At 44.3% G+C, this 72,089-nt stretch overlaps 1 protein-coding gene across 1 annotated transcript; it reads left to right on the plus strand.

The window, feature by feature from the left end:
* The first annotated feature begins 12,040 nt into the window (after positions 1–12,040).
* Positions 12,041–32,511, plus strand: LOC111156737 (myosin regulatory light chain interacting protein). Its single transcript, XM_022517792.1, has 7 exons — positions 12,041–12,228; positions 13,341–13,531; positions 25,371–25,556; positions 26,822–27,019; positions 27,681–27,845; positions 28,961–29,381; positions 30,965–32,511. The coding sequence occupies exons 1-7, from the start codon at positions 12,142–12,144 to the stop codon at positions 31,052–31,054; spliced, it is 1,338 nt and encodes a 445-aa protein (XP_022373500.1). The 5' UTR covers positions 12,041–12,141; the 3' UTR covers positions 31,055–32,511.
* The last annotated feature ends 39,578 nt before the right edge of the window (positions 32,512–72,089 follow it).

Below are 72,089 nucleotides of genomic sequence, written 5' to 3' on the forward strand. Positions count from 1 at the left end.
TGTGTGTGTGTGTGTGTGTGTATAATGAGACATTCTTGTACATGAAAATCTCTTTGGCATGAGACAGATGGTTCCTGCCTTTGTATCTGAAACTACATGTTGGTGCTAGATGAATAACCTGGAAAAGTCCTGCCTTACTATTTGTCCTGGGGCACTGAGATGATATTATTATAATTAACAAGGTTCAAAGGGTTTTCAAGTAATTAGAATGTATGGTATTTTACAAAATAAGAAACCTGAGTTTGGTAGAGCTTAAAGACTAGAAGAACTCCCTACCACTTTTCCAGTAACCTACTTGTTCAAGTATAAATACTGTTAGGCATTTTGGGGAGAAATAAACCGAATACATAATTATACCTTGAATTGACAGATCGGGTAGAATGATATTAATATTTATCCTTTGAAGTACAACTAATGGAGTTTCGTTTTACTCGTAGTGAAGCCCTGTATCGAAGTTTTATTTCCTTGGTTAGTTTAAAATACTTCATTAATATTTTAAGTAATGCGGAGGAAGGACGACACTTGACTATTTTTAAGTATTTCTTTTAGATGACAAAAGCAATGGCCACTCATATAGATAAAGTACTAAAATAAAGAAAAATAGGTAGTAGATCTTTTCTATGCTAATTGCTTTTAGAGATTTCTGCCAATTTAACAATCACAGCCCACGTCCTGGAGTATTTCCTTCCAGATTATGTTCCTGCATAGATCTGGCGTGCGTCTTACATTCGAGCAATGGTATTGCCCTTTTTCTTAAACTCAGTTGGGCAGTGAAGGAAGGAGGGAGAGGAGGAGCCATACATCGTCCCCCCAAAGGCTCAGCTGCCTCCACTGACAACTTGGGCACATTCATGGGCTCTCTGTCCTCTTCTCATGTTCCTGCAGATGAATACGGATGACGCTAAGCCCACACACGCTGTCCACTCTCAGAGGCTAGTGGGAGGAACTCTGGGCAGTGCGGAGACAAAGGCTGAGAACACCTTGAAGGTAAACACCTGAGAGTCAGCCCCAGGGGAGATGTTTTATTTTTTTTTTATTTTTTTTAAGGATTTTACTTATTTATTTGACAGACAGAGATCACAAGTAGACAGGAAGGCAGGTAGAGAGAGAGGAGGAAGCAGGCTCCCCGCTGAGCAGAGAGCCTGATGTGGGGCTTCATCCCAGGACCCCGGGATCACGACCTGAGCTGAAGGCAGAGGCTTTAACCCACTGAGCCACGCAGGCACCCCAAGAGGAGGTGTTTTAAACCGTCTACACCAGGCTTGCCTCCTCTCTGGGCCACCAAGGCTTTTCCTTGCTTCTGAGGCCGATGTGACACTTCGTTTTCCATGAAAACAATGAGGGGAAGGAGAGCTGAAACCTGCAACCCAAGCAGATTGCTGACAAGCAGCAAAGCATTCCTATCAAGGGGCCACGGTCTCTTGAGCGGGAAGGTGGAAAGGCTCCTGAGACGAGGATGCGGGCTACAGGATCCGGAGAGTCCCAAAGATGAGGGCAGCAATGGCGAGCAGGGAACTCTTTCTCTAGTTTGATTTCTTTGATTTTTCACTTTTTTAAGACTTTCTTTCTTTCTTTATTCATCAGAGAGAGCGCATGAGCACAAGCAGGGGGAGTAACAAAGGCAGAGGGAAAAGCAGGCTCCCCGCTAAGCAGGGAGCCCCGAATTCGGGACTTGATCTCAAGCCACCCAGGTGTCCCAAGTTTGATTTCTTTTAATAACAATATCCAGTGAGGGCTTGCATAGCTCAGAAAAGGCTGCAACAGGAACGGAGGTCAGGCTTGTGAGGAATGGCCGACCCTCAACAGAGTTGACTTGCAACCCGTCTCATTGGAAGCTGATCACAGCAATCAAATTGTCACGGCAAATAAAGAGTCTTAGCCTTTCTCCTCCTGGGCTTTCCAGCTAAGATTCCAAAATCTGAAAGTCTCTTTTGTGACAACTGATTTAGGAAAGAGCAAAAGCGTGTAAAAGGGACACCGTGAACTTTTATAAAATGTTTATATTTCTTTTGAATGTGTGTTAGATGGTGTTACAGGGTTACATGCTGGATGGTTTTTTGGTTTTATTTTTACCTAAAAAATGATCATTCATTTTTGTTTTGTTTTGTCTTGATTTGGGTGTTTGTTTGTTTTTTTTTTTAATTCAATTAACCAGGCCACCTGCATGGTTGAGTCTGTTAAGCATCTGCCTTCTGCTCAGGTCATGATCCCCCTGTCCGGGGATAGAGCCCTGCATCAGGCTCCTTGCTCAGCGGGGAGTCTGCGTCTCCCTCTGCCTGCCACTCCCCTGCTTGTGCTCTCTCCATTCCTCTCTGACCAAAAAACAAACAAATAAACAGACAATAAAAAAAAACCCTTGAAAAAAAAATTTCTAAATTCAATTAGCCAACATATAGTACATCATTAGCTTTTGTTGCAATGTTCAATGATTCTTAGTTGTGAATAACAGCCAATGCTCATCACATCACATGCCCTCCTTAATGCCCATCATCACCCAGTACCCCATCCCTCCACCCACCTCCCTTTCCACAACCCTCAGTTTGTTTCTCAGAGTCAAGAGTCTCATATAGTTTGTCTCCCTCTCTAATATTTCTTGCATTTCAGTTTTCCCTCCCTTCCCCTATTGTCCTCTGCACTATTCCTTAAATTCCACATATGAGTGAAACCATCTGATTATTCCCTTTCTCTGATTGACTTGCACAAAAATGATCATTCTTAAACTGAGGGATATTCTACAGGGTCTGTGCTCTTCATAATGCCCATGAAACCCTGACAGACTGTTCCAGGTCAAAGGAAGGTAGGGAGACTTGATATCAAAATGCAATGTGTACTCCAAGTTTTTCTTTTGCTAGAAAAGACGGTCAGGGAACAATTGGTGTGCATATGAGTAGGGTCTGGGTATTAAACAGTAGTACTGCACCAATCTTAACTTCCTGACTATGATAATCTATAAGATAATATCCTTATTTTGGGATATTTGGATAATTATTTGGATTAATACTTATCTTTGAAGTATTTAGAGTTAAAGGTAGCATTATGTCTGTAATTTACTCTCATACAATTCAGTAAAAAAGTAGATACAGAAAGAGAGAAAGGTGAAGCTAATGTAATCAAATGTTAATATTTGAGGGCTCTATCAGGAAAGTCTTTGTTCCGTAAGATGAAAATTAAGCCAAATAAAAAGTTTTCAATAATAAAAAATAGCTTTTAAAACCTTAAAAAATGTTTAAGATGGTATTGTTAACATTACATAAATATTGCAAGGCACCACTGTAAATACTTAGAGTAGTTTTAATTATTGATAATATGTTTTGCTTTTCATGATACACACTAAAATTCTAAAGGCAGAACACAATTTAACATATACAATAAATAATGATCTAACTGGGTGTGGTGCATAAACAATGAATTTTGAAACACTGAAAAGAAATAAAATAAAATGGAAAAAATAAAAAAAAATAATGATCTATCTGGTCTTATGCTATGAACATCAGCAATTGGTTCAGTCATCCAGTAGCAGGAATTGTCCCCCAAGAGAACTGATGTACACATCTGGACCTCACATGGATGATAAAAACACATGGCATAGAGGAGAATTTAAAGGAATGTCATTTTACTACTGTACATTTGAATATCACTTTTTCTCCTCTACATGTTTTTGCCTATATTATTTCATTTTATACCTTGCATTCATGTGCTATCTTAGACTTGCAGTTTTTAAGTACACGTTTCACAGCTAGATGAGATTATGTGTGTGTGTGTGTGCATATATATATAAAAGGCTGGTTAAAAATAACTACAGATGAGATTTAAATTATATACATATACTTGAAGCTGGTTAAAAATAACTACAATCTGAGAAAGACCTCTTACTGACTGCGGCTAGCAATAGGAGAATTGTGTTATTCTAAAAGCACCCAGAAATATACCTTAGTCTTCATCCATCACAATCCTCAGATCTGACACCTGTCTTGGGCAATCTGTCTATGATAAATCAAAATGTCTTTTAGCCATGACAAGAACAATGACATCAACCCAAGTGGAATCTTGTATTTGTAAGTATGTTAGTCCTAATCTATTACGATGAAGCTAATTAGAATTTTGTATCACAAGACTCTCTCCACCTAAATGACACCCTGAGATGAAGAGATTTGGTGTTTAAACATTGTCTTCCTTGCATTTACTAGCACCATTCCTTGGTGACCAGATTCTGAGAAACAGATGGAAAAAAAAGAGGTTTTTTTTAGGTTGATGGAAAAGGAAAAGAAAAAAAAAAACAATGGATTTTAACTTTCAGTATCTGGAAGGGAAAGTGGGTCAAATGTAAGGATTTCTGAGACAATTTGTCAATTATTTACATGTTTAATTCTACTGTACTTTATCTTTAAAATCTGAGGAAAATAAATGCAGTAATTTTTAATGATGGATGTAATTCAGACTCTGTGTGATGTCACTTGTCTGCCTAATACCCCCCTTTGCCCTCAAGTTCATTCCCTCTGCCCCCTGCTGTGGCCACAGCCCCTTCAGAGACTTTTGCACTGGTGACTTCCTTTTCCAGGGAGGGTTCCCCCACAAGTGTTCATCCACAGGACTCCACCTCACCATTCCTCGCAACTTTTTTTTTTTAAGTAATCTTTGCACTCAACGTAGGGCTTCAACTCATGACCTCAAGATGAAGAGTGACCCTCTCTACCCACTGAGCCAACCAGGCGCCCTTGCATTCTTTGAGTCTTGCTTTTGTAACTATCTCCATGAGACTTCCATGGCCAATCTATCCCAAATTGCAAATCATACCCCACCCTTAACCCCTCTGCTTCCTGTTCCCCTTCCTTGCTTCAGTTTTTTGTTTAATATTTACAGTTTACTTGCTTATCTTGTTTATGGTCTGTTTCCTTTCCTGGAATGTAAGTTTCACGAGGCAGCTTTGTTCTTTGTTCTATCACCAATGCCTGGCACATAATTCATTTGTTGAATAAATGAGTGTAGGCTAAAGACCAAATAAAGGTTCATAGCAATGAATAATAATAATAATAATAGCTATGAACAAATTTATGAACTGTGCTCTGCCACAGCTATCAGTTATAAATATTTTGTTTGCTGGTTTGTCTATCTTTACTCTTTCGCTGATTTTAGTGTGGACAAATACAAGAGTATGTTCAATTTTCCTGTAGTGAACGCCATAGCAGACGTGCAGCTCAGTTTATATCCTGTAAACAGGTGCTAGAAAGAATTGTACTTTAGCTAACAAGCTACTATATTTCTCAGTGAAAATAGGAACCAAACCTCCATTGATGAACTATGAATAGCTCCTTCCCCAGGTCAACGTTAATAGACATGTATTTGAATTTACTCATTTTATGAAAATGGATAAAAATGTGAAATGTATGTGGGAAGAGACAGTGCTGCCTTTCTGAATCCTATGGACTAAATAGTGTCCCCTGAATTTCCCATGTTGAAGCCCTAGCCCTCAATGGGATGGTATTTGGAGGTGGGGGCTTTGGAGGTGATCAGATTTAGACAAGGCCAGGAGAGTGGGGCATTCATGATGGGATTAGTGCCCTTCTGAGAAGCGACATCAGAGAGCTTGCTTCTTCTCTCTCCATCATGTGAGGACACAGGGATAGAGTAAACCAGGAACTGACCACGCCAGCACCTTGATCTTGGACGTCCCAGCCTCCAGAACTGGGAGAGAATGCATTTCTGTCGCTTAATCGTCCAGTCTATGGTGTGTTGCTATGGCAGCCTGAGTGGACGAAGACACTGAATAAAATTACAAACCACACCCTCCAAGATGAGAAATAAGAAGCAAACATCCCACATCCATGGGTGGGCTGCTGGACTTCTTTCCTTTCTCTAGAATTACTCTCTTGTGATTACTATTATTGCTTTCACACTGGTCCCAGGGGTGTTCTACTTTAGAACTCAGACCCAAGGGAGATCCTGAGGCCATTCTCACCACAATGGTGCAAAAACTGGGCTGGGCTGTTTGGGCAAGTTGTACAAATGAGTAAGAGATAACCAAGCGTGACTCCACAAAATCTAGGTAGATCAGCTCAAGACCTGGTTTGCTCTCTGGGCGTCATAATACCCATGCAGACCTAGCTCTCGGTGGACACCAAGCGTCATACCAACCACCAAGGGACACCTGCTCAGAAACCTCTTCCCCCTAAAGTCTGGACCTGAGGGAGGGCAGGATCTCCTGCTGTGCCAATCAGGGAAACGCTCACAACCTCCACCTTATCATTGCTGTGTCCCTGGGCTCCAGGCCTAAAATGCATGTTATGGAGGGAATATAGGATTAGGATCTGAGGTCCAGATCCCTCATGGGCGAGACAGGACTTCCTCGCTCCCCCTGGGATGCCATGGCTTCCTGTGCAGTTCTCCCAGGAATTCTGAACACAGGAGAGAGGAGAAAGCAATTGCTGGAGTGTGCTGGTTACTTATAACCGCGGAGAGACTGCCAGGGCAGAATTAGTCTTGTTTTCAAGTCATTTTCAAACAATCACAATCTCTGAGGACACCGCCAGAACAAAATATTGAATAACTGAAAGAGGAGTAAGATTTGCATATCAAGTGATATAAACAATGCAAATGTCAGCAACAATAAATGAGCTGGGAGGGGACGAGGTAATTGAAGTTTAGTGAGAAGTTGCCTCTTGCCAAAGCACTCATAGTTTCCATTACGTTGTTTTCAGTATTGCTTAGTAGAAGTGTGTGGTGCCTCCAACAGATGTAGCTGATTTTCATGTACTTTGGGGATCTCTATAGCATTTTTTTAAAAGATTTATTTATTTGGGGCGCCTGGTTGGCTCAGGTTGTTAGGTGTCTGCCTTCGGCTCAGGTCATGATCTCAGGGTCCTGGGAAAGAGCCCTGCATCAGGCTCCCTGCTCAGCCGGGAGGCTACTTCTCCATCTCCCACTCCTCCTGCTTGTGCTCTCTCTCTCTCTCTCTCTGACAAATAAATAAAATCTTTTTTTTTTAAAGCTGGGGGGAGGGGCAGAGGGAAAGGAAGAGACAGAATCTCAAGCAGACACTCCACTGAGTGTGGAGCCCAACTTGGGACTCGATCTCTGACCCTGAGATGGTGATCTGAGCCGAAATTAACCAACTGAACCACTCAGGCGCCCCTCCTATAGCACTTCTAACAGTCATCACTTCTTCTCTGGAAAGTTGGTACACCCTGCTGTGCCACTGATCTTGGGAATGGCCTCCCCCACCAAGTTCTGAGTCACAGCCACACACATAATATACATCGTTTACAGCAAGGCATGCTCAAACAAGGGACGGACAGAGGAGACGTGTCCTTACAGATCTGCTGGTTAGAACACTGCCAGTTGGGCTAGCTTTGTGAGTTTGAGCCTTGGGCCACTTGGGCCTGTTCTGTGTTTCGTGGCTCCCAGCTGCATCCCCAACATTCACCCAGCCTCCTTCAAGGTCAAAATGATGGTGAACCCTGTTGTGGGTGGATCAGCACCTGCGTAGCACCAGACTTGAGAGGTATAAGGGCACATGGCTAATTTTGGACCTTCCCCATCAACGAATGCAATCAAAATATTAAAAATATTTTTAATCAAAAAATCAAAAATATTAAATGAAAACTTTCTATTGTTACACAAAATGAACCAAGTCAGAAGTGATTTCCCAGCTCTGAGCATCTCTCAATTAAATGCTCCCTGCCTGAGACGTAAGCATTACCACAAAATGTGACCTTGCTGGGCATACTGGCAGTGAGAAGAAAAGCAGATAGGGGAGGGAGTAGTATCCCAGAAGACAAGACAGCTGAGAAACATTAGTAGTTGGAACTTTTCCACAAAGGTTGTTCTTTCTGTTTACAGTTTTCCTAATGTTCATAACATTAGCTGTAGATTGGGAACGCCCCACCCCAAGCGTCTTGTACTCTCTTGATGTGTCTCCAGAAGTTCACGGTCAGTATTTGACGATGTCACAAGGTTTACAACGCATTGTCTGCACTGTACAAAAGTAAAACATCACCACTCACAGGAAATGCCTGAAAAAGTTACAGGTACTTCCTGGCTTTCTCGTCTTTTCTGAGTAGTCTGCCAGGAGCATGAACTACTCTCACTATAAAATAAAATCACATAAACTGCCCATTAACGAAGATGAAACCATTTTACATGTTCCAGAGTTTGAGAGACAGGGCGTTGCATCTTCTCCATCCCTTTCTCTGCTCCTCAAACCAGCAGTTTAGGAAACAAGACACTCTTCTTTGAAGGGAGGCCAGGATCAGATTAAACCACTCCTGGTTTTACAAGTCTAATATGTCCGGTGAGAGCTCTCAGCTCGCACTCAACACATTCTAACCCACTTGTGCCCCACGAAACATTGCTTAGGAGAATAATCAGCTTGAATGATGTGTGGAAGCAAAAAGGACGGTGTTTGAGGCAACCACAGAATGTTCTTCCCTCCCTGCTCCCACGAAGGAAGGTGGAGAGGTAAGGAGAAGGGCCTTTCCTTTGACCCAGAGCAGGGTGTCTGCAGGGGGTGGGCAGGGCTGAGAGAGAAATGAGCAGGGACAGGTATCCCGCCCACCGGATCAGATCTTCAGCCAGCGGGATCAGACCTTGCGCTCAACCAGAAGAAAAATTTTGCAGCCAGTCAACCATCACATCACATCCTTCAGTTATTACCTAGTGTTCTGTGTTGAGCCCTAGTCGAGGAGACAGAAAACTAACTGTAAGTGCTTTGGGTGTGTTTGGACAGCAAGGACTCAACTGGCTTAACCTGCTCTACCCCTTAGTTATGGTTTCTGTTTAAAATTCTACCTTTGTGCAGCTGATCCTTCTGCTTTGCTGGTTAATTTTAATCCTTTAAGAGGGGATAGCTAATTGTCAGCGAAAGAAGGCAGAGGCAGATAAAATGTAACACCTCTCAGGCTTGTTCCAAACTGCATCAGTTACAGCTCTGGTTCCGATCGATACAGTTGCGACACCCAGGCCTGGGTGTTCAGAGTCTCCGATTTTGCAGTTAGACCCAGCTGGGGCTTGAAACTGGCTCCAGATGTTTAGTAGCATTACCAGATGGTGGGATCCTCTTAGGAAGTAATTCTGTGGGCTTTCTATTCCCTAACCAGGTCTTTGAACATAATGTGTTTCTCACCCCCAGCAAACTCAGCCTTCCCATTCCCTAACTAACCAGTCTCTATGTCTACTCTAGGAAGAAATTAGGAGAGGAAGACAGGGACCAGAGAGAGGAGAAGGAGAGGGAGATTATGGTCTCCTATTTTCCATATATGCTAGTAGAAGCCAATATTATTTTTCTTCTCAGTCATCAGGATTTCTCCCACCTCCTCAAGGGTCACGTTCATATTTTTAGCCTTGTTTTGTTTTATTTTAAGAAACCTGTCTCCTCAGGACACCTGGGTGGCTCAATCATTAAGCATCTGCTTCAGCTCAGGTGATGATCCCAGGGTCCTAAGATCTGGTCCCACGTCAGGCTCCCTGCTCAGTGGGGAGTCAGCTTCTTCCTCTCCCTCTGCCCTCCCCCCCATCTTGTTCTCTCTTTCTCTCTCTCAAATAAATAAATAAAGATCTTTTAAAAAATCCATCTCCTGCTTAGGCTTATCTGGTGATTCTTTTTTATTTATTTTTTATTGAAGTATAATTAGCATAAAGTGTTATAGTAGTTTCGGGTGTATAATATAATGATTCAACAATTCTATGCATTACTCAGTGCTCATCATGATAAATGTGCTCTTAATCCCCTTTATCTGTTTCACCCATCCCTCCACCCACCTGCCCAGTGATTCTTAATTTCAAAAACAATTGCAATCTTTATCAACCATCCCATAGGAGGAGCATAATCTGGGTTTGGATTAGACACATCCCTGCCAAGACCAAAAATATAAATTATTTTTAAAGTGGTTCCTCAACAAAACAAGTGTTTGGTTTTGGTCGTGGCTTGTTTTGCCATTTTTATGTTCGTTTTCAGCCACCCAATATCTCTCCCTTTCTATTCATTTCCATGCCTTGTCCCCATTGATTTTATGAGCTACCAAAAGTTGTGCCCTCGATTCCCTTTTGCCTACGTTAGCCAACTTTTGGTTAGCTGGCTTTGGGTTAGCCAGCTTAGTTGTTCACAAACAAAAATATTAACCCATATGCCTGGGTCTCATCTTGGCTCTCATCTCTTCCTCCTGTCCTAAATTTGCTAGTGCTTAAGCATAGATTAGGTAGCAGTGATCCAAATTTTGTCTTCCCAGATAAATTTTCCAAGCAGTAGACCGGATTTAAGGGAAGGAGAAACAGGAGCTGATATGAGAGGAGAATATTTCAGCAGTAGGATATGACGAGGTATATTTGTAAGACACAAAGAAAGCTGTGAGTGCATAAGTCCTCACTTACCCCCAGTGTCCCACAGGGGGTAAGGACTTTGAGTACTTACAATTTTACCCATAGTTGGCTTTAGTGAAAAACTGCGCCCAATGCCCTGCTTATTTGTTCAGCAATAAAAGCCACTGGGATGGAGATCACTGAGATTCAGGAAAAGGGGTAAGACCAGAAGCCATTGGCAAGCAGTAGCCGAGCTGACATCATAGATCTCTTTCTTGCAAATATGGGGTCATTCAAATGCTGTCAGGAACATATCTCTGCTGCTCTTCCCCGCAGTACTGGGGGGCTGTGGGGGGGAGAGCAGAGCAGATATTGTGGTTTTCATTTTACCGTTGAAAACACTGAATTTCAGAGGGAGGAAATGGGTTTTCCAAGGGTCCAAGGCTAAAACCCACATCTTCTCATTTCTCCTATAAAGAAACCAAAGAGGAAGGCTAACTGGTGTACTGGCAAAAAGGAACAAGTAGTAAATGAATGAGGAGTAGTAGGCTTTGAATTATTAGTAGCCATCACTGAGGTTCCCCTCTGTTAGGTTCTGAGATAAGTCCCTAACCTTCAAGACAGGGATAACAGGGGCGCCTGGGTGGCTCAGTGGGTTAAACCTTCTGCCTTTGGCTCGGGTCATGATCTCGGGGTCCTGGGATGGAGCCCCACGTCGGGCTCTCTGCTCAGCAGGGAGCCTGCTTCCCTCTCTCTTTGCCTGCCTCTCTGTCTACCTGTGATCTCTGTCTGTCAAATAAATGGGTAAAATCTTAAAAAAAAAAAAAAAAAAAAAAAGACAGGGATAACATCTGGTTGCCGAGAAGGGCCTGGGAGCACAGCAAGGGCTCAATTAACGTTTAATGAATGAATGACGCACGAGATAGGATGCACCACACCAGAGAGGGCCTTAGGGCCCTGCAAGGCGTTCTGGTTCCGCACAACCAGTAAACAGAAGCCTCCGGAGAGGATCTATACAAAAGCTCTGGACCAAGCTCCCCGGCTCAGCGGTCAACGGCACAAACTTTTATACTCAGATTTTGTTTTTCAGCTGACGAGGTCCAAAATGAGGAGCAACCGTCCCTCCTTCCAACCACCCGCTGTGGCAAACCCCCGGGGAAAAGAGTTTGCAGTGGGCTTGGGGGCGGCTCCCTGGGCTCTCCGCGTGCGCCTCTCCCGAAGAGCTTTCTCGGAGCGATCCCAGGCTTGCCGGAGACCCGCGGCGGCTCCGAGGCGCGGAGTCACTGTCAGGTCCAGCCCGACCGAGCGCGCCCCCGCCTCGGAGCCCCGGGCTGCCGCTGGCTCGGAGCAGCGTCGCCCAGCGGGCAGAGGCGGCGGGCGCGTTCCGGAGCCGCCCTGCTCCCGCAGCCTACCGCGTCCGCAGGCGGCCCCCTCGCGGGGCGGCGGGGAGAACTCGGCGGGCGCTGGCAGGTCGGGCCGCGGCGGAGCCGGCGCCGCTATTGGCTGGCCGGGCGGCGGCGGAGGGGCGGGGCCGCCGTGATTGGCGGGGGCCCCAGCCGGAGGGGGCGGGGCCACTATATCAGAGGAGCCCCTGTCGCGCCGCAGGCAGTCGGGCTGCTGGAGTGCGGCGCCGCGGCAGAGACCCGGGCAGCGGGTGGGCGGGCGGGCTGGCGAGGGGGTGGCGGGGAGGACGGCGCGGGGGGCCGCGGGGCGCGGGGCAGCGGACTGCGGCGCTGCAGCCTCCCGAGGGCCAGCCTCGCCGAGCCCGGGGCTGGGTCTGAGCGGTGGCGAGGCGGCAGCCCCGCGCACACCAAAGAGGAGGCGGCTGTGGCGGCAGCGGCGGCCCCAGCCATGCTGTGCTATGTGACGAGGCCGGACGCGGTGCTGATGGAGGTGGAGGTGGAGGCGAAAGCCAACGGCGAGGACTGCCTCAACCAGGTGACGACGGGGGGCCAGGCGGGGGTGGGGGTCGGCTGGTCCCCCGAGGCCGAGGGGCCTCGCGGCGGCGCCAGACTCCGGGGAGCGCGGCTAGCCGGGGGGCGGGCGGCGCTGCGGCGGCGGCCGCGGGGAGCGCGTCCCGGGCGCTCGGCCCGCGCCCCCTCCTCCGCGCGGCCGTGGGGGCACGCGGTCCCTGCAGGCTGCGAGCGCGTGGGGGGGGTGCCGAGGACGCGCGCGGCGGGCCTGCCACCCTGCCCCGCCCCAAACCCCGCACTTTCCCGGAAGAAGGCGGCCCAGCACACCTGCCGCAGGTGTGTGCATGATGCCGCCTGTCGGGTCCCCTTGGGGTCTGGCAGCGCCAGCTGAGCCCTGAGATGAAGTGGCTGCTGGCGGTCTCAGGTCCCTCGGGTTGCTTGGCAGACAAGCGGGGTCCTCTTCTCTTGCTGCTTTTCAAATGGACCGTTCACCTGCACCTTCCCGTTTGCGGGGCTCGAGAGGACCGTGGGTTTTGGTCATGCACTCCGCTGACTTTAAAGCACGCATTCCCTTAGGAGTCGAGAAGAGTGGTTCGAAACAGTGCATGTTGGTAGGACAGACAGCAAATTTAATCTCAAGTGGAAAGCTGTGCCCTCACACCCCCTAGACCTGAGATGTTTGCAAAACCTCTTGTAACAAGCTTAGCTGACACTTGTGGCGTGTTTCCTCAATGTGTTTGTTTTTTTGGAGTCCAGATGGTTAAAATTGTCCAGATAATCTGCCAGATCAGCTGTGCAGATTGTGCTGGTGGAGGAAATTCCAGTGATTGGAATAAGAGGGAAAATACCCTGTAGATTCCCTTCCTCAGCCTTTCTGGAAGGTTGCTTTTGAGGACATCTTTTTCTCTACTGCAGAGGACAGTGTCCTGGGTGATAAAGGAAGCACAAGCCTCTCCATTGGTTTAGCAACACTGGGATCCTAGAACTTTGTTCTTACAGCTTAAAACAGGCATCGTAACACCTTTGTTGAACTTTGTTGAAAAGCAGGCAGGAATCTTAGACCCAGATGGTGTCCTTGGGTTTGCTTGGACTCCATGGACCATCTCCTCATCCTTGTTGCCTTCATTTTTGTTCTAGGTGTGCAGGCGGTTGGGGATTATAGAAGTTGATTATTTTGGACTGCAATTTACGGGTAGCAAAGGTGAAAGTTTATGGCTAAATCTGAGAAATCGGATCTCCCAGCAGATGGATGGGCTAGCCCCTTACCGGCTTAAACTGAGAGTCAAGTTCTTCGTGGAGCCTCATCTCATCTTACAGGAGCAGACTAGGTAAAGTGACACCGAAATAAACCAATGTCAGATAGACCTTTGATTCCATTTAGAAAGGGCCGTTGCCCTTCCCCAGCGATGTTCACAGGCAAATGGTTTGCTACAGAGTGAGCTGGTTCGTAACTGAGAAGTTTTCCACGGCCTAGCCCTTCTGCTGAGGTGAACAGTGAGCTGCCCAGTTGGCCTGCAGCGCATTTTCTAGCTCTTGAGGTTTTTCTTGTCTTGTAAACAATGAGGCAGCAGGGTTGAATACTTACAGACACTCGGGATCAGTGCCACAACGCAGAAAAAAAAAAAAAAAAAAGGTTAAAACCCTAACTGACTTCCTGATAGCGGCATATAATGCCCGATAGTAACCTCTGCCTCAGCCGTGTTACTACAGGTCACTGTAGACCGTTCTAACAGAAAGCAGGAAACAGTTCCTCTTGGGTTACTTAAACTTAGTCAACTTCTGCCTAGTGTCAGATTACAATACGCAGCAAAGCGCTCTGTCTGACTCAGAGCAGAATTGTAGAAGTTTTTAAGTTTCTTGTATACTTGGTAAGAGAACTTTGTAAGGCTGGTGTAATCGAACTCCAACCTATAGATAAATAACACATGATTGTTGAGGTTGTTGAATTCATCTCTTTACTTCTAGAAAACCACCAGCCGTGGTAGACAACCGGAGCATGTTGTTTCCTTTTTCAAACAGAAAATTCTTTCTCCCCTGGACTGACTAATACTTCTCAAGGATGAGCCAAATTAAGAAACTGGCGTTCAGTATTTATTGCTGAAATGTAAGAGATCTAAATCATAGCGGCATGGTACAAAAAAAAGAACGAAAAAAAAGAAAACGACTTTTAAAAATAACAAACTTTGGATCTGAATTCTAATATTTTTTCATAATCCTTTGGTTTGGAAATTTGCCATGCACGTGAAAAACGTGAGCGTGACAATCTCGAGTAAAGATAAGTGAGCAAAATCCTTTAAGAGTGTTAGCATGTCATTTTTTTTTTTTTGTCCTCTGCTGAAGGACCGATAGAAACATATTTTGAAATACTGTTCATTTGAATTTGAAATGTCTCCTTTACCTTGTTACAGAACTTTATTAACGGGTAAGGGAAATGTTCAGTTTGTCTCTGGGCAAGCTAGTATATTGCATTCTTAGTGTTCCTGAAAATGTCTTGCAAAATATTCACATAATTGAATGTTTAAGATTGTTTTAGCTGTTTATATTAATCAGAATAGGTGCTGTTTGTTTGCTGGTTTGTTTTTTAACTTAGAGCTGATTCATGAAAGTTTCCACTCTGCACTTCAGTGTGATAACTTGGGAGTTGAGTAAGAGAAAAGGATGTGTGCGCGCGCGCGCGCGCACACACACACACACACACACACACACACACTACAACATATTGGAATTTTCATTGCGTAGTTTTGCAATCCTTTGCAGATCTCTGGATGCAAATCTATTTTGATGTTACAGCTTTATTTTTTAAATCTGCAGAAGCTTTGAGGACCAACTACATCTCATTTAAACAATGGCTGCAGTCATAATAGCATGATCCAATGGTGTTATGAATGATTATAGACTTTAAAGTTTGCCACTGGATGGTCTTTACCTGTGCTTTCTGCAAATGAGTTAATAACCATTATTAAGTCCATTTTATTCATGCAAGAAAAAGAGATATTCTGTGAGTTAGAAATTTCCTACTTTGTTGACTCAGTTGACTTTAACTCTTGAGATTCATGCCGAATAGCACTCAGAGAATATATACCTAGTTACCTAGGTAATTTTTGACTCTAGTTCCTTTTGAAATCTTATCAAAAAGTTAGCGTGACCTAAGCATTTGATTTGCTTTTAAAATATTGGTGAATTTTACTGTTTTTTCATGGGGTTGTCCAAAATACAGAATTTGAAGAAAATGCCACCTAAAGCATAGAGCATTCTGCTTTAGTAACTAAAGAGATTGTAATTAACATTTGTACCTTTTTATTAGGATCATAAGTTGTGCTGGATCCAGTATAGTTACAATTAGCCTTGTTTTTATGTGCATGTAACTCTGGAGCAAAAATACTGATTTTCTCTCACGTCATGTCAGTCAGATAAAGCTAGTTGGTAAACTTTTTGATGTTTAATAATTCGTTATAAAATATTTATATGAACTCCTGTGAAAATAAAGTAGATCGGTTTACATGGTTTGTAAACCCAGCTCTGCCAGTCCAGTTATGAGCTGTGATTTTCTACCATCTCAAAGTCAAGTCAGGAGGGGACATTTAGTATACTGAAAGTGTCTGGATAGTTTATTAAATGGTTCTGAGCTATCCTGGCCAAATTGGTCTCTGTGGAGAATTAAAGTAACCTACTCACGGTAGAGCTGGTCGAAGTGGGGGCAGTGAATGTATTAGTTTGCATCAGATTAAGGAGGCAGCCAAAGAAGGGCAAACAGGAAGGCCTGTTGGTAAGAGGAGAGTAGTTGGGAGGGGAGAGGGGCAGCAGTGCTGCATTCTAGGTACAGCTCTGCCCCCAACTACCAGAGTGTCCAGACTTCCAAGACTGAGCCAACCCTGAGCTGCTTCTCAAGTTGAGAGCCCAGGAAGAGTTTGTCTCTAAAAATCCTTTCTAGCAGTAATTTTTTTTTCTTTGCTTCTGATTCCTGTCTATCTTATTTTCCTCAATGTTTTCCTAAATAGATTTTTCTGAAGACACCCCCCCCCAAAAATGAAGGAAGAGAAACCATATCAAGTGTCTGCTTAGATTGATACAGTTAATCTGGTCTCTGATTTGGCCCAATTTTAGATTTGGTTCTTTACCCAGATTATTATGTTTGGCTTTGAAGGTGGTGGCAGGTTTGAGGGGGGAGGGGTGTCTGGAAAGTAACCAGAGAGTCTGGTTCAGACTCAGCTGGTCATTTCAGAGGCAGAGACAAGCAGGTATATTCCGCAGATGTTTGCCATGCTGTGCATTAAAACTAAAAGTGAAACTAATGTATTCTGGAGGTAGATCTGAAATAATAATGATCTTTGAAATTCTTGCCTTTTAAAGTCTCAGTTATTCACAGCAATTGAGACCAGATTTTGTCAACATTTTCAAAGCCAGAGATTTGAGAATTACATGCTTCCTCTTCAGAGATGGTGATTATACTGCCCACTGCCAATAAAATCTTTGTTTCTCCTGACTTTGCTACATTTTAGCAGAGTTCTGTGATCTTTGCTAGGGGCCCTCCCACACGTCCTTAAGACTCATCAACACCTGAATTCTCTTTCCCAGAAATCAGCCTCAGTACAAGGGTTCCATGAGTCCTGAACTACATGTTGGAGAAATGCTGTAATCCTGAACGTTGAATTTCATCAAGATTTCAGCCGTGCGAGCAAGTGGTGCTGAGTTTGACTCCACTTGTTAAATCCCTCTGTCCTCCATTGCTCCTTGGGAAAGCCTTTGCTGGGTCTGCCCAGGAGATTGCCCTGTCCCAAGACATCATGTAGCTTTCCTTTATAGCATCTAATGAGCGTATAACACTACCATTTACTTATGTGACAATTTGTTTATTGTCAGCTACTCTAATAATTTAAATTCCATGAAGCAGGGGGCTGATCAACATTGTATCCCCAGAGTCTACCAGGTGTCTGGTGCATAAACATTTCTTGAATCCATGAATTAAGAAATTAGAAATAAAAATGGGGTTAACAGATATTAATAATATAAATTTTCTTACAGCTAGTGAAACATTTACCAGTTTGCTTCTATAAACTGAAAAGTTTGAGACAATCTAAAAGAAATCTCACCATTAAAAAATGTTTTGTAGTGATTACTGTCTGTTAAGAATTTTCTCTGTGCTCGGCATTCTTTTGCTTCCTTCCTTCACTCTTTCTACCCCACCCCAAGCCTTTTGTTTACTGTGGCTATTAGTTCTCATCTAAAATGAACTACCACTCGCCTAGACCTTTTATGAAATTCAGATAGTTTTCGAGCAAGAGGCTCTCTTAATCTAATTTTTAGCCAGTTTGTAGGTTCGAAGTACTTACTGAACCATGTGTCCCCTTTCTCCCAGCAAAAAATCACTTGGATGTCAAAATCCAGGGAAGATGGCCTCATTGAATCCACAAAGCAAGTGCCAAATGCAACCATGGGTAGAGTCTGCCTTCAGCTGAGGTCATGATTCTTGAGTCTCCAGATCGAGTCCCACATTGGGCTCCCCGCCTGGTGGAGAGTCTGCTTCTCCCTCTGACCCGCCCTGCTCTGGTGCTTTCTCTCTCTCTCTCTCTCTCTCTCTCTCTCTCTCAAATAAATAAATAAATAAAATCTTTTTAAAAAGGTGTTCAAACCAAATCATATAGATCCTAGCCAGGACCTGTAATCATATACAAAATTTTTCAGTACGTTGTCACTGTTGGTAAAGGCTGCTTAGCATAATTTACCTTTGTGGGGTTCAGAGTGGGTATGTTCTGTAGATACTGTTGCAGCAATATTTATCTGCTGTAAAGGTGTCACTGTGTTTTTCATATCAACTCTATGCCAAAGAGTAGAATGACACATTCCTTTTCTTTTCTTTTTTTTTTGTATGACCAAGGACAAAACAGGCTCCAGGAAAGAAAAACAGACTTTGCTACTGTTTTCAGAAAGTATTTAGATTTCTGAATTCTAATTTAACTATTAAGTCTTTCTTTTTGCGCAGAGTATAGGATGTTTATAGGACTATATATTTATTTTAGCCACAGATCTCCCGTCTGGACACGTTCAAGTATCTTTATGAATTTCTCATACTTGTATATATGTATGAAGTTTCCAAAGAACATTAAGAAATTGATTTTTTATGTAACCAAAATGAACTTTTAATTTTAAATCTGTCATTTGAACTAAAAGTGGACTATTTAGTTGGCACATAGGGTCAGACTCGGTGCCCAGTGACGCACAGCTCTAGGCGAATGAGGTCCTCTCTCAGTCATGCCCCACTGTAGCCTGTTTCTAGAACTCTCCTGGATCTAACAGCACTCCCCATGATCCAGACCATTGGGAAAGATCTTGTAGGGAACACATTTAAACTGCAGGATGGCCTGGGTTGTTCTTTGCCTGGGTCAGGTATCTGTTGTGAGTTAGTAATCCTATTTTTTCCAAGTGCAGATCTCATGCTTCTGGTAATCACTTCTGAGATAGGAGGTTTCCCTTCCCTTTCTGCCCTACCACCCCCCCCCCCAACCCTGTGTCTTTTAACTGCTTTGGAATCTGAGGAAGAACAAATTTGTTCCATGGTTCCCATTTTCGGCTTTGAGAAGGATTTCCTTAAGCTGAATAGAGACCTGACTTGGTCATTATTTGGTCCTGACAGCTTCTCAATCACAAGCCTTCCATGGAGTGTAGTAGATTTGATAGTTCATTTTAAGATAGGTAGCTATTCATTTGAATTCTGAACCATGACCAAAAGGATTCCCACTACTGTTATTTACTGAGCCTCTTACTATAAATATTTTCTAACATGTAGATAAGTTGAAGATTTTTACAGTGAACAGCCAATATCCTGATCTAAATTCTACTATTATAGTTTAATCAGCTTAATACACTTGCTTTATCACAAGTTTGTTTTTTGACGTTTTTCAGACTAAGTTGTGGGTAAGTATACTTCCCCCTAAAGACTTCAGTATGCATATCCTTAAGTAGAACTCTGCATTTGTCTACAGTTCTTTTTTTTCCCTTTTGATAAGATATTTACATAGGACAAAATGTGTAAATCCTAATTATACCATTTGATGAGGTTTGACAAATGGATATGTCTGCTTAAACAAAATCCTTATTGAGATTTAGAACATTAGCACCACTCCAGAAAGTTCCCTCATGCCCTTCCGAAGTCGGTCTCCACCCTCCTTCCCCACTCCTGCCCCCCCACTGCACAACACAGGGTTGTGTGTTTTCCCAGCATGGGGTAGTTATGTCTGTCCTGCTTCACACAGATGGGATCTTGTACTACGTGCTTTTTTGTGTCTGGCGTCTTTTGTTCATTTTAATTTTTTAGAGATTCATCTTATTGTTAACATATATATCAGTGGCTGTTGCTTGCTAGGTAGCAGTCCATCGTGTGAATAGGCTTCTGTCGATCCGTACTTGTGCTGGGGAACACCTGTTTTCCAGCTATTCCCAGTAAAGCTGCTGTGGTCAAGTACAATCTCTTTTGTAGACATATATTTCATTTCTCTTGAGGAAATACCTCAGAATGGGGTAGCTGGGTCACAGAGGAGGTGATCATTTAGTTTTGTCAGTAACTACCAGCCCTTTCCCCAAAGTGTCCCACTCTGTCCTCCCACTGAGAGTCTCTGAGTCCTCCACATCCCTGCCAGGCTCGGGGCCAGAGGGGCGGGGGGCGGCGGTAGGGGGCGGTTGGTCATTGATAGGTCTCTTTTAATTAATAATGTTAAATACTTTATTCATGTGCTTATTGGCCTTTCCTATATATTCTTTTGTGAAGTATCTATACTCGTCATTTACCCATTTTTAATGAATTGTTGCCTTTGTTTTTGATCCATGCAGATTCTGCTATCTACCAGTTCTCTGTCAGAGACGTGTTTTGTAAACGTATTTTCTCCTGTGGCTTTCCCAGTTTCTTTTCTTTTTTTTTTTTTTTTTAAGTTTTTTTATTTATTGGGGTGCCTGGGTGGCTCAGTCATTAAGCGTCTGTCTTCAACTCAGGTCATGATCCCGGGGTCCTGGGATCAAGGCCCATATAGGGCTCCCTGCTCAGCAGGAAGTCTGTTTCTCCCTCTCCCACTTTCCCTACTTGTGGTCCCTCTCTCGCTGTGTCTCTCTCTGTCGAATAAATTAAAAAAAAATTTTTTTTTATTTACTGAGAGAGAGCACAAGCAGGGGGAGGGCCAGAGACAGAGGGAGAAGCAGGCTTCTTGCTGAGCAGGGAGCCCCATGTGGGACCGTTCCCAGGACCCTGAGATCATGACCTGAGCTGCAGGCAGACACTTAACCAACTAAGCCACCCAGACGCCCCTTGCCTGTTTTCTTAATCCCTTTTGATGAGTAGAAATTTTTAATTTTGGTAAAGTCTGATTTATCCGTTTTTCTCTTTTCTGATTCTTACTGTGTCCTGAGACACCTTTGCCTACCGCCCAAGTGATGGAGATACCCTCTCATGTGTCTAAGAGTTGTTGTGGTTTTAGCTTTTACATTGAAGCCTAGGATCCGTCATGAACTGATTTTTATTTCAGTGGAATTTAAGACACGAAACAAAAAATGTATAGTAATTCTTTTTTTTTTTTTTTTAATTTGATGGTTTTTAAATATAGCTCGGCAGTTGGAGCTTGGTTTAAAATAAACCCGTGTGGTGAACCGGCTCACTGACCTGAGGCAGGCACGCGGGGGAGCTCAGAGGGGGTCTGACTGGGTGAGAGACACACCGGCATCCCTGGCCAGGGTCAGTCAGGTCTGGGGGAGAAACACTGTTCAGTTGTTGGCATTGGAGAGTTTTTAAAAATCACTTCTTAGCCATTTTAAAGATGCTTTAGGCTTGTTACTCCAGTGTTGAGTCTAACAGCAAATGTGAATATAGTTGATTTACATTTGTGTCACAGAAAGTTCTTCAAAATGACGTCACCGGGAAGCTACCAGATGGCAGTGATTGAGTACAACCTCCCCTGTGATGGGCAGGTCAGCGACCCCTGTCGGTTTGCCAGAAAGTTCTGCTTTGATTATTAGGTGATTTCTTTATGAGACAAGCCGGTGTTCAGAGGACAGTTCTCTGCTCACAGTTCTTAAATGAACTCACCTTATTCCTTAAAGCTATGGAAAGGCATTAATTTTTAAAGTAGAAGAAATTTGAAGGACTTTGAAACAAAAATGTCTTAAGGATATGTGACTTTTTTTAATTAGAATATGGTATATCCTTAATATTTACTCCATTTTTTAAAATCTTCCATAATGACACAGCAGGGGTGAATTCATTTGTACCCGTGATGCAAAGACCTGAGTGAGCCAGAATGTTTCGCTTTGAGCCTCCAGACCGATCCGCATATTGATGGAATCCATTTGCTTAATGACTGAGTAAAACCTGAGGAATCACACAGCCAGAAGAATGTTTAGAAAATTCAGCTTGAGCTTTTGTCTGCAGGACATATTCACAGATATTTGCTTAAGACAAAGAATTTTTTTTTCCCAAAGACTTTCTTTCTGTTTGTGATTCTAGCACATAGCCTAAAGCCAATGAGAGATGTCAACCACTTTTGATCTTTAGTTAAAAATAATTTTCACTGGGGTGCCTGGGTGGCTCGGTCAGTTAAGCAACAGCCTTTGGCTCAGGTCATGGTCCCAAGGTCCTGGGGTTGAGCCTCGCATCGGGCTCCCTGCTCGGTGGGAAGCCTGCTTCTCCCTCTGCCCCTCCCCTCTGCTGGTGCGCTCTCTCTTTCTCTCTCTACTCTCTCTCAAGTAAATAAAATCCTAAACAGTTTCATTGCAGGTGTGACTTCTTTGCTTACATCTGCTTATTTTGATATGATTGGAAACCTTTCGCCCATTTTACAAAAGGGGAAGGCGGGGGGCTAGTCCATGAACTAGATAGTTACAGAGCAAATGGTTCAAGAGAAAAATAATAGGAAAAAAAAGCGTTTGATTCAAAATCACCCTGCGAACACTTGAGCCATCACTGGATTCCTTGTTGGAAAATGTCTCCGAGCTGTGCCACCGTCCCTGTTGGGAAGAGGTCATGAGAATCTGCTGATGGCTCACCGCAGCTGGTGACCCTTGTGGTCATTGCTTCCTTGTCTTGTTCTCCTCAAGAGCATCAGCGTGTCCCCCAAAAACCAGTTTGAGGAGTTATCACAATAGGGCATCATTCCTTCATGCTAAAGGCCCACCTGTTCCACGTAAAAAGGATCTATCAGATCGGTTCACCCTGTGACCCCAGGGTAGGGCTTGGCACAGAGGCAATGAATGACAAATATTTGTTGACTTCAAATGAAAAGATTCCCTGATAGCCATGAAACTGCAGAATACAGGAAGGGCCCTATCAGAAAGTTCACCTAGCGGGGAAGGGGAGGACTGTTCTACTTACAGGTATGCACTGCCGTCCAGCCTAGAAGGGGGTACGTAGAAAAGGCCAGTTGTCCTTCTGCTGCTCCCCTTTTGAAATGCTGACCCACAGGCTGAGAAAAGAGCTGCATGTGGTCTCAGACCCCCGACCACCTGTTCGTATTCTGTTCCTACTCCTTTGCCTTTGACTCCGGCAGCTGCCTCTCTAGGAGCGGGCGTGGGTAGTTCAGAAAGAGAACTTGGATCGATTTTGAGACTCTTGGAGGTGAAACGTCACTCATGCAACAGAGAACTAGTCTCTAGGTTAATATAAAGAAGTTAAAAGATACCTGAGCAGTATTTACATGGAGAAGACTTGGTTTGTGGTGATGCCCTTACACTCGTTCAGCCTGTAATTTCTTCTTTACTATCACCATGTGTTCAGAGTTTTGTGTCCAACTGTTGGCCCTCCCGTGAGGACAGAGACAGGGATACGTCCCCCAAGATGAAATTTACTGAACAGCCATCGAGAAAGCCTTGGACAGCTGAAGCAGTGTTGTACCACCACGATCGCATGGGAGTGCGAGCCCTCACTGCTCGGATAGCTATTTTAAAACAAGCTATTTCTGTGGTTATTTCTTTGCCCCAGTAGGGACCCCCTTCTCAGTTGAGTGGTGTCAAAAATACTTTAACAGATGTTTGGGTTAATAAAAATCGTGCTTATCTTCTTTCCATGCTCTTAGGCATTCTTACCGTGATTTCGTCATTGGGGCTTTGAATCCAGAAAAACCTGCAGTATTTGTCAGAGTCTGATAACTTTAAATATTTCTTTATCTTTCTAGAACACACAAAATGTTGAACTTAAACATCTCTTAAAGGAAGATTAGTGGTTCTTGTCTGCCTGATGTTATGAGACTGTCCATAGGGCCCCTCCCCCTTGTACTTCTAGTCCAGCTTCTCTCTGCTTTTCTTATATTGCTCATGTGTCCCTTCTACCTAGGATGTCAGACATAGGACTAGTATATAAATAAAAGCATTGTTGATGGGGCACCTGGGTGGCTTAGTGGGTTAAAGCCTCTGCCTTCAGCTCAGGTCATGATTGCAGGGTCCTGAGATTGAGTCCCGCATCGGGTTCTCTGCTCCGCAGGGAGCCTGCTTCTTCCTCTCTCTCTGCCTGCCTCTCTGCCTCCTTGTGATCTCTGTCAAATAAGTAAATAAATAAATAAATAAATAAAAACTAAAAAAAAAAAAAAAAAGCACTGTTGAGGACTGGAATCAGGGTATCCAGTGCATGCGGGAAGCTGGGCGTATGAGCTGTATTCAGAGCAGTGTCGGAGATTTACTGCTGGTCGTAACTCATTTGTTAGTGGGAGGAATATTGTGGTATTTAAGCAAGTTTGAAAAGCTATAACAAGTCATCAAAGGAAGGTTATACCCGTACGTTTGCCACAGTCAAATTTTATAACCTAGGCTGGTCTGACTGTAGCGGTTTTAGATACTCTGTTGGGAATCTTGGGCAGTCTGGATTAACGGGCAACGTAGGTGGCATTTCCTGGGAGTTTCTAAGTCTGACACACCTTATAGGAAACGTAGCATGTAATATTGTATGCAGTTAGGACAGGCACAAATGGAATGGAACTTGAGGTCGGCAGACGATGTGGGCTTTTATATCCATTCACAAGGTTCTCTGGTGCTCGAGACACTTGAGAAGTCAGCTACTGTGCAGCTAACTGTAAAAGTTAATTTCAAATACTGTGATAGAGAAATAAACAGTTTGCACATGATATGGATGAAAGAGTATCTCAGTGAGGGGACAGGAAAAATGCCCCTCAGGACATAGGGAGCAGCCAAGACCAGAGACACGAGGACATGAACATGCTAGTTCTTTCCAGGAAAAGAACTTGTCCCTTTCTGGGGGCATAGTTGGTGGAGGGAATGATGGGACATGTGGCTGAACGTTGGGGGCCAGACCCACAGAACCCGGATTCATGCCAATAGCATGCTTCCTTGGCAAACAGATGGGATCCCTTGAAGAGTTTTTGAGCTGACAAATGGCAGACTTGTCCCAGAAGCAAGTAGCTTGGAAGGTGGATTGGCAGAGTCTAAAGAGATCGGCTTGGGGGAGACTGTAAATTCTCAGTTGAGAGACACAAGTAGGACATAGGAGGTAATAATAGGGAGACTACAACTGACTTTAAAGAGTTTGCAGAGATAGAAAGTAGGTAGAAACAAAACAAAATGTCAAAAGTGGGTCTATGGGTAAAATAACAAATAAGCCTCAGGTTTCCACTGGGAGAAAAAGTGGGTTTGGGAAGGAAGGCGGTGAGTCTGGTTTTGAACAAAGTGAAATTAGGATCCTGAATATCCCAAGTGGAGGTGTCTATATTTGACATTTGAATATCATTTGAATATCATGCTTAGAGAAGTTGGGGCAAACTAGAGATTTGAGGGTCATTTGAATAAAGGTGAGGAGCTAAGATATCAAGTCCACATCGAGATCAAGTTTTTCTCAAGATAATTTCTTTAAAATTTTTTTTAATTGAATGCAGAAACTTGTGTGAAGTTATTTTATATTTGATAACTTGAATGTTGCTGGATTTGTCTTAATTAGATTTATTTTTGTCTCGGTTATACATTTTATTCTAGAGAAACTTAAGTTCTTACACTTATGTTGCCTTAATACTCATGATTTTGAAAACAAAAACAAAAACAAAAACGGCTCTTTAGTGGCAAGCATTTTCAGGGTAGCTTTTTAAATTACTGTGTTTTCCTTACCTAAAACGGTTTATGAAGTTGCTAAGCAGGTTAAGCTTGATATCAAGCTCGTCCCCGGGATAACCTCCTTCTCGCATGGCTCTGCAGGCATATCTTCTTCTTGCACATCAAGGAGACCCTTCTGGCCGGCCACCTCCAGTGCTCCCCGGAGCAGGCAGTGGAACTCAGCGCCCTCCTGGCCCAGACCAAGTTCGGAGACTACAATCAGAACACGGCCAAGTACAGCTACGAGGAACTGTGTGCGAAGGAGCTCTCCAGCGCCACCTTGAACAGGTGAGGCTGCCCTGGGGCAACTGTGTTCATACAGCTAGTGAATTTATCCGTATTTCCTGGAGAAAATGGATCTACGGTCTCTATACGGATAATTTGTAAGGCTGAGACTAGACCATTGCCCAATTTAGCCAGTTATTTTCCAAAGATTCTTAGCCTTTTCTTTGAGAAATTTACAGATACCAAACATAATCCCACCTAAATCAATGCCCTTTTATAAAATGCTATGGAAGAGGAATTTTTAAAATCTCTTGACCTCTGAAGGATACAGATTTCTTCAAAAGTCTATCACGTATGTTGGTATTTTCTTCGTCCCGGCAAGGATTAAACCAAGAGACCTAACGTGTCTTAGTTACCTATTCCTGGGGAATAAGTTACCCCAAACTTAGGGAATTACAGCAACAAACAGTATCTCTCCCTACTGTGGGTCAGAAATCTGGCTGTGGCCCAGCTGGGTTCTCCACAATCTTTCATGAGGCAAACTGTTGGTGGAGTTCATTGTCATCCAAAGGCTCAACCAAAAGAGGGATCCCCTTCCAGGCTGACTCACGTGGTGTGTTGGCAGGGCCTTCCTCCCTTACCACACAGGCCTCTCCGGGGCGCTGTTTCATAACATGGTAGCTGGCTTCCCCCAGGACAAGCCATCAGTCAGAGCAAGAGGGAACACCCAAGACCGAAGTCAAGTCCTTTTAGAACTTAATCTCAGAAGTGAGTGACATCCCATCACTTCTGCTATGTTCTGTGCATTAGAAGTGAGTTGTGAATCCAGCCAGCTGTTAACACAGCTGGTACACAACACTCGGGTGAAGGGACGTGTACAAGGGTGTGACTCTCGGGAGGTAGGGATCTTGAAGGACTGTGTTAGAGGCTGTCTGCCACCACAGATAGAATAAATCCTGCAGTCTTCAGTTGCAGATGATCTCATCAGTCCCTTAAATGAAACTTACAAAGTAAGTGTAGACACCTGTGTGAGTTCCTATATGCAAAATTTCTTAACGTATATTTCTAGAGATTTTCCATAATTCTTCCAGTTCACCCCATCCGGCATCCCCACTTGCTTTTTCTACTGAATATTGGACACTTGGGATCTGGAGTGGTGCCTCAGAAGTGTTTTACAGTGAATTTGCTAAATAAATGAAATGCCGATGCTACATTGCTTTGAGTTTTTGACATCCGCGTGATTCACTAGTGAAAATGATACTGATTTCTCTCTAAAGTCCACATCAGTTCATCTCTCCATATCTCTCTGCCCTTTTGGTGTCCAACAGCATTGTTGCGAAGCATAAAGAGTTGGAGGGGACCAGCCAGGCTTCAGCCGAATACCAGGTGTTGCAGATTGTGTCAGCAATGGAAAACTATGGCATCGAGTGGCATTCCGTGAGGGACAGCGAGGGCCAGAAGCTCCTCATTGGTGTTGGACCTGAAGGAATCTCAATTTGCAAAGACGACTTCTGCCCAATTAATAGGTAACCTACGTCTTACATTTTTATTGAGCCCAAAGCATGCATATCCCTTTATAGCTCTGCATAGGAAAATAGATCAAACCAGAAAGGGATTTGCTAGACACTTACCTTTTAGGAATCAGATGTTTCATTTTGGGCATGGATATTAATTTTATTCAGGCCTTGACAACCATTTAATTATTTTTTATTTCATTTATTTTTTTTAAAGATTTTGTTTGAGAGGGAGAAAGAGAGCGTGCATGAGCTGGGGGAGGGGCAGAGGCAGAGAGAGACGCAGATGCCCCTCTGAGCGGGAACCCTGACCTGGGGCTCCATCCCAGGACCCTGGGATCACGACCTGAGCCGAAGGCAGACGCTTCCCCGACTGAGCCCCCCAGGGGTCCCTACATTATTTTTAAACTATGAACTCAAGTGTACTGATATGGCAGAGTTAATATTTTTCAAAAAAGTTCACTGCTGTTAAAGTCTCCTTCCCACCTACACACACACACAGCTCACTGCAGCACTTCTCTCCACACCGTTCTCCCACGCCTTTCTGAGCAGGGAGTGCGGCGGCTACTCCGGCCCCATACCAAGCGTCTGCTTGCCCCGCTGGGTCCCGAGCACAGCCCGTGACAGATCTCCCCTCCAGGGCCGGCTCACTTTTCTCTTCCCGGGTTTTCAGGATCGCTTACCCTGTGGTGCAGATGGCCACCCAGTCGGGAAAGAACGTGTACTTGACCGTCACCAAGGAGTCTGGGAACAGCGTGGTGCTCTTGTTCAAGATGATCAGCACCAGGGCGGCCAGCGGGCTCTACCGAGCAATAACGGAGACCCACGCTTTCTACAGGCACGTAGCGCCCTGTGCCCCACAACCTTAGCGTCGGTCCGCAGCTCCGGGTTTTCAGGTGACAACAAGGTCCCTGTGGTTTCTGGTACCATTGTGTCCGTGGATCTTGTGCAAGCGGAAATCCACCGCTTTCGAACATTGGTCCTGCTCTGCTGTAGCACGGGGGTCCTTATCAATGTGGTCCCGCTCTCCCCACAGCACGTGCGTGGGAACGAGCTGCACACACACACCCCTGCTTCTCTGACCTTATTCCCTCACGGCGCCTCCTCGTTGGGCCTGACCCACAGCTGCTTTGCTCTTCCCCAGCAGGGTGACCTAAGTCGTCTCTGTGGGAGAGTGGCTACCGCCCCCCCACCAATTGCTCAGCGCCCAGAAAGGATTTTCTAGCCACACTAGCGATACCCTCATTTCAGAAGGTGCTTTATTTATTTATTTATTTTTTTTTTTAAGATTTTATTTATTTATTTGACAGATAGAGATCACAAGTAGGCAGAGAGGCAGGCAGAGAGAGAGAAGAGGAAGCAGGCTCCCTGCTGAGCAGAGAGCCTGATGCGGGGCTCGATCCCAGGACCCTGGGACCATGACCTGAGCCGAAGGCAGAGGCCTCAACCCACTGAGCCACCCAGGCGCCCCTCGGAAGGTGCTTTAAAGCAGACTTGTGATTTGACCCAAATATGTGAGAAATTAAGGCTGAGAAATTTAATTGCAATCTTAACCTTTTTTCTGTTAAGATAGACATAAAAATTTTGGAGCAGAATGGAAAATTGGGAATTTTTAGCATAAAGTCAGGAAAGAAGAACATGTCCTTTTTATCTTGCCATGAGCTGTTTTTGACTGGAGCTCCTGTCCCCGGAGGTGGAGGCGCACGCTCACTGTCCTCTCCATTGACGGCTGCTTTATCCCAGGTCCTCTGGGGACACTGGAGAAACAGAGAGGTAGAATCATTGAAATGTTTAACACACATAACCCTGGAAGAATTTACTTTTGGGCATGCAGTAAAGAATACAAATGTCTACTGACATGAATATTCTTAGGTATGGTAGCACCGGAGGGTCCGAATCATGGGAATGCCCGGGCTTACGGTACTGAAGCGGACGTTCCGTCTGTCCCTGCAGGTGTGACACGGTGACCAGTGCCGTCATGATGCAGTACAGCCGAGACCTGAAGGGCCACTTGGCCTCTCTGTTTCTGAATGAAAATATTAACCTTGGCAAGAAGTACGTCTTCGATATTAAAAGAACGTCAAAGGAGGTGTATGACCACGCCAGGAGGGCTCTGTACAATGCCGGCGTTGTGGACCTCGTGTCGAGAAGCGAGCACAGCCCTCCCAGCTCCCCGCTTAAGTCCTCGGAGAGCAGCCTGAACTGCGCCAGCTGTGAGGGCCTCAGCTGCCAGCAGACCAGGGCGCTCCAGGAGAAGCTGCGCAAGCTGAAGGAGGCCATGCTGTGCATGGTGTGCTGTGAGGAGGAGATCAACTCGGCCTTCTGCCCCTGCGGCCACACCGTGTGCTGTGAAGGCTGCGCCGCCCAGCTGCAGGTGAGGGGTGCTCGGCGGCCGCCCCTCCCCCTTCTCATGGTCAGTGAGCGCCTGCCGGGTGCCGGGTGCGACCGGAATGCCCAGCCCCACCTGCACCCCGGGATGGGGGCTTCCCTTGTGGGGACTTCAAAGGCACTGCTCTTGGGAAACACCCTGGATCAGCGCACTGTCTCCAACAGTGTAATTGCTCTAAATCGTAGACCCTTTCTAGGTTCTGGAAACGAGGCTCAGACTCACAAGGTAACATCTCGTGAGCTGGTGAGCCGGAGGCTAGGACCATTGCTCCCCGCTTCCTGACACTGAGGAGCAGTGTCTTTATGATTTACTTAAAATATTGGAAAAGAACACTGAGAAGTGGTAGGTAGAGCTCACTTTCTGTTCCACGGAGGGACTGCCGGCCGTGGTGACCGGTCATTACCTTCCTCTTACTGCCGCATGTACCTCCAGGGCGTCCTGGATCGGCTCTTAGGTGGCAAGTCAAACCAATTTTAATATTAATACAATCAACAAAAGCAACTCACCTGTTTTCCTTTTTCGCACCTTACACTTTCCGCTTACAGTAATTTTTTCAGCATGTTGTCATTTCTAAGAACTGGTTGCTAAATGTCGCTGTGGTTTTATTTTCAGATTAGCCCCAAACACTATCTAGTCCTTCAAAAGCTGCTAATTTCGGAACTATTTTTATGGTTATATACTGAGCTGGCAGGACGCCTTTGTCCTTCCTGAGAGTAGATAATGAGTTAATAACAAGGAGTTTCTTCTCCAGGAACAGTAGGTCAAGGACTTGCCTTTCCCCACCTCCCCCCACATGGTTGGACCCTCAGGCCTAATGCTCCCCTGTGGCTGAGGGAGGGCCATGCTTGCTGAGAAGCCAGCTGGGGATGTGAAGCTGTGACATGGGATTCAGAACAGAGCCAAGTTCATGGGCCACATGGCATCAGCCCAGCCGCCCTGGCCTGGGTCAGCCCCCTTAGCCAGGGACACCTGGACTCTGGAAGGGTCTCAGCTCTCCTGCATCCCACTGCCAGAGGGTTGCACTCTGCCCTTGCAGGGAACACAGCCTCACCACACTTTAAGAATTCCGTGCTAATCACTTTACTCATCGTGCCTGGGTTAGAATGGGACGAAAAACCTAATTATTTGCCTGCGGTTTGTACTTTTTCATAATATTTTGAACCCCTAGTAAGGTATAGACTTTCAAACCTGTTAGAAAGCAAAGATATCAGGGCACCTAGGTGGCTCAGTTGGTTTAGCATCTGCCTTTGGCTCGGGTCACAGTCCAGGGTCCTGGGATCGAACCCCACATCGGGCTCCCTGCCTAGTAGGGAGCCTGCTTCTCCCTCTGCCCTTCCCCCTGCTCATGCATGCTCTCTCTCTCTCTCTCTCTCTCTCTCTGTATCAAATAAATAAATAAAATCTTTAAAAAAGAGAGAGAGACCACAAAGATCTCTACCCCTTTAGATCTAGAAATTGTCACGGCCACAAGTTACATAGCAGACTGACTAGAGTAGGTGCCGCTCGTGAGCCCTGAACACACATCCTTGGAGGCGTCCTAACGAGTGCCGTGGCCTTCTCTTTTGCAGTCGTGTCCGGTCTGCAGGTCGCGGGTGGAGCACGTGCAGCACGTCTATCTGCCGACCCACACCAGTCTGCTCAACCTGACCGTGATCTGACGGGTTGTGCCCTTCACGGGACGTGCCACGTTTCCATGGACCGCACTGCTACTTAACTACACAAATGATGGATCATGGAGAAAACAAAAAGCCCGACACGCCCATCTGCCATGCAACATTTTAAAAAGGAAGAAAAGGACAAATAGAGTTTTCCTCCCCGCCAAAACATACCACGTGTAGAGTCCGCGCCGGCGGTGGTGGGGCCGGGAAGAGTTCTGGACACAGACACGTTCCCGGACTCACTCTTCTCATGATCCAGTTAGAGGAATAAGTAGGATCTGTGATGTCCGTTAAGTGGCAGCAGAGCCAAAAAGTGGGTACCTTTTAGGAAAGGATGTTGTGAAGTCTCCTGATGTATCCCGAGGTAAGTTTCCTACGTGGCAGCAAATTTTGTAAGAATTCGTTTTAAGAATTTACTTGGTTCTTTTTGTACGGTCGTGGAGCTCTGAACATTTTAATAGGAAACTTTTCTTAAAGAAACTGTCATTTTAATGTCATTTCTGTTTTGTAACTTGCTCAAGAACGACTGGAAGGCAAACATGTCAGAGAGTCCGTTCTGTGACTTTCAAAACGTTGACGGCCAGGTTGTCAGACGTAAACCGGTCTGGCTAGTGGAAGACAGAGAGCTCAGTATGCACGGCTTCCTTTCCCCCTCCCTGCCCTCTTTCCCCCAAGTCTTTCGAGTATAAAATGCTACCAGTCTGGTTATAAGATTTCTGTGGAGCAGTCCGCACTCCTTGGACTCTCGAGTTGGTGGGATATTTTTTTGAAGTTGAAAAGGGGACACATGTTCCTCGGGAAGCAGAGAATTGCCTGCAGAGATGAAGCCTCACGATGTAGAACCCGGGGGGGGGGTCCCCACTTCTCCCAAAACCTCCACTACAGCTTCATCCCCTGGGGTTGCTTTTGCTCAAGCCATCAAGCCTTTTATAGCCTTATCGTAGGTATCTTAGATTATCGTATGCTTTTTTTTTTGGTAGTAAATGCTTAAGTATTAACTTCCAGTGGTCCCCTCTCTAGGTCTTTGAGGGGTTTTGAATTTCTTTGTTTCTACATTCTTAGTCACATTTTCCACTCCCACTGGGGCATTTTGGACGCTGGTCAGCTTGTGGGTTTTCTAGGACGTCGGGACACCTAGATGACCTTATTGGGTGCAATACTAGCTCAGTGAAAGCTAGAAGCCTACACTGTCACTTTACTGAGATTTCCGAGTATACTTTTCATATTGCCTTAATGTAGCAGTAATGTGTTTATGCATTTGTTTCTTTGCACAGACATTTTGTCAAATATTAAAACTCTACTTTTTTATGGCACATATTAGCATATAAGCCTTTATTCCAAGAGGTATTTATTTTTTCACTTGTAAAAAAAAAATAATGTTTCCACATAAAGAATTCTGTTATATCCTAAAGGACTTCTGTCTTTTGTATTCAGGATAATAAAGACTTTAAAGCAGATGTGGTGCTTGTGTCTTCATGTTTCTTGTCATTTAAACCAGGTTTATTCACTAAAAAAAGGAGGAACATCGATAACATCCCGCTTGGTACCTACTTTGGTCCCATACAGAAAATTTGAAAATGTTGAGGCTATCAGCCCTAATCGAGAACATTCATCCCGTGACTCATTCCTCTGTTTTCTGGTCCAGGAATGAAATGTAGGTGAAAGTGGAAGAAGATACATAAACGGATGAAATTTTAACACTGGGGACAGGACTATAAAGTTACCGCAGAGGGAAAGGAATCGTGGAGTTGGAAGCTAACCATTTAAACTCAGGTGATGGCTGCTAAGTTAGTTGCCTGGTCGGGACAGGGGAGCACCTGTCCAGGTCCGAACAGTCACTGTCTCAGCGGCACACTCGAGGCCGCGTTCTGTGTGACGTCAAGCTGCTAGGATCCGCTCCAGGCATGTCCGCTGGCGCGGCTCAGGAAGTGCTCAGTGCCGTCAGGAACCTGGGCATCGTGTATGGAACTGATAATTACCTGTAGCAGTGGAAGGATGCGATTTCAGCTGCGGCAGAAGTTCAGCCCTTGACCACTACAATTATTTCCAGAAAATGATCTTCTAAAAATTGAGAGATGGGGATTTGTTTTCTCCGATTCCTATGCCTAATCCTATCTTCCATCGCATTCTAGCAATGCTTGGTTCACGCCACACATGTGTTGACTACCTAGGTTATTGACGCTTGCTGGAAACGTAACAGTGGTCGAGACGGGAGTGATCTGTCATTGCTTCATAGGGAGAGGCTCAGTAATACTGGAGTCGTAGAACACAAGCCCCGGAAGAGTCACGGCAGGGTCGAGAGGTTGAGTCACAAGAAGGTGGTCATAAAACATGGCTTAGGTTCTGGGAAAAAGTGAGTGTACTTTGAGAAGTGAAGAGACGCTATGAGCTTGCCAGAGGGCAGTGCGCTAAGGACAGAGATGGCGTGTATGGTAGTGAGGGGAATAAATCAGGGAGGTGCTCTAGGAGGAGGCCAGGCCAGAGAAGCATCGTGGTTTAGTATTTTCAGTGGGAGGCGTGGGTTGGCCTGGAGGAGACAGCCCTGGACAGGGTGCTTAAAAGACACAGCAGGGAGGGATAAATGGAAAGACAGAAGCCTCAGGAGGCTCTTCTGTCAAAAGACATAAGTGGTAAGACTTGAACAAAAGAATTCTTTCACCTTTTTATTAACGGTTACAAAAATAAATGGTTTTCCCCATCCTGCCCCATTCCCGTATGTCTGTATTTACCCCCTCATGGATGGGGACCCAAATGCGATGCTGACCGATTCTGGGGTTGTCCCCTTACCTCTGCCCTTGCACATGGAGGACCAGAAGTCTCATGGGTGACGGCTCATGGGTAAAGCATGATCTCTTCCGAGAAAAACTTGAGAAATGCCCTGTGGGACAGAAGTTGGAGCAAATTTCCCAGCACAGACATGGGGGAAAGTGCGTGCCAGCAGTCACGGCAAGGGTGCCGGAAGGAGGAGGAGTACGAGGGATGCCTGGGTGCTGAGAGAGTTCAGAGTCAGCCACAAAGGCCAAAGTTTTGGTTTTGTTTTGTTTTTTAAGGATTTTATTTATTAGCAAACACAAGTGGGGTGGGGGGAGAAATAGAGGCAGAGGGAGAGACAGACAACCTCGCTGAGCAGGGGACCCAACACAGGGCTTGATCCCAGGACCCCGAGATGATGACCTGGACCGAAGACAGATGCTTAACCCACTGGGCCACCCAGGTGCCCCATGGCCAAAGCTTTTAATACGGTTCTTCCAAGCAATGGGTAAAAGCCTAGATGCAGTTTGAGCACAGTCAAAATCTGAGACAAAAGGAGCCATTCTTGTCTTTCTCAGTGCTTTTCGTGTTTAATGCCTTCTCACAGAAATCCTAAAGTGTCCATCACTTTCATTCATGTTTGCAGAACCTCCTTGAAATGAGTTTGTTTGAAAACTGCAAGATATTGAAGAATTAGCCCTATGCCTTTTAAAATCAAATGCTAGGAGCCTGCAGACGACACAGACTTCACACGCCTGCCAGTTGCTTAAAGAAAATAATTCACCCCAAGCCAAAGCTAAGCGTCTCTCATTCATAAATTAGCTTGTGCTGCTGCTGCGGAGGAAAAGAAAAACACTTGTAAAGGTGCAAGTGGGCCCTCTATCAAGGAGTGTTCCTTCTGGTTCAGGAGGAAATTCCTATACATGTTTATGAAACGAAAAGATGAATAGTTCTAAGACCCAAAACAACATGTGCATATGTATATGTGGGTATAGACCAATGTAATACATACACATTACATATACACGTGTTCTCTTTTTTATTTTTATTTTTTTAATTTTTTAAAAAGATTTTATATATTTATTTGACACACAGAGCGAGAGATCACAAGTAGGCAGAGAGGCAGGCAGAGAGAGAGGAGGAAGCAGGCTCCCCGCTGAGCAGAGAGCCTGATGCGGGGCTCGATCCCAGGACCCTGAGATCATGACCTGAGCCGAAGATAGAGGCTTCACTGATGGAGCCCCCCAGGGGCCCCCGTATATATGTATTCTTGTAATTTTCCCTCATCCATCCTATTCATAAATCTTGAGATCACTGTAGACCGAGTGAGTTGGGGAAGCCTTTCTGAAGTAATTAAGTTCTTCTTTGTGTGGAAGTATGTACAGAATTTAGAGCGGTGGGAGGGAAAACCAAGTGTGAGGTTGGAGAAGAGACCACAGATGCGAAGCCAAGGGGACAAGGGAATTTTAAGGAAGAAGTAGAGCGAGTTCACCCAGAGCCTTGACCGCCTGGATGAAGGGCGAGTGTGCAGAAGCTGTAGTAAAGTCTTTCTACATCTGCTGATTCACTCGGCCTTGTATTCATTAACTCGGACATTGATTGATCAACTCAGCAAATATTTCTTAAGCACCTAGTGCACATCAGGCTCTCTGTTAGGCCTGGAACGGTTGTCCTCAACCAGGGGCACTTTTCTCCCCCAGGAGGCAGCGGGCAATGTCTAGAGGTAGCTTTCGTTGTCACACTGGGGATGGGGTGACCCTAGCATAGACCGGGGAGGAGGTAGGGATGATTCCTACAACAAGGAACTTTCTAGTCCCAAATGTCAATATTCCTCTTGTTGAGAAACCCCGGGCTAGAGGGGACAAGTATCTGAGATCAAGTCCTTGCCCTCTGGGTTACGCTGGGGAGGGGACACGACAAACGAAAATTCCGGTATACCAAGCTCCACAGCGGAAAAGAGACGGGGTGTTACATCAGAGCAGAAAGAGATGCCATTAACTCTGCTTGGGGTCGGAAAGAGTTCTGGAAGGAAGTCATACTGGAGATGAGCCTTAAAATATGAGAGGACGGTTACCCAGAGGGGAATGGCGGGTGGGAGGAGAATGTTCAAAAATGGTGGCCCAGAAAAAAAAAGGGGGGGGGCACCTGGGTGGCTCAGTGGGTTAAGCCTCTACCTTCAGCTCAGGTCGTGATCTCAGGGTCCTGGGATCGAGCCCCACATTAGGCTCTCTGCACAGCAGGGAGCCTGCTTCCCCCTCTCTCTTTGCCTGCCTCTCTGCCTACTTGTGATCTCTCTCTTTAAGAAAAAAAAAAAAAAGAAAAGAAAAAAAAAATGGTGGCCCAGGGGTGCATGGGTGACTCAGTGAGTTAAGTGTCCGACTCTCGGTTTCGGCTCAAGTCTCAGGGTTGTGAGATCTCAGGGTTGTGAGATCGAGCCCCACACTGAGCGCTGAGCATGGAGACTGCTTAAGATTCTCTCTCTCCCCCTCGCACTGCCATCCCCCCCAGGCATGGACACACACAGTCTCTCTCTCTTAAAAAATAAAATTAAATAAATAAATAGGAAACCAAAAAGGCAGCCTGTTTGGGACCACTGGGCGTTTGGTGTCCGTGGAATATCCGGCATGCAGTGGGATGGGTTGGGGTAGAATGGTGACAGATGGCACTGGGTGGGGGGCAGAACGTATCCAGGAAGCTGCGAGGGGTCCAGCCCATCCCTCCCCCCGCTGTACTGGAGAAGAAGGTCAAAATCCACAAAGGTCACAAAAGGGAGTCTAGAAAGAGCTGGGACCTGGCGCCTTGTTCACGGCGTTCTCGTCTCCGGATTCTACTTCTCATCTGGGCTCTGATAAGTGTGTGTCCTCTGAGTTTTGAGTAAAGGTAATAGCAAAATATAACTCTTGCTAATAATTTGCCCTGGAGATGGAAGCTGTCAGATAATCATTCAGAATTTAAAACCTCATCTCAATATTCCTTCAGATGAAGAAAACGGTAAGATAAAAATAGAGCAGAGCTTATTAGCAACATCTTCCCCATTTTTTCCCTAAATGGTTAGAATACGCTGCCTTTCCCTGCTCTTCACATCAGCGTTTCTGTTATTAAAGCTGTCTATTTTTCAGGTCGAAATCCTAGGAGGATTTTCCCCCCATGAATTTAACATGACTGAGGAAACCAGCTCCGGGGTAAAACTTGGCTGCAAATGATCTAACTGAGACTAAGCCTCGTAAGAAAGAGACCAAAAATGAATCACGGCCCTTTCATAACTTCAAACGTGCAGTTACCTTTCTCTCCCACCCCCAATTTTCTGATTATTCATCATGGAAGTAGGCCAGCTTTATACAACGATTCCTTGCAACAAATGTCCTTTGTGTCCAAAATCGGCGTTCTCCTGCTGCCTCTGGCCAGGAGAGTACTCAGGAGCACTGTCAGGGGGTGGAGGGGGAGGGAGACAAAGCTACCACTCATAAGCTTCTCCAAGGGCCATTCCTATAGGAGCCAGGGTCATGGGTGGAGGGAGTGTGCAGCCCTTAGACGCAGGCAGCACCTTCTGGAAGGGCACTCGGGTTACGTGTTCAAGCCCCACTCCCAACGATGTTTGATCATGGCTCTCCTGGGGTTGAGGTATTATAGAAGCTCTACCAAAGTTAGCACAACCTCTACAAATGAACGTGTTACTCCAGAAAAGGAGACTCGAAGCAGAATTATGAATCTTTCTCAGGGCACCATCTTCCGCTTTCCCCTCTTTGTAGGAGAAGGTATAAGGTGCACCTCTCCTTCCCCGTCTGAGGGAGCCATGAGCTCCCCTCTCCTGGGTTTGGTTCCAGACCTCCTCGCGATGAAGTAAATAGAACAATCAAGAATGAGATGAAGGTTTTGGTTTCCCGGTGCTTGTAGAGGGATACCAACACTCTCCTGTGGTCTGTTAAGTGTGCAATAGGATACGCCTAAAAAAAAATGGACATACCTTAAATTTAAAATACCGCTAACAAGTGCGAACCATCGTCCGAGCTTTGAGCGAGCTGCAATCCTTTTGCTGGGGCTGCTGGCTGCTGACGGACCAGGGTGGTGGTTGCTGAAGGTGGGGGTTCCATGACCATTTCTTAAAATAATGCAGCCACGAGGTCTGCCACATCCATTCACTCTTTTTCCACTAGTGATTTCCCTGTAGCTTGGGATGCCATTTGATAGCATTTTACCCACCGTTGAACTTCTTTCGGAATTGGAGTCAGTCCTCTCCAACCCTGCTGCTCCTTGACCAACCGAATTCATGTAATATTCTAAATCCTTCGTGGTCATGCCAACAGTCTTCGCCGGACACAGACTCCATCTCAAGAAACCACTCTCTTTGCTCATCTCTTAGAACCACTTCTGCCTCTGCTCATGTGTTACCACGAGATTGCAGCAATTCAGATGTAATAATAATGAAAGAGTTTGAAATAGTGTGAGAATTGCCAAAATGTGTCAGAGACACGAAGTGAGCAAATGCTGTTGGAAAAGTGAGGCCAACAGACTTGCCCGACGCTAGGTCACCACCAACCTTCCATTTATTAAAAAAAACCACGGTATCCATGAAGCACAATAAAGCCAAGCCCCGAAAAATGAGGTATGACCTGTAATTGATTCTAGGAAGTGTTTCCCAGCCCATTATCACCCTGAGGTTTGAATGCTCTTTTTTCCCTTTGAGAAGCAGCCACGCCTCCCCGTGGCTTTCTAGAATTCACCCGAAATCTACATAGGGAGCTAGAGAATCCTTGGTGGGCTTTCTCAGCCTGAGGGGGAATAAGGGCCCAACATGCGATGCTGGGCAGCTGTAGTGTTCCAGGAATCCGCTCATTACTTCTCCGCCACATGCCCAGGAAGCTGGTACTCTTGGGGACCATATTTATAGATCTTATGCACAGAGCTAGAGAAAGGGAGAGCCAGGAGTCCAATGGTGATGTTGTGATTTGTAATAAGAAATACATATTTGGTCTTCATCCTGTTTCTGGCACAGACCTCCTAAAACCCTTGGAATTTCCCAAGAGATGAGAGGGATCAAGGTGTCTTTTGTTACTCCAAAGAGGAGACTTTGGAAAGAACCTAAGGATGGGGGCTGGGTGCCAGGGGACTCAAGCGTGTGATGAGAGGGTTGGAACTTTCAGTCCCCCCTTCTGACCTGCGGGATCAAGAGAAGGACTGAAAGTCGAATCAGTGACCAATAGCCCAGGAGTTCATCCTTCGTGTCTGTAGCACGAAGTCTCCATAAAAACCCAGAAGGACAGGGTTAACTTCCCGACGCCGTTTCGAAAGGACACATGGCCTCAGATGTTTCACACAGAACATCTGAAGAGACAGAAAGGCAATGAATGGTTGTGTTTGTTTTTGTTTGCTTTGTTTTTTCTAAGGAGTGTCACTAACAGCCCCAATTCTGTCCCAAGCCCTGGAGCTTGGAAGGTGTAGCTTTTAAGTGTCGTGGACCTCCTTCATTCCGGTTCTCACACGTCCCCTTTCAGAAGGAGCAGAATTTCAGAAGCAGCCCAACTCCTTCCCAGGAAGCAATTTCACAACACTATCTTTTGGTAAGTACCAGGTGGTTTTGTTTTGTTTTGTTTTGTTTTTTTAGGGGCAAAACACTGTGAGCAGTCAGAAGGCATACAGGTAGAGCCAAATGAGATCAGGATTCTGGGACTTCCAGTGCTGTGTGTTTAAAAGGACCATCAAAACAACTGAAGGCATCAGGTCTTGGCAAGCCTTTGCACTTTCAAAGTATCAATGTTAATACCCATTTCTTTGCCAGCCCTCCTCGACTGGCTTCAAATTTCCACCACTAATCCCTGGGGAGAGAACGAGAGCATGGGCCAGTTAGGTCTTTGAGTCTGAGGGGAGAACATACGGGTCCCACACACTCTTTGTGAACGGTCCCCCACAAGGGAACCCCCTGTTCCAGGCCCACACCTCCCGGGAGAAAGGCCCAAATACTTTCCTGAGACATGGATGCTTCCCTCAAAACTCAAGGAAAGATGGGGCAAGATTTACATCCCACATACAGTGTGGCCAAAATGTCTCAAATCGCCCATGTAAGCGTGTATGTTCCTCCTTCCCAGACATTATAAATACCAACAAAGAGAGCAGAAAAGACGATGAGCGTAGTCAATACAGGGAAGGAAAATGTGGAAGAAGAGAAAGAACTAGGGAGTTAGATGTTTTTCTTTAACTCAGACGAACCAAATACCTTTGTTGGCTGAGTGAGCAGAAGGATATTAATGAGACTTGTCAAATGTAAGTCTCCGCTTCCTCTCTTCTCCTTGGAACTCTGTATTACTCAGAAACCATGAGTGTGGATTGCAAGGTCAGGGTGGTGAAGATGATGAATTCATTCCTTTCCAGATTTCTCTGACCATCTACAGGCAATTTGTTAAGAGAAGACTCAGGTCAGCCCTCTTAATTCAAGCCTCCACAGGGGCTTGGTGCGAGAAGCCACTGCGAGTTACCAGAAGATCTCGAGAGCGTCAGCTCCTGGGTTGCCTCACCACAACTGTAAAGAAACTTCGGACCTGTCTGTTCCAACCTCAGTTTATTCCCCTTGAACTTGAATATCAATGGCTTGGGAAGGAAGGAAAGATCGCGTTTGAATGGAAATGTCCAGCTTGTTATCCTGAATCACTTGTGTCATAAGACAATGCCTCCTGGTATTTAAGGGAAACCCAAGACTTTTCCTGTCTCAAGGCCACAAGGGGTCAGCCACCAGAGCCACCACCATCCAGGTGTCTCCCTGTACTTGGACAAGGCATCCGGCAGACACACTGCCCCTCTGTAAACACATCAGCCCTGGGCACTCCCCAAAGAAAACACTCGGTATAATCCCCCACTCCATGCAGAACTCAACCCATATCCTTCGCAGGCAAAACCCTCCATCACTCAGCCTCTCTACACCTCTCCAGACTCTTCCTGCTCCACCAGTCATCCCACCCACCGTTGAGACTGGAGAAGCTATTCCGCTCCTCTGAGTGTACTTTTCATCCCCTTTCCTCACTCTTGAGCCTTCACTGCCATGTCTCATAACGCCTGGGGAGCCTTGCTGTCCTTGCCTCCTCGCATGACGGCTACCTTCATTCGCTGGGCCAAAACTTTCTTGAGAGCCAGCTTCCATCTCACCACTTGCTCGAATCCTTCCACGAATCTCCCCTCCTCCGTCAAAAAGAATTTCTTCTTCCACTGTAAACCCAGAGCACTTTGCACCAACACAGAGCACAGGAGGGGTCCGTTTCTGAATACAGACCTCAACAGTTGCTTTGTTGTCCTTCCCCCATGAAACACACTCTACATTTGCTTGCTTCTTTCTTTATCGTCCATCTCCCCCACCAGAAAGTACAGAGATTTTTGTCTCATTTGTTTGCCACCGTATCCCCCATGCCTAGGACGGTGCCTGGCAGGCAGTAAGTACCCAATAAATAGGCGTTAACTGTATGCATGAAGGGTTCATGGGATCCTAGTGCTCCCAGACTGTCCTGCCCCCTTTCCCATCGCCCCAGAGTGGCCGGCAAAGTGGTTGGCACCTGCATGGACACTAGGACCTGGCACCGAACCTCTCTTCTGCTTTGAAGAGGAGACCTGGGTTTCCGTGCAAGTAGGAGGCTGTAAGGTGCTGGGAGGCAGGCAGACGGGATGGAGGGCAGGACTTCCACAGGAAAACTTGAGCTTCCTGGGGAATCCTCACAGCTCGATCTAATTAGGAAGAATCCCTCATGTAAGAGAACCAGGAAGAGGCTGCCGGGCAAATTTTTCCATTCCTCATTCACTTTATTCAGCTTCCTCAGACACGGTGGCCAGAAAGGCAGACTGAGCGCCGATGTGCTGTGGGGCCAGACGCTGTGCTCCCACGCCGACAGAAACTGCAAAGAAAGAAAAACCTGGTCTCTGGCCACGGAGGTTCCTCTCTGGCATGTGCTGGGGAGGAAGCTGCCACATCGCCTTTCCTAAGACCCTGAGGATTACCACTGAGAAAGCTCAGCGTCTCGGGCTTGAATCGTGGCCAGCATGCTCCTAATTTGGAAAGCTAATCCTCCTAATTGAGCCAAAGGACACCAGTCCCCCATTGAAACAGGCGCCACGGAAGCACCGTGCCATTCACCGGGACCACTGCCCGGCTGCTTGTACCCTCAGCCATCCGATCAGAAACAGATAAATACTTCCCTTTCATCTTTGCAGTTTTTAATTTCATCTTTACATCATCGTCTCCTGCCACACCTTAGTTACCACGGGGCCCCTCGTTTCTTTCTGAGAAATGCAGCCAAAAGCTATTAAAATAAAGAGCTACAATGGGAACATCTAGAAGAATCATTGACATCAATTCCACCAGAATTGTTATCTGTAAATATATATTTATACGTACACATGCACATGGACATTCAGAGCTCTTAGTATCAGCTAAGAGCTGAGCTAAGATGCCAGCACAGCTCCATTAGCTCCTGACCCTGTGAATGAGAGGCAAGCCATACAAGCTCTCTACACTTTGATTTCCTTGTCTGTGAAATAGGGATGGAATTAATACCTGTTCACAGTTATTTTGTGGAGATTAAATGAGCTAATGCTCATCTAGCCCTTAGCACAGCACGTAGAAGAGAATACCACTCTATAAATCCCCAACGGATAAATTAATAACCTGCCAGGGATCCTCCAAGCCATTGGTCCAGACCTGCTACATTTCTGAAGCAATGGATCTTGTTCTTGTCCTCCAGACAACCGGGTTCTGAGCAATGACGCACAGATCTGCTGATTACAACCTAAGAGACACTATTCAGAGTTCATGCCCCACGGATTTGTATACGGACTAGTACAATTTTATGCTTACTGCAATGATTTTTCTAATCGATGTCAATAAAGTAAAGGAAGAGGAGATTCTTGTACTTTTCACGAAGGCACTCTATGGGCAACGACCTGCCCCAGGCAGCAAAGACCCGCCCCCAGCTTCCTGGAAGAAAGCAGCCAGGATAGATGACTGTGATCGTAGCCAGCACTGGGCTCATTTCTGGGACTCTAAACACTGTCAGTATTGTTGAGTGGGGCTGAAAAGCTGCTCTCTCCAGACAGTCTTTTGGTTTGTAAAAGTTGACTGCTGTGTTTGTCGTTCTTACTATAATCATTTTATTTTACAATGTTATTTACTGTGTTCAAACTCTTCGCAGAGGCCAGGCCTGTCTCCGAAAATAGTTCGCCAACATCATCTACCTGCCGTAATAAAGATCGAAAGGCAAACCCGAGTTAGCACTGTGCCATCCTGAGGCTAGCTCGTCCTCTCGGGAATAAGGAACCTTGCAGCCTCTGTTTTTTTGGGTGACCATACATCATCCCAAGGATGAGATCAGCTATAGCTCCAGAGTGAGGAGCTTCTGTAAGCCCCCAGACCAGCTATTTAAACCTCTATCGCCTGGAAGTGTGTTCATATAGGGCGAAGGACCATGACTCTCTCATGCTTGTCTATACCACAATGGTAAGCCCATGACCTTGATCATAAACCTACCAACCACTCTTATAATATACTTCTCTAAATCCTGATGGTAGTGGTGGTGATTACACACGTCTATGCATTTGCCAAAACCCACAGAACTACAGACCACAAGGAGGGATCGCTATCGTGTATAAATAGAGAGGGGGTATGTACACACCTTTGCTGCCCACACAACAGTCTTCTTCCCACACCCAACCAACTTCTTGCCGAACACCATCCTGATTTTATTCAGGGGAGGATCGACCTTCCCCGCTGCTTAAAGATACATCTTGATTCATCTAAACCAATTAAAAATCCAATTCCTTTAGTCACTGATTGGCTAAGAATGGCATTTGATAGAATTTGTGCCAATCCAAGATGGTGGAGCAGGGGGCGAAGTCTGGAAGCTTCTGCTCGAGTTCTATTTTCTCTTCCAATAGAGGCTCCAGGACAGTCATGTGCCTTTTGGGATTTACTGGTTTTTTTCCGGCTCTTGGTACGGAGTTAAGATGTGATGCCTGGAGCAGCAATTTTGTGAAGACTGTGGGGGCGGGGCAGCACACGTGGAGAGAATGGCAGACCACACGCATGGAAAGAATCTGGGTCAGGACGACAGCACCAAGCAGCAGAGCTCACCGGTCCAGCGATCCGCCTTACCCACTACCTCCCAACTCAACTGTTACAGGTGGTAACCCATTTTTTTTTTTCTAATTGTTGAAGCCACTTTATTTGGTTTTCTTATCCCCTACGGCCCAAAGCATCATGATTAACACACGGACCCCACACTCTTAGAAATGGCTCTAGCGTCTTCCTGAAGGGCTGTCGCCAACAACCAACTGCAAGGAACACAGGGCAGGAAGCTGGTATACCATCACTGAGACACCACTGGTGTCTATTTTGTTGTGTCATTGTCTCTAGCTTACAAGTTGGCATTTGCTACCTGTGAAGCCACTGGTACCCGATTCAACCAATAAGAAATGCTAGAAACTTAAGTCAACAATACCTTTAAGGGGGAAACATTTGTGTTGGCTTCTATTTGGACAACTTGTTGGGATTTTATGACAAATTTTCTTTTTCTCTTTCTTAAGATTCTTTCCTGTTGGGTGCTGAACACCCTGTTTTAATTCCTCATATGCCCAATCTCTTGCTGAGTCTGCTGTCAGTGGGGACGTCTGGAGACTTTTGGTTGTGTTCACCTGTCTAGAGCGCCATCTTTCTTTGGCGTTTATTTCCGTCTGAAAGCTCTCTATTCTTCCTTTCCTGCTTTTCTTGACCTTGCATAAAATCAAGGCACTGAAAACTGTGTTTAAGAATAAATGTTAAGAAAACAATCTTTAAATCTTTTGTGCCTTTTGAGCAGCCAATGCCTTCGTTGCCTGATTGTTTCATTTTTATTTTTCCTGTTTTTCTCTTGATTGAAAGGGTCTCTCATCTGGGTCATTAGGAGGCTCTTTATTCCCACTGAACGTATTTCAGATCTGACATCTTTGTCCTCAGGTTTGATTATCTGCCTATTAATCCAACAGAGAGGGCTCCTCCCCTATCCTTCCTGCCTCATAATTGTAAGATAAAAAATTCTCTGTCACGGGCGTCCCGCAGGCAATAGGCCAAGCAGGCCATACATCAAACAGCCAGCATTTAACAGAACACGACCTTTTTTGTTAAGATCTCCCTGAAACGCCGAGTGTAATAATGTGTGGATTAGACGCTCAATATCTGAAATTGATTCGAATTAAGTCAAATTGAATTTTTAGAGTCCCCACAAGATGACAGGCAACATGCATGAGTTTGGGCTGTTTGGGAACCCAGGAAGAAGGACATCAATGCCAGCTGCATGTTGAGGTCCCCAGACCTCTACTGGAGCAACTCGGGACAGTCTAGAGCCGGAAGTTTAGTTCTAGGTCTTGGCTTCCCCTTCTTCTTGCTGACACCACTGGCGCTTTTCATTCTAATATCTGAAATATTATTATAAAATGTCTAGCCAGCATAAATTAAATGGTTAAATGCCAGGAGTTTCACCCTAGTAAGGAAGGGCTTGGGTATTGGGTATAGAAGATCGCAATATCCGGGGTCTTCTTAGCCTTCATGGGGCAGGAGGGAGGATGGAATTTATAGAAAAATTCACAAGACAGCCACTCAGTTTATTCTTATTTTATTATTATTATTTAAAGATTTTACTTATTTATTTAGGAGAGAACACAAGTGGGCAGGGGAGAAGAAAAAACAGACTCCGCCTTGAACATGGAGCCCGAAGCGGGGCTCAATCTCGTGACCCTGAGATCATGACCTGAGCCAAAATCAAGAGTCGGCCGCTCCACCAACAGAGCCACCCAGGTGCTCCAGTTTGTTATTATTTTTTTAAATTGTAGTATAAGAACATTCAGCCTTTTCATATCTTCCGTTTGTTCCTCCTGTCATGGTTCTCGGCTCTGGTGGGAACCAGATTTCATGTTGTTCACTTATTCTTTCAAATACTGAGCGTCACCCAGGAGCCAAGCACTGTCCTGGGGCTCGGACAGAGCAGTGAATGAAACAGACAGGGCTTCTGCCCCCCGGAGCTGACATTCTAGTGCAGACGACACCAGAATGTGATAAATACATGCACTCGGGAAGAGGTCCAGTGTTTTTAGCAAGGATGTGCAGAAAGATGTCCTGAGTGCAGAGATGAGATTTTTTTTTTTTAAGATTTTATTTATTGGGCAGGGAGAGAGCATACATGAGCTTGGGGGGTGGCGGCTGTGGGGGGAGAGGGAGAAGCAGGCTCCACACTGAGCAAGGAGCCCGATGCGGGGCTTGACCCAGAATCCCAGCATCACGATCTGAGCCAAAGGCAGACGCTTAACCAACTGAGCCACCCAGGCGTCCCAAGTAGGGGTGCCACTTGAACTAAGGCCTTCTTTTAAAAGAAGACTTCTTATTTGGGGACATTCTTTAGATATTTCCTTCTTTTATTCTCTAATGCAGTTATCTTGCAGAAAGGCGTAGACTGAAGTCTAGTGATGTGATATTGGGAAAGTCCCTTAACCTCTCTGGTCCTCGTTTTCCATGATGGCAAAATAAGGAGGCTGGATTGCCAATACAAGTCTCTGCAGCTCTGAGATTATAACCCTGGGCATTATTAGCGCTTTATAATATTAATATATTATCATTAATTATATTATGTTAGTAGAACTTTATCATGTCTAATCTCATTAGAAAAATGTTGCTAGGAGAACATGTGTTCTACAGAACATGTCAGAAATCCATCTAGCTATGATTTGACTTTTCTACCAATTCACATTTTTTTTAATATCAGAAATCCAAGTAGTCAATACTCCCGGTTAATGAGTTTGCCTGTCAGATCGCTTTGTTTTGTCGATTCTTTAAAGAGAAGTTGGTACCATCCTAGCATTTCTCTGAATCAGGGAACACGATTCAGATTCAGACACGTTGACAAAGTGTAAAAATCACAGCAGACCTATCTCGTCTCAGGTTTGGAGTGTCAACAGTTTAAACCAGAGATGCGTCTAAAGGGACACTGATCTACTCACTCTCACTTTCTCCTTTTATTTTAAGGAGTGAAAAGCTCCGGGAGCTCAGGAGAGAAATGAGTCAAGAAATGAATATTGCAATGTCTTCAGGCAGTGGGATCGGACCAGGAAAAACAACCATTAAAATGTTTTGTCCGAGGGCACCTGGGTGGCTCAGTGGGTTAAGCATCTGCCTTCGGCTCAGGTCATGATCTCAGGGTCCTGGGATCGAGCCCCTCATCGGGCTCTCTGCTCAGCAGGGAGCCTGCTTCCCCCTCCCCCTCTGCCTGCCTCTCTGCCCACTTGTGATGTCTCTGTCAAATAAATAAATTTTTAAAATCTTTTTAAAAAATGTTTTGTCCATGCAAGGGGACAAGGGGACGGAGGTGACAGTGTGGATATTTACAGACCTCTGGTGCTCATGTTCCCTGGGGGGAACTTTATGGACAGAAGGTGCCAACCCTCACGATGGTGAGGACTGGCAGGTCAAGAGTCAGGTCTCATTACCTGCCAGTGAGCAATTCTCATTTCCAAATGGAAGACCCAGACTCTGAGGCAATCTTGTTTTCGGGCTTGAAGAGAAGTGAAGTGCTATTTTAATCTAATACGTAAGTCAAAGGAGGAAAATCCTCTCTGGAGAGTAGAAGATGTTCACGGCTCCATTGTAGTTCGTGACTGTAAATGTGTGAAAGGAACTTCCAGGGGAAAAACCTTCCCCAGAGTGCCCTATTTATATGTTAAACCACTGCACTTTGGAAACGGAGATAAAGAGCTTTGTACGCAGAGCTATTTCTCTGTTCCTTTTTCCTGGGCTAAGCCTCCTGTGTAACAGTTTCTTTGGTGAGCTCTGTTCTGGAAAGATGCTTCATGGGGCTGCTGTCTTGTTTGGGTCTTCAAAGGGCTTCACCGACTCCAATCGGGCCTTTGGAAAACAACCCGGATAATGACTGCCTGTAATTATATAAATGTTTAAATAACAACCGGTTTTTTAATTTGATCTAACGGAAGTCAAACTTAGCGCATCGTTCACCCAAAGCCTGTCCTTGCCAGGGACCACCCTGTCCCCTAGGTCACCTCAGAACCCGGGCAGCTCCTTTGGGAACATAGCAGGTGCTTTAGAAATATTTAAGAGAGGAATGAATGTAGAACAAATGCTTAATGGCGTGCTCGGTCTGATCTTAAAACAATTTTTTTTTTCTGCTTAAAAATTCACCCTCTCAGTCTGCTTCTTTCTCAAGTATTTATTTCAAAGGCATATGGAGAGTGGAGAATAATTAATAACAGAAAACAATCAGCAATAGGCCTTCTTTAACACTACTCTTCTTTTCAAATCAGTCCATGGTCTGTGGCTCTCCAGGGATGGATGGAACAAAGCCAGCTGAGATGAAAGTCACGGTGGCTTATCCCCACCCCCCACCCCCACCTTGAACTGCCTTGGATTCAGAGCAAGGCCCCAGCGTCAATGGCCTTAGAGTTGTCCACATGCCAGTGTCCGTGCAGAATCTCTCCTCCTGAATCTAGATTTGTTGGACAAAAGCCTGAAGTCCCAGCTCAGGTTTCCACCCTTCGTGATAAACCCCTTCATGCCTGCCCCTCAACAGTCCCCGGGTTTATCTCAAATTCTGTTTGTCAAAATAGGAAAAGCGCCCTTGGTCCTACTGCTTGAAGCAAAATGTTGTAAGTATATGCTTTGCGTTTCCTCCAGAAATACTCTCTCCGGCACAGTTTACCACGTCTTACTTTAAAGGGCTCCCTGGAGTTAGCCAGACAAATGGGAAAAGTCTAAGGAAACCGAGATTCAAAAGAACTTCAGGGGCGCCTGGGTGGCTCAGTGGGTTAAGCCTCTGCCTTCGGCTCAGGTCATGATCGGAGGGTCCTGGGATCGAGCCCCACAACCAGCTGTCTGCTCAGCAGGGAGCCTGCTTCCCCCTGCCCCACTCTCTGCCTGCCTCTCTGCCTACTTGTGATCTCTCTCTGTCAAATAAATAAATAAAAATCTTTATTTAAAAAAAAAAAAAAAAAGAGCTTCAGCCAGAGAGTAACCGGATAAGCCTTGGAGCTGGAACTTCTTTGACCCAGGGCAGAGGGCAGCTCCGTGAGAGAGAGAGAGAGAGAGAGAGAGAGGTTTCTCGGGCAAGGAAGGAGGGGGTTAGCAAGCCCCACTGGGGAGGTGGACAGGAGTGTCTGAGGCACCGGCTGAGGGAGAGGAGGAAACACTTGACCCCTGAGGTAGCACTTTCTCATGTTTCTTTGTTTCCTGATCACCTGGAGGGCCCCTGAGCATTCCCCGACCAGCTGCAGAGTCCGGGAAGGTATTCGGTGGGATGTGGGCGTGGGCAGCCCCGTTCTCCCCCCAACACCTTCTCTTCCATTCGCTTCTCACTGACACAAAATCACACTTTCTTCTAACCCTTGGTCTTCATCTGGACCTCCTTTTTCCCCACACGGAGAATCTGGAATTCCAAAACAGCGAGGATGCTGGAATTCAAATATAATTACTCATTTGCTCTATCCCGAAAAACGCACCCAACAGGTTCAGAATAATAATACTGACACTATCCCCAACAATATGATTCTTGAAAACAGTGTAGGCTGATTTGGTTTGCTTGTGGCTTTTGGAAGACCTTATTTTTCTTAGAGTGTATTTCATTAGGGACGTACTATCTAGCTCTTGTGTAAAATAACTAAGAATAATTTTCACTGCTTCATCTTGCCCTCACGAATGGGTATACATTCAGGCTCGTTGTTTTTGTTTTATTTTCCGTTCTCACAGATTGTTACTTTCAATGGAAAAGTTTTCAAGGACTTGAAGATTTTGCAATTGAGTAAAATCTTTACAGAGTTCCAAAGTCAAATAAACAAGACCACGTTTATCCAGAGAAATCCAGCTTCTATCATTCTACCCTTCCCTGATAAAATTGCCATTTTTTTTTAATGTGTAACCCTCCATCCCTTGTTTGTTTTTAAATATAAGCACTGGGTGTGGTGCAAAAACAATGAATACTGTTACACTGAAAAGAAATAAGTAATTTTAAAAAAATATGATATAAACTATATATATATGTACATATATATATATATATGCAGGTTATGTGTATGTGTCCCCACAATCACGTGTGTATGTGTCCCAAACAGTATCAGACCCTGCTTACTTTGTCCCCCTGGGTTATCTCACCTAAAAATACATCTTGGGGAGCTCTCCATATTGGCACAGAGAGATGGGCCTCAGCATTTTGTACAGCTGCGTAATACTCCATCACACGGTCAGGCTCTGGTCTATTCAAGCACTTTCCTAATGATCGACCTTTGGTTTCTTTCCAGTCTTTACCACTGAAATTAGTCCGGTCACGACAAGCCTTGTCCATCTGTCCTTTTGTGTTTTCCTTGTCATCTTTAGTGGGATTCTGTGCAACTGCTGGGTCAGAGAGTAAATGTGCCAGACACGACTAAATTCCCCTCTATATGGATTCTACATTTTTTGGTGTCTGCCCCAACAATAAAGATGCCTCCTTCCCCACAGTTTTCCCAATATCATACACTGTCAAGCTTTTAGGTTTTTGCTAATATTTTAGGGCAAAATGGATGCAAGTTTGGGCTGCATTTCATATAATTAAAAGCCATTTTCATTTCCTGTTCAGTAACCTCTCTGTTTCTCTAGCAGTTTTGTTTAGCAGGGCTGTTCAATGTGATTGCAATGATGGAAACGTTCTACACCTGCATTAGGTACTGCAGGAGCCACTAATCCCATGAGTTTCCAGATATTTGAAATATGGCTGGTGCGACCGGGGAACCGAATTTTTTTATTTGATTTCATTTTCACTCATTTTAATTCAAATCACCCCACACGACAATTGGCAGCTGCATTTGATAACACAGGTAGAATGAGGATCTGGGGGCTCGTCTGTCTTCTTAGAAGCTCTTTATATATTAGGAGTTTTAGCTCCCAGAGAAAGAGAAGCAGGCCCGGCATCTGAGACGTAGCCTGTTCCCTGCCCAAAGGTGGCCCAGGACTGACTGTTCGCCTGGGACACTGTCCCGTGGGATGGAAACGGTCTCTTAAAACACCAACATCGGAGAAGGCCACTCTGCAGCTGTGACGGAGTGAAACCCCCCGCCAAACACAACACCATTTGAGAGTTTTGTCTACGGGCAGTCAAAAAGAAGCTCACGCCCCAGCCACAAAAATGCCACGTCTTCCTATCCTGGCTAACACGAGTGACTGCTGCTACTCTAGCAATGGTAGGGTTCACCTTGATTCATTCTCCCATCTTAGAGGTAAGGTAAGGTTTGTGTATGTATGTGTGTGTGTGTGTGTGTGTAACCATATTTCATATATATATACCATAAATATATACATATATAGTAATAGATTTGTTCCTTTTTTTCCCTGAAAACATCCAATCCAGAGCAAAACCCCACTTCCTCAAACCCCTTCAAAGTTGCCTCACCACAGCTCGGCTCCACCCACTTCCCTCCTCTCACCACGGTGCTCTGTCTTCTCGCTGCGGGGCGATAAGCCTCCCTTATCCATCCACAGATGTGTGCCTCGTGGTCTTTGTCTAGAAGGCACCAACAGTGCCCTGTGACTTAAGCTGCTGGTATGTTCCCCAGCTTGTCATTTTCCGCTTTACATTATGGAAGGTGTCTTTGGTATGTGCCCTTGTATGTTGAAGAACTTTTTGAAATTTTTAAATTGCTCTGGATTCCAAATCACAACTAAGGACATTTTTCCCACCCCCAGGCTAGAAAGAAATTCATTCCTCTTTAGTATGTGGGTGGTTTCATATGTTACGTTTAGGTCTTTGAGTCGTTTGGAATATACACAGGTATATGGTGTGAAAAAGACATAACTTTTTTCTATATGGTCATTCAATGATCCCGGCACCACTAATAAAAATCCCTTTTCTCCTCTCTGATTTGATCTTCCCCCTTTCGTTACATCCTACATTCGTGGAGGTCATGAGGTCTATTTCTGTATTTGCTATTATTTTCTGTTAGCCTGTCCATTCATGTACAATATCTTATTGTTTTACTGTTGAGGCTTCATAATATGTCACTTCTGGGAGGGCTAGCCTCCACTTCTGCTTTGTAGTTTGGGGCTTTTGGCTTTTTCTGCCTATTTTTTTTTTCTTTTCTAGATGAATTTATAAACAAGTTGTCTTGTCTTGCTCTAGGACAAGCTCCAATGTTAATTCTACCGGGATGCTGCATTAAGTTCTTAAATTAATTAGTGACAGTGACATATTTTTGATGTTGAAACTTTTTACCCAAGAACGTGGTATGCCTTCCCACCTGCTCACGTCCTCCTCTGTATATTTAGCAGAACTTTATAGTTAACCTCAAATAAATTCTAAGTGTGTGGGTTCAGCCTAGGGTTTTTGTTTTTGTTCTCTTACTATCAAAAGCGGTATCATCTCTTTCATTATATCTCCTAGCTGATTTTTAGTTAGTATGTAGGAAGGTTATTGGTTTTTATATATTAATTTTGTCATCTGGAATTCTATTAAATTTTCTGTGTTTAAAGTAGTTTTTCATTAGTTCTTTGGGTGAATATGTGTAAAAGCACGTTGCCTACAGAGTTTCGCCTCTTCCTTTCCAATCTCTATCCTTCTAATCAATTTTTCTTGTCCAATTGTATTAGCTAGTACTTCCAACCCAGGATTAAGTAGTAGTGAGAATAATGGTCATCCTTGTCTTGTTCTTTACTGTACTGGAAAATTCCTAGTGTTACCACGTTAAGTAAGATGCTGGGTTTTGAGCTAAAGCTGGCACACGTGTGCACACACACACACACACACACACACACCCCAAGACCATATAAAGGAAATTGTAATTTAATTTAGTTACTATTTTACTGAACACTTTTAACCTGAATAAAAGTTAACTTTATTAAATGCCTTTGTGGAGATGATTAGATGATCTTTCTCTTTAGCTCTCTTAATAAAAAAATTATATTATTAAATTTTCCAATGACGACTCACCCTGGCTTTCTTAGAATAAATCCTGCTTGTTTGTGATTGGTTATTTTTTCATGAGCTGCTATACTGTGTGTTTTAATGTTTTATTTAAGACTGTTGCAATGATATTTATAAATGATACTGGTGGAGAGTTCGCTTTCTGATGCAATCTTGCATCCTTTCTAGTAGTTTTTCCAAATCTTAGTTCTGCTGGAAGGTATGAAAACAGCATTGTATTAAAGAGAAGCCTAAGTCCTGTAGCAATTACAACTAAAAATAGAAAGGGCAAAAATTATTTCAGAAGAAAAATAACAGATACCCTATTTCACAGGGAAAGAGAATTTATATGCCATTCATGTTTGTGATGAAAATAATCCATTGCTACTATTCCATTTCTTAATGCTGCACAGCCACTATAATTAGAAGCGAGTTCTATACCTTTCCTTTCTGCCGCGATTGCCAAGCACAACTGCAGTTTCTAAAAATGATTTTCTTCTTTTGCAGAGTAAACAGCAAAAGGTGCTTGAAGGCAAATAATAATGACCGTGTGAGCACAGGAACAACAAGTCCCCGGCGCTGAGTTTCTTACAGGCTAAAGCCCTGTATCTGGCTTTGAAGAGAGCTAAAGGAACAACCATGTGATGTTCAGAGACGAAACAGTGAAGGAGCTTCCGCCTCAAAATCCATAACCCTAGTCTCACCAGTTGAAGCGTAACCAACGAACATTCTGCAGACTTCCTGACCAGTACCCCTCAAACTGCCAAGGTCACGGAAAACATGGAAAGTCTGAGAAAATCTCACAGCCAAGGGCTACCAAAAGAGAGACGAAGGCTAACTGTAATGTGGTTTACTGGACAAATTCCTGGAACAGAAAAAGGACTTTCGAGAAAAACTGAGACAGTATCAATAAATTATGGGCTCCAGTTAATAATAATAACATCGGTTCATTCATTGTGGCAAATAAGCCACACGAATGTTCATCATAGAGGGAAGTGGGTGCGGAGCATGTGGGGACCTGTGTACTGTCTTTGCAGTTTTTCTGTAAATCTAAAACTATTCTCAAATTGAGGGTATTTTTTAAAAAGTTAAGGAAGCTTGAAATATAATACGGGCACACCTTTCCTCTAGATGCCACAGAAAATAGAATTGAGCCAAGAGTGGCATATGAAAGGGTGCCCAGCGTCACTCATCATCGGGGCAATGCAAATCAGAACCACAACGAGATATCCTTGCACACCTGTTAGAACGGCTACTGTCAAAAACACTTGGTCAGCAAGTGTTGACGACGACGCGGGGGGCGGGTGTGGTGCCCCGTTGGTGAGGACGCAGGCTGGTGACAAACAGTATGGAAGTTCCTCGGAAAACTAAAAACAGAACTAACATATGATCCAGTAATCCCACTTCTGGGCATATAGTCAAAGGAAATTGAAACAGGATTTCAAAGAGATATCTGCACTCCCATCTTCACTGCAGCATTATTCACAACAGTCAAGACATGGAAGCAACCTCGGTGTCTGTTAGTGGATGAAGGTGTAAAGGAGACGCGTGTGTGTATACACACACACAATGGAGAAGTAATCAGGCACAAGAAAGAAAGAAATTCTGCCATTTGCATGAACATGGATGAAACTTGAGGGCAATATGCTGACGGAGAAAGGCAAAATATAGCGTGTGTATCACTTATATGGGGAATCTTAGAAAACTGGACTCAGAAGCAGGGCACGGATTGGTGGTTGCAGGAGATGGGCAGTGGGGGAGACCGGTGAAGGAGGTCAAAAGGTACGGACTTCCGGTTATAAGACAAATAAATCCCGAGGATATGAGGGGCAGTGTGGTGACTATGGTTAGTAACGCAGTGTTATAAGGGCGCCTGGATGGCTCAGTCAGTTAAGTGTCTGACTCCTGGTTTCAGCTCAGGTCATGATCTCAGGGTCGTGAGATCAGCCCTGCACTGAGCTCCATGCTCGGTGCAGGGTCTGCTCTAAGATTCATTCTCTCTCTCTCTCTCCTTCTCCCCCTGCTCCTCCCCCTACTCGCTCTCAAATAAGTAAATAAAATCTTTAAAAATAATAATAATACTGTGTTGTAGGTTTGAAGGTGCTAAGACAGTAGATCTTTAAAGTTCTCATCACACAAAAAAATTGGCAAGTGTGTGAGGTGATGGGTGTTAACTAAACTTATTATAGCAATCCCTTCCTAATCTACACATACATATCAAAACATTGTGTTGTACACCTTAAACTAATGCAAAGTTATAGGTCCACTAGATCTCAATGACCCTGGAAAAATGTAAAATTATATTCTGGATTCCTTATCTGTTTTTTGTTTTTTCTTTCAAACGACCTACCAGTGTCAGCCCAGGGAGCAGTGTGATTTGCATGTGGGAGTCTATTTAGGCTCATTTGGGCAGAGAAGAGGGGTGGGGGAGGGACATGAGGGAGTGGTTTGGAAGAATCAGAGTCCCAAGAGGGACAGACACACTACCTTCCTTTCATGAGTATTTGTGGTCAAAGACCTCTTTTCTTCTCTTCTCTCTGTTTCTTTCCTGTCTCTCCGTTCTTTGTTAGTCTGGGGACACTGTGGGTCAAGCCTACAAAGTAAGACAGAAACAGAAACTCTCCGAGCCTCTTCAGCTGTGAGTCATGAGGCTGCCAGAGGCTGCCTTCCGGTAGGCCTTTGGTGGCTCCAGCTCAGGCCCACTTCTCAGGCTCCCGTTCATCCCTGGCCCCTGTTTTCCACAGTCCATCCCAGGAAACAACTCGGTTCCGGCCTCAACCCTGGTGTCTGAGCCAGTATTTCCCTAAAGCCTGGGCTGGTATTGCCCTATTGTTCCTCTCGCCTGACATGGAGATAAAGTCCTCTTGTTCGTTTGTGAGCGAGCGGCCTGGGGTCACCATCCAGAAGATGTAACTGAAACTCCCCCAAGGTGTCTATGAAGAGAAATCAGGCCCAAATCCTCACACTGTCTCCAAGCTCGTGATCTCAGGGTTGTGAGATCAATTCCCCTGCATGGCTCCCCACTCAGTGGAGAGCCTGCTTGAGATTCTCTCTCTACCTCTCCCTCTGGCCCTCCCCCCACATCCGCCACATCTGCCACATGCATGCTCTCTCTCTCTCTCTCTACCTCTCAAATAAATAGATAGATCTTGGGGAATCTGGGTGGCTCAATCAGTTAAGCATCTGCCTTTGGCTCAATTCATGATCCCAGTGTCATGGGATCAAGCCCTGCATAGGGCTCCCTGCTCAGGGGGGAGAACCTGCTTATCCCTCTCCCTCTGCTGTTCCCCTGCTTGAGCTCTCTCACTCTTTGTCAAATAAATAAATAAAATCTTTCAAAAATAAAAATAAAAAAATAAGTCTTCTAAAAGCAAAAAACAAATATCCAGCCAGGGTTGAAATTTTATTGCCTTGTAAATATTTTTCTTTGCATTACTTACTCATTTATTTTTACATGTTGGCTTTAATCTGGATCAAAATAAGATCCATCCATTTTTAACTGGTTGGCATGTCTCCTAAGTCTCTTTAACTTGTAAAGTTCTCTCTTTCTATCTCTCTGGCAGGGGTGCAACTTTTTTTTTTTTTTTTTCTTTTTTTTTTTTTTAATGGGAAACTAGTTTCTCCACTGTCTGGACAGACTGGAATTTTTCCACAGCTGAGATTTTGCTCTCTCTCTTCCCTTGATATTGTTCAACATTGTATTCCACTGCCTTAACAGGCAGCCCCACTTCCCCCCTCTTTTAAACATGGATGAGGTGAAGGAAAGATCTCGAACCGGCGCTTGAGGGCAGCAGACGATATGGGATTTGTTCTCCCTTTGAAAAGGCGACTGTCTCTGGTGTTCGGAGGTGTTTCACTTTCTTGCCCACAGACTCTGCCAGCCTTAGCAGGTTACGCCCTCATTTGGCTGGAGGGTTGGAAGGATGGCAGTAAATTCCAGAACACAAGCAAAATGGCCTATTTATTTTCCAGAGCGTTAAATATAAGCACACAGACCTTGAGTTTTAAGCCACCAACATTCGTCTACACAAAGTTGTACTTTTCTTTGCAATACCATTTGTTTATTTTAAATGCTGTATCCTGACTCACTCACCCCACCCCGTCCCCCTGCTTCCCATCAATCCAGCCAGGCGGTGGGGGCAAGAGGAGAAGAAAAGTTAAAATATTTAGTATGTTGTCACATGAGTTCATTTTGGTGACTTGATCTAATCTCAGGGCAAACAACCTGCAATGTTGATCCTAAAATAAACACAATAGGCTCCTTCAAATTCCACACCTCTCTTTCTTCTCTACCCTCCTCCATGCCCCCTCAGTTTCCAAATGGGTTCATTGAAGGGCAACCAAGCAGTACTGTTGAGAAGGAAACGCTGGGCTCTTCCCTAGTTTGGGGTGTGGTTCAGACCTGTGGTTCACACCCTTTTAACCATGACTCATAGAATGCTGACCTTGGAAAACTAGGACTGTTGTCCATACACCCTAGAATTCTCATCCCATTATGGGCCTATTATCAGTTCAGTTCTATGAAACTCGAGGGAGTTATTTTTTGGTCTCTCTCTCTTTAAGCAAGGTCTGGCCGCTGAGAGCCTGAAGTGGCTTCTGGAAAAGAGCTTTCCCAGAGCCCTTCTCAGAGCCTCTTGTTCTGCCCACATCAAAGGAGGCTCAACTAAGTTCTCTCCAAGGAGCCCCAACTAAGTTCTCTCCAAGGAGCCCATTCTGGGGGCTTTTGTGTTGCCCACAGGAGCTGCTCGTTCTCACCACCTTCCACAATACACAGGCTCTCCCTTCTCTTCTCACTGGGCTGTACTTGGGTTAGCCAAGGAAAACAATAGCAGGTCAAGGAACCGAAACAAAAGGCATCTCCTGAATTAGAACGCAAGACAAAGGGAGAGAAGTGGATTTCTACCAGGATCTGGCTAGCTCGAAGCTGGCTCTGTGAGGCTCGTGACCTCTACCCCAGCTGGCCATTGTGTTGGGGATTTGTGACCTTTGTGCTCAAGGCCTCCACTGCAGGCAAAGCATACTAACACAGTTAGGACAATGGTGAATGGTGCTTGTGCTCTGGGATTTCAAAAACCCGGGACCAGGTTCTACCTCTGACATTTATGACCTTTCCTACTTGGGGCAATGTTCCCTCTCAAAGCATCCATGTTCTCACCTGCAAATAAGGAAATTGAGATCTATACTGTAAGGGCCTACTGAGCCAGAGCGATGCCATCTGGGTAAACAGTGATTTTGTTGTTTATGCAGTAAAACTTAAACTGTCCCTGCCCCCCTTCCCCCAGGGGACATACTTAAAAGCAAGTCCCAGAAACCAGTCCCAGGTAACAAAGCCCAAATACAAGAGTGGGTCAGGCCAGGTGGAGGTATTTAATCAGTGGAGGCGCATACTGTCTCCCTAGCTACCAAGGAGTATGGGCCCCGCCCTTTGGGTGCCTTTTGGGCGCCAATTCTGATCAAGGTGTTAGGCTAGTTCAAATATCTACTCTAGGGTACATTGTAATTCAATTGGTTACTTATGTGTGACCTAGCAGGACTGTGCAACTTTCTCTGTGTTACAATCTCATTGGCCACCTGTGCGTGGCCAGGCCCAACCACATGGCCTTTGCCCTTAAAAGCTAGTCTGTAAGGCAGAGAGAGGTCGCCTCTTTGCAAGAGATGGCCCTGGCCGGTCAGTTTGATTCTCGATGCTTGGCGAGAAATAAAGCTTTGCTTGACCTTCGCTTTGTATCAGTCTCGCTCCTTTGACCATGGACCCAACAATACTTTGTATGGCTGTTTCTGGGATAAAAATGAGATAGTGAATCCAGCCTACATCAACAAAACAATATTTTCCTCCCTTCCCCCACCCCCAAGGGGTAATAAAGAAAACTATTTGTGAGCCAATAAGATGAATGAGTCTGCCAAAGCTTTCCCAAGTGTAGCAGAGTTGAAATGGAACAAATAATAGGTTTGTTGAGGGGAGAGGCTGGGCCACAGAACTATAGGATTGGCGCTCCCTGGTTTTATAGGGATTATTAAAATAGGCGATGGCAAGAAGGGACTAGAAGCAAGAAGGGACTAGAAGGGAGAAAGGTATAGAAAGTGAGGCGGGTGAACTTTCAAGGTAAATGTCCTCTTGCGATGGCAAGAAGGGACTAGAAGCAAGAAGGGACTAGAAGGGAGAAAGGTATAGAAAGTGAGGCGGGTGAACTTTCAAGGTAAATGTCCTCTGTGTTTGCCATTCTGCCCATCCTAGCTCTGATTCCAGCCCTCGTGTCTATCTTTCTGGAGACGTTCATAACTACACATGAACGAAAAAGAAAAATATGGTGGTTGATGTGTTACCAGCGTCTTTATGACAATTTAAGAGAGAGGTTTAAAAGCTTTCAGCTGGTTTTCCTAGGCAAATGAATCATTTATTAATAAGTGGCAACATCAGACTCTTACAGGGTGAACTGGAGTATCTCTACTGGTTTTTCTCTGGGGAAAACAAGCTAGCTCTTCCACACGATCCAGTCAAACATCTCTGAGAATGAGTCAGGTTGCATCCCTCAGGCAACTACAGGAGAAGGGAGTTAACCTAAATTTATTGCCAGGAAAGTAGGACTATGTTGGGATCAGTTTTACTTGAAATGGTTGAAATACGCCATTTAGTTTGTGAAGTCTCATTAGAGCTGATGACTGGTTTTATAAAACATACCTACTCAGCCTATAACCTATTCTCTACTTTTCCTCAACACCAAAAACAAGTAAGAACAACATTGTGTGGGACCTAAGCACTTGGTGATTCCTACAGCAGTACGAAATTGGACCGTTGTAAGGATCCCACTTTTTGCTTTTTAGTTCAGTTTAGTTTAAGTTTTTATTTAAATTCCTGTTAACATACAGTATAATATCAGTTTCAGGTGTACAATATAGCAATTGCGCACTTCCATATATCATCCACGCTCATCACGGCAAGTGCCCTCCTTCATCCCCATCACCTGTTTTGCCCATCCCCCACACCTCCCCTCTGGTCACCATCAGATTGTTCTCTATAGTCAAGAGTCTGTTTCTTGGTTTGTCTCTCTTTCTCTCTCTTTTTTTTTCCCCTTTGCTCATTTCTTTTGTTTCGTAAATTCAACATATGCATGAAATCATATGGTATTTGTCTTTCTCTGACGGACTAATGCTCTCTAGCTCCATCCATGTCATAGTGAATAGCAAGAATTTGTTCTTTTTTATGGCTAAGTAATATTCTCGTGTGTGCGTGCGTGTGTGTGTGTGTGTGTGTGTGTGCCACTTCTTCTTCCATTTTTTCCATTCATCACTTGATGGATACCTGGACTGTTTCCATTGTTTGGCTATTACAGATGGCACTGCTATAAACATCAGAGTGCATGTATCCCTTTGAATTAGTATTTTTGTATCCTTTGAGTAAACACCAGTAGGGCAATTGCTGGATCATAAAGTAGTTTTATTATTAACTTTTTGAGGAACCCCCACACTGTTTTCCAGAGTGGCTGCACCAATTTGCATTCCTAGCAACAGTGTAAGAGGGTTCCCCTTTCTCTACATCTTTGCCAACACCTGTTATTTCCTGTGTTGTTGATTTTAGCCATCCTCACCGGTGTGAGATAATACCTCATTGTAGTCTTGATTTGTATTTCCCTGATAATGAGTGACGTTGAGCATCTTTTAATGTGTCCATTGACCTCTGTAGGTGTTCTCTGGAAAAATGTCTATTTATGTCTTCTGCTCATTTTTTAAACTGGATTATTCATGTTGGGGGTGCTGAGTTTGATAAGTTCTTTATGTATTTTGGATACTAACCCTTTGCCAGATATATCATTCGCACTTTTAGCTGAGGACTCTCATGTCCATGAGTAACTTGTCGGAGGTCAACAGGTTAGTAGATAGCTTAACCTGGAGCCTAGCTGTAGTCTGCCACTTCCAAAATCTGTGCCCTTTTTAGTACAACATGCTGCCTGGCTGTGACAACAAATGAACAGAATATGAAAAAGTGCTTAGTAGGCACTCCTGTTCCTTCTTCACAACTTGTAATGTGGCTTGTCATCTTAGTGACTGGTCTCCACCATAATGTAAGGGCCAGAGGTCCTAAGAGTATCTATGCTAGGGCACAGGCAATAAATAGAACACACAGGATTTGGAATTAAAGGCTATATAAGGGGGTGGGGGAGTGGACACCTGAGTGGATCAGTAGGTTAAGCATCTGTCTTTGGCTCAAGTCATGATCCTGGGGTCTTGGGATCAAGCCCTGCATCAGGCTCCCTGCTTGGCCAGGGAGCCTGCTTCTCCCTCTCTCTCTGCCTGCTGCTCCCCCTGCTTGTGCTCGATGTCTATCTCTCTGACAAATAAATAAATAAAATATATTTTTTAAAAAGTCTATATGGGAAAGTCAGCTATATCTGATAGTTCTATATTGAATGGGGAGACAAGTGTTATAGGAGTGAGCTACATCAAATAGGTCTAGGCTAAAGGGTGGGACAGGTATGACTGGTCCTCCCTCCCCAAATTGTAAGGGGATGTAGTTAGAGAACTGAAATTACAGAAGCAGAAGGTTGTTTGGGAGGAAGAAATCAAATCTGGAAGAGTTGTTGTATCTATAGGCAGAAAATAGCAGCCTGGCCAGCAAATTCCAGCAGAGTGCTCTGCACACAGTAGGTACTCAACAAATGTTATTCAATTTGGCCATGCGATTAACAGTCTTATTTACCATGCTCATAATTAACGTGGCTGCCGCTGTGATTTTAGAATAAAGTTGGCTGACGAAAATGTATATTGCTGTGGTCTAGTTAAGGCAACAAAGAAGAATAGCAGGCAAGGCCTGTTTGTCGGAGTAGGATATCCCATGTCCTAATTATCGAGGTGAACTGGAACGTTTATCAGAAGCCCTGAGCCAGGTCCATCCCAACAGATAGCTCAGGGCACACTGAGACGTGTTCTTCAGAGTCTGGTACTCATACCACCTAAGTAAGAAACGAATGTGAAAAATAATCTGTAGACCTTCAAAATCTATCTAGGGCTTGTGTCTGGGAATTGATATTCGGGACAGACTGACCTCCAGAAAGACAAGATCTAGTATGTCAACACCTTGGGAGACCAGTGTTTGTGAACTACTGCTGTCACCATTTAATTTAATTTTTTTTTTTCTTGCAAAATGTATTTCTTAAGGCTAAGACACACTCTTCAAGTGTGTTTTTCTCTTAAATTAAAAATATATATATAAGAAATCAAATCTATATGTATGTTTCCTGTACTCATCCAACAGATTCCTGGTTAATGGCAGTTGATAACCACCTAACTTCCCATTAAAAACAGGAAATTATACTTTCCTTACAGTAAACAAGTTAGAATTTGAAGACATTTGGATTTGGTTTGCAATGTGTTTACCTAAAGTTTCGAGTTAAGTGTAAACTACAATAAGCAGTCTCTAAGCCTTGCTTTCAACTTCATGCTTGGTTTTCATGGCTCTTTGACATGCACAATGCACCTTTTACCAAGAATCAGAAGAGCAAACGTGATACTGAAACCACAAGGAAACAGTCAACTTTGCATGAGTTCTGCCAATTAACTCCTTAAGACCCTGCAGGGCAATTGAGGACTAGTGGTTCATTCCTGTTGTAAAAAAAAAAAAAACTGGTTGGAACTTTTACCACCACCTAGAGGTCATTGTTCTGAACTGCAAAAACTGAAACACACACACACACACACACACACACACACACACACACAGCTGTTTATTAAAGTGGTTGTAAACTCCTGGGCATATAATTTTTTCTTACATTACGGTGTCTAGTTGACATAATACTACATCCTTGGGGAAAACAAAGGATCCACAGAAAGTAGGTAGTTTCCTACCTCCCAAACATAAAGTAAGTCAAGGAATGAAGCTGACTTGAGTTGAAGTTGTCATTTCCTGTACCAGCAATGACATTTCCAAGATGTGTGTTCAACAGCCGCTTCAAAGAGGCAGCCCTCAATGCCATCAACTCACCTCCTGGTGGAGGATAGCTCAGAAGACAGACAGGTATGAGTATGTTGGGATTCAACCTTCTCGTGGTTGTTGACTCCTACCATAACTTTCTTTATGTCCTAGAACCTAGACTCCAGGGTCATTCTTGGTGTATTTAAGCAAGACCAGAAGGTGAGGCACAAGACACAAATTAAACATGTTTTCCATGATTTTATTTTCTGGGAAAAAACTAACAATTTTTTTAATATTTAGGTAACAGAACAAAAACCTCCCATCTGAGACATTGAGAGAAGGAACAGAAAGAGAGAAAGAAAGAAAGAAAGAAAGAACTTTCTTCTGTGAGCTATTTTAAGAGAATGTCATTTCTGATTTAGCCTTTGTCTCTGACTCAGGGTTTCAGTCCATTTTGCATCTGCACAGACACTATTCTTAACTGAGATTGCTGGTGACTCTGAAGCCACCTCAGGTTTACTCTGGGTTCCAGTGGCTTTCCTGTCTGTGGATCATTGGCAAAAATTTGGTTCTGAGCCATTGAATACCAAGGCTCTTACCACTGTCAGATAGACCTTCTTCTTTAAATTTTATTTATTTATTTATTTATTTATTTATTTATTTATAGTAATCTCTACACCCAACATGAGGCTTGAGCTCACAACCCCAAGATCAAGAGTTGCACACTCTTCAAACAGAGCCAGCCAGGTACCCCTGAGATAAATCCTATGATGGAGATTCTGGAATTGATTCCTTTCTGTATTTAGGCTTTAGAACCTGTGGCTCATGGAGCAAAACTTTTTTTAGGCTGTAGGAAATTTCACCAGTCCATAAACACTTAATAAGTGACCATCAGGATCCTCTCTAGAGACTAGGGAAGCTTCTCCTCTCCTCTCTCTCTCACTCTAATCTGCAGATACTCCAATTTGTCAGTATCTCCCTGGAAGGAGCTTATGCACAAAGCTTCCCCAGTCTTTACAGCTGTTGGTCAAAGGATGTGTCCCTGGATTGCCTGGTTCTGATGGCCAATGGAGCTTGCATTCATGAGTCTCTCAGGACTGTAGCAAATGAACAAGTCTTTATTAATGGGCACAAGAGGAACTCCCCTCCCCCAATGGCTATAAACCTTGGACAAGGGCAGAGAGAAGAGGCAAAAATGCCCATCTCCCAGTTTCTCCCTGGAAGGGGCCTGGCTACATACTTCCCTAGCTGTGGTTTGTGGGCTTGGGTTCCAATAATTCTGCATATAGATGCTCATTACTATGCTGTCCCTTCAGGACACCAATGGGTCTTGGCACACCCTCAACTTTTGGGAAGTACCATGAGAAAAAAGGTAGTTTGAACAATTGCAATTGCAAAGATCTGAGACACGACCAAGAGCTCAAACCAGGCTGATTGTCAGGGTTCATTTTCTACACAAAACCAATCTATCGGGAGTAGAAGAGGTGACTGTTTTACCTAATGCACAGAAACCAGTGGAGAGTTAAAGACAATGAAGAAACAGAGGCATGTGTTCCAAACAAAAGAACATGACAGTACTCCAGAATAGACCTTAATGAAACAGAGATGAGTGATAGAGAATGCAAAATAATAATCATAAAGATGGTCACCAAGATTCAGAGTAAATGCATGGACGACGTGAGATTTGAACAAAGAGATAGAAAATATTAAAATGTACCAAATGTTAAGCAAAATAAGCCAGTCAGAGAAAGACAAATACCACTCACTGACTCACTCACATGTGGAATTTAAGAAAAGACAAAATGAGAATGAAAAAAAAGAGAGAAAAACAAATCAAGAAATGGACTCTTAAGTATAGAGAACAAACTCATGGTTATGAGGGGAGGTTGGTGGAAGGATGAGTGAAATAGAGGATTGGGGGGGCGCCTGGGTGGCTCAGTGGGTTAAGCCTCTGCCTTTGGCTCGGGTCATGGTCCTGGGGTCCTGGGATTGAACCCCGCGTCGGGCTCTCTGCTCGGCAGGGACCCTGCTTCCCCCTCTCTCTCTGCCTGCCTCTCTGCCTACTTGTGATCTCTCTCTCTGTCAAACAAATAAAAAAAAGGGGGGGGATGGGGATTAAAGAGTATACTTATCATGATGAAAAATAAAATAAGATGATTTTTTTTAAATGTACCTAACAGATATCATGGAGCTCATGTATCAAAAAATTCAGTGGAGAGGTTCAACATCAAACTAGATTGAGCAAAGAAAGGATCAGTGAACTTGAAGACAGGGCAGTGGAATTCATCTACCCAAAGCAGGGGGGGAAAGAGTGAAGACAGCAAAAGGGACTTATGAGATAGCATCAACTGGATGAATATCTACATTAATGGGGTTCCAAGGAGAAGAGAGAAAGAGACAAAGCTTATTCAAAGTTATAAATTGAAAATTGAAAATTTGAAAATTGAAAATTTCCCTAACTTGGGGAAAGAAACAGATATCCAAATCCAGGAAGACCAGAGGAGATTCATAAAATGAATCCTAAGAGACTCACACTAAGACTTAAGACTAAATTGTGAAAAGCTTGTTACCTATATGGGTACCCCCCTAAAAATAGCAGACTTTTCAGCAGAAACTTTCCAAGCCTGAAGAGAGTGAGTGCCATGATATATTCAAAGTGCTGATAGAAAAAAAATCACCAACCAAGAGTACTCTATCCAGCAAGGCTGTCTTTCAAAATTGAAGGAGAGAGAGAGTTTTTCAGACAAGCAATCTGAAGTTTGTCAGCATTAGAGCAGCCTGACAAGAAATCTTAAAGGGAGTTCCTCAAATTGAGACAAAAAGATGCTAATCTTAACAGGAAAATATATAAAAATATAAATCTCATTGGCAAAAGTAAATATATGCTGTAAGTCAATTATATCTCAATAAAACTGGGGGAGGAGTAAATATATCATTAAATTCAGAATCTTCTGATGTTTTAATGGTGGTGGGTAAATCACTTACAAATCTAGTGCCAAGGTTAAAAGACAAAAGTATTAAAAAATAACTATAACTACAATAATTTGTTAATGGATACACCACATAAAAAGTAAAAACTGTGATATCAAAGCCATAAAATGGGGGAGGAAGTGTATAAATGTAGAGTTTTTGTATACATTTGAATTCAAGTTATCAGCTTAAAATAGACTGTTATTACTATAAAACGTTTTATTTAAAAAAAAATGGACATCAGAGGACCATTACAGTGCCAGTTAGTGGTCCAACCTCTTTCCCAGAATAGTCTACTGTGAGCAGAGCTGAGTATAGCTATGTTCATAGGTTATGCAGAGAGTGAGAAAGGAGAAGGCATACATACCTCATGGTGTCTTAGAGGTACCTGTGTGTGGTATAATGAAATGAGTGCTCCACATTCAATGTCATTTGAGGTCAGTGAGCAAAATTAAGAAGTAGACTTTAAGAACAAGTTCTTTTCCCAATTGGATGATTTCAAAATAAACTGCCTACAGATGGTTTGCATTGCATGTAACTGGAAAGTGTAGACTTCTGCCAGGTTTATCCCCTTTTGTGCCTGGGACTATGTGGGTTATTGGATGGTCTTCCGTGGTTAGAAGCTCTCTCCTTTTATAGCAATGCCAGGGGCAGAGTGACTCTAGGGATCTTAGAGCACTTCATGTTTCCACTCAAGAAAATTGCCTTCAACCCAATGCACTTCTTTGAAATGCGAGGACAATGTAGTTCACTGAGACATTCTGCTAGTAATTAACTGCCTTGGGGCCTGGGGTGCTCGGATGGGAGCTCAGCATCCTTCTTTAATTTACAGGGAAACCATTCAGACCTCCTTAGATGAAAGCAACAAGAGTTGCCCATGGAAAGAATTAGTATTCTTTAGAAACAAGAGCTGAAAGAAACAGTAGATTTGAGGCATCTCTTTCAAACTCATCAAAACAGGACTGGCAAGGAAAATGTAGTGGGAGAGATTTGGACATATTTTATGACCACAAGAAACCTCTTTCAGTTATATCCGGATAACAGGGTTGGGGAAAAGGGAGTATCATATGGGTGTCAGAGAGTGTCACGTGAATCTTCGTTGGTTAGGAATTACATTGAGTTGGAATCATGTGAGGGTGAAGATGTCTTGAATCACCCTTCATGGTTCTAAGCATAGACTAGGACAAAGGATATATAGCAGAGTTCTGCAAAGAGAGATTTTCAGAGCTATCTCCTCAACCATGGAAAAACCAAGACAAGTCATGATAAATTGGACTGAGGGTGGGTTGTTTGACTCAAAGGCAATTTTGTGATCTGTGAGGGGAACCAGAAAAGGAGAAGGTAGGAGACAGTAGGGCCTGAAGAATCCAGTGCCAATCTCAAGATGCACAGCTAACCTAGAAAAACCCCTTCCATGTTTAAAGAACTAGCTGGACTGTGTTTTCGTTAAGAAATGAGGGGTTTCGGGACACCTGGGTGGCTCAATAAGTTAAGCAGCTGCCTTCAGTTCAGGTCATGACCTCAGGGTCCTGGGATTGAGCCCCACGTCAGACTCCCTGCTCAATAGGGAACCTCCTTCTCCCTCTCTCTCTGCCTACCACTCTGACCTTGGGCTCTCTCTCTATCTCTCTGTCAAATAAATAAATAAAAATGTTTAAAATAAAACAAAAAAGAAATGAGGGGCTTTGGTCTAGTGAAGTCGTTCTGAACAGAAATGCTTGAGAGACTTTTTTTTTTTTTTGGTAGATTTGAGGGTAGGAGGAAGAAGAAATAAAAATTCTGTAAGAGTATCTTGAATTTTATTACACAAGGAGTTGCTATTTCTCTAGAGTTTCAAATGGAAAGTTTGCTCTTCTATGATGATGTTGATTGGTGGTCAGGATTATTACAACTAATTATAACCGTGGCTGGGATTGGTAGGCAAACATGAAGCATCGGACTCCTGGGCTCTGTGGGAGAGCCAGATCTAAGGAATTTTGTGCTTTCTCTTGTACTGTTACGGTACTTCAAACTACACCAGTCCCCACACAACGCTTTAAAACACACAGTCAGAAATGCTGTTTATTTTTGCAGAAACAAAGACATACATTGTTAAGTGAGAGAAGCAGGGACATCCAGAGTGTCATTTGACTGGGGACATTGTCTCATGACTCTGGTCCTGTCACAGTTATCACTGATATAGCTCTCCCAACCCTCCCCCTTTCTGGAGTTATGCGTTCATGAAGATTTCACTTTCCTGTGGACTTTTAATGATGCTTGTTTGCACCTATGCTAACCTCACATTAGTGAAATAGCCCAGTCTTAAATTTATAGGGGACTATAATGTCACTGGGCAGGGGGAGACATGCCTGGATAGACTGTCATCTGTGTCCTTGTGTTCCTGTACCACTGAGAAGACTGGATTTCCTGATCGGTTTTCCATCTTCAGTATTTAACCGTCCATTCTGAAAGATCAGCCTCCCTTTTCAGGTCCCATCAGAGAAACCATGAATAGTTACAAATGATTTAAGTTGGAAAAATGATTTAGAATGAAATGTCCTCAGCTTGAAGTCTGTCTTATCTTCCCTGTAACCCAGAGGCTAGATGCTTGGCCAGTAATAAGGACCCAAAATTGCTCCTCTGTCAGAACTTTCTAACAAGTCTTGACCCTCTGGGGAGTCCAAGAAAAGTAGAGTCACTCTCTCCAGCTTCCCATTCTTTTACTGATTTATAAAAATTAAAATTGAATTGAATCGAGGTGAAATGAATTGAAATATTTAAAAATGATGGCTGATTCACACTTGGGCAACATTTATTCATGCAACAAAATCCTGCCATGATGAAGCTTAAGGTCAAGTAAATGTCTTTCAGAAAAGATGCCCAAGGGTACAGTGGGGGTGGAGAAAGCATTTGGAAATTCAAGAAATATAAATGCCCAAACTTGACAAATAGGAATGGCAGGGTCAACCTTACAACAATGAGAAGGAACCATATTGGAACGAATGAAAAAATTACATCTTCAATTCAGCAACTTGAAAATTTTTTCATTTTACTTCCTGAGGCTTATGTTTCTGCACAACCAAAGGCTTTCTGAGAAGAGCTACATCAAAGGGATCTTGGGGAAATGCTTGAAAATAATGAGGCTTTGAAAGCAGAGCATGCATTGCCACGTAGGCCGTTCATTTTGGTTTTGGGTGGAATCATTTCCAGACATGCGGACCATCTGAGTTCATAAAACAAAAGCTTGATTTCCAGCAGTATGGTCTTGGAGCAGATGTCACTACTCAGTCCAGAACATCAACTTGCTAGGAAACAAACAAAGCTGTAGGCTCAACTCCCAGCTTTCCAAGGACAGGACTTTAGTAATCAAAGGTCTGGGGTAGGAAACTGAGCACTCTAGCCAAAAGTGTGAAGTAGGCAGTGACATCTCCCCGCAGAGGAATAAGCTACTGGCCTCAACCTGCCAGCTTGATTTGGGGCCTTTGGCAACATGTATTGAATCCTGGCACCATCACAAAGCCCATAGAAACAACTGCTCATTTGGTGCAGATGGCAGAAAGATCAGATGGGAGACCTACTTTGATACTCCGCTGACTTACTCCAGCAGAATTTTGCAGCAGTTAAAAAAAAAAATGCTTTCCTTTTGCTTGGTGGAAACAATGGCAGTTTCTGTGAGGCTGACATATTTGTATATTTTGGAGAAGGGGGAAGAGTGTCCTTACACTAATAATCTTAGGATATCTGGAAACTCAAGAACAGAGACAAATTAAACCCAAAAGATCTAGGGCATTTGGCTGGGTGTGGTAATCCCTTTAGCTCTCTGTATTAACTGGGAACTAATGTTAACACACAGCCCTCTAGCTAGTGTAAGAACATTTGGACCCAATAAATAAACTCAATAAATATTTGACGAATGGATGAATGAATGGTGGCCTTTATTGGGCAGAACCCAGCTGATAAGGTGGGTTCAGTAGGTGTTTTGGGAGGGGTGGTTTGAGCTATTCTCCCCCTTAAGCTCCATAGGTAACAATCCTAAAATGAACTTCAAGCTTCACGTAAAGACCAGTGAAATAAGCCTGCCTAAAAGCACTAGGTCTAGCTCAGTCACAGACTGAATCATAAGCTCATCCACAATTACCTGTTGGTCATAGTTTGGCAATAAACACAGTTGGGCTCTTCTGAGAAATGGATAGTTTCATGGCCAGATGCCTGGGCTCAAGAACCAGAAGGAAGCTGTGTGCCTTCTGCTCAGCAGAACAGATCTGCCCCGCTTTTGCCTGAAACGATGCGTCTCTTCTCGTCTCCATCGCTTTCCTTTTGCTATCCCAAACACTTGACGTGCTCTCACCTCAGACGGCTGCCTATAGAAACCCGACTCATGCTTCACCAGCCAGCTCACTCAGAAGCAGCTTCATGGGTTCTTTCCAGCCTGAAGGGACTCCTTCTTGTGAGCCTGTGCTATGCCTTTGTATCTCAGAATACATAGAGTTTTCTCTGCACTGATGTTAGTAAGCTTGCCCTATCCATCCTACTAGATTGTAAGCTCCTAGAGAAAAAAATTGCACGTGTATGTGTGTGTGCATACATCTGATGAATATGTATTAATAATAATGCATATTATTATTATAACTATTCGACTCTCCCTTGCCTGCTATAGTCTCAGGAACACAAAGGATGTCAAGTTGTCAGTGGACGTTCATGAGATCAACTAAGCAGCAATGTCTGACCCAGGGAAAGACACAGCCATAGAAGGGCCAGTCAGCTTTCCTCCAAGGATGTAATTTCTTGGAAACTACTCACGTAAGTGTCCACCAGTCCCTGGGGGCACGAGGGGGCACAGTCTGTTAAGTATCTGACTCTTGATTTTCCACTCAGGTCACGATCTTGGGGTCATGAGATCAAGCCCCACGTCGGGCTCTATGTTCAGCTTGGAGTCTGCTTGATATCCTCTGTGTCCCTCCGCCCATGCTCTCTCACTCTCTAAAATAAATAAATAACTCTTAAAAAAAAAAACCAACAAAGATGCCACAAGTCTCTCTGGATCTGATAAACTTGTCTAAACCCTAATTCCAAGGCCTGAGATAATCCAAAACTCTCTTCATAGCTTCTGCAAATTCTTGCATTTCATTTCTTTCTGCACTTCTCGGCCTCAATGCTCTCAGCTCCAGAAATGCTTCCTTTGGGTGCCTCCATTTGCCAAGCTGCTTCTTCTCTTGTTTTGTTGACATGAAGTTCAACAGTAGCAAGCACCTCTGACTCTTTTGTAGACTTCAATCACGTCACAGCACGTGGGAGTTCTGGCAAGTTCAGGCTCCTCTCACCCCATCACCATTCTGGAGTCATAAATCCATCCGTCCTCCCTTGCCTTATAGGGACAACTGCCCATGCTGTGTCCTGTGGGGGGGGGGGGGGGTCTCACCTACGACCTCAAAGGGCTTCTTAAAATATTTCTTCTAGACCTATACAGTGTTCTTGCAAAAAGAATTCCAGGGATATTTTCTCCATTAATTACCCAAAATATGTATTGGACCATGATATAAGGAAACAGTGTGGGGTCTTCTGGTTTTCCATATGCCTAAAACCAGACTGATCTGTACTGCTTTTTAACTTTTCCCCTTCAGTCTTTGTTGTTTCCAATTCTTAGCTCCTAGTTCCTATTTCATTCATTCATTTATCTGAGGTGCATTTATTGAGAACTGATGATGGATAGAGTATTTATTTCACAAAAACAAGTAAGACAGATCCCCTGTCCCTGGCAACCTGATTAAAACTGAGCCTGACCTAGCTATCTGCTCACCTGGTCCAAGGGAAAAAGTTCTAGGTGTCTCCTCTTACCCAAAGGGTTAACTACCCCTTACTACAACCTGAGACTCAGTGACCAAGTTCCAAATTCCTATGCTATTAGGGGGCACTTGGGCAAGTCGAGCCTTCAGTGTCTTATTTAGTAGAAAAAATATTCAGTTAGCTTAACATTAACTGAATACTAGACTTGAGGAAATGGCTAAAACCCAAAATAACCAGTTGAAAGGTAAAGAAAAGACTAATTTATTCAATCCTTTCAGAACAGATGAAAATACTCTGAAAATAGCCTTCCTTTCGTGACCTTTGAAATGTCCCTATTACGACCAAATATTTCTCTTCCTTGAATATAAATACTTTCCTTTAAATATCCTTGAAATGTTTGGTCAACATCCAGAGCTCAAACAGTATGTACCTTCAATAGTTATCATGAAGGAGCCAGATATATCAAAATGCTTATAATATTTTTTACTGAAGTATAGTTGACATAGAATATTATATTAGTTTCAGGTACACACCATAGAGATTAGATGTTTATTTGCATTACAAAATGATCGCCATGATCAGTCTAGTTACCATCTGTTACCACATGAAATTATTACAGTATTATTGACGATATTCCGTATACTGTACTTTACACCCCTGTGGCTGACTTATTTTATAACTGGAAGTTAGTAGCTCTTTTTTTTTTTTAAGATTT

This window comes from Enhydra lutris, unplaced genomic scaffold (assembly GCF_002288905.1).
Source record: "Enhydra lutris kenyoni isolate GAN:26980312 unplaced genomic scaffold, ASM228890v2 scaffoldscaffold48, whole genome shotgun sequence".
Classification (NCBI taxonomy): Eukaryota; Metazoa; Chordata; class Mammalia; order Carnivora; family Mustelidae; genus Enhydra; species Enhydra lutris.

Excerpts from the sequence above, each read along its gene's own strand:
- LOC111156737 (XM_022517792.1), top strand. The coding sequence starts at position 12,142 with ATGCTGTGCTATGTGACGAGGCCGGACGCGGTGCTGATGGAGGTGGAG. Across the intron at positions 12,229-13,340 it reads GCGAGGACTGCCTCAACCAG|GTGTGCAGGCGGTTGGGGAT; the intron begins GTGACGACGGGG and ends TTTTTGTTCTAG. Across the intron at positions 27,020-27,680 it reads GACTTCTGCCCAATTAATAG|GATCGCTTACCCTGTGGTGC; the intron begins GTAACCTACGTC and ends CCGGGTTTTCAG.